This window comes from Mustela lutreola, chromosome 8 (genome assembly GCF_030435805.1).
Source record: "Mustela lutreola isolate mMusLut2 chromosome 8, mMusLut2.pri, whole genome shotgun sequence".
NCBI classification, from domain to species: Eukaryota; Metazoa; Chordata; class Mammalia; order Carnivora; family Mustelidae; genus Mustela; species Mustela lutreola.
The window spans coordinates 55,443,564-55,515,652 of NC_081297.1; the positions used below are offsets into that span (position 1 = coordinate 55,443,564).

Here is a 72,089-nt window from a genome sequence, read left to right on the forward strand (position 1 = left end):
ACATTATGTGTTTACTTAGCAGCAAGGAGAGCATTTTCTAAATAATCAATTGCAAGCTCAGGATCTTCCTGAACTGTGCTCAGTTCCTGGAATCCACCCTGAAGGATTGTGAATGCTACTTACTCATAACTGTCACTGTAGCTATAGATCTGCCTCGGTATGCTTTTGATTTTTCTTTCTGTTTTTCTCTAAAGAAAAAGAATCCTTAGCCACAGTGTAATTTTAAAGATTTATTTTGATTAGTCAAAAATGAAGACTATGAGAAAGCTTTTGCTTGAGATGCTAATCCTCCGAATGCTTACATTTGAATTTGTCCTTGGCACGTGGTTTCTCACATTCCTGCTCTCACTGTTTCAAGTCCTCTGCCTGAGCATGCTTTCTATCTTTACTTTTGTTTGGGGGCTTAGGATATCAGACTACAAGTGGTACAAATTTCGAACAAAGCAGGCCTCCGTTCAGGGGAGATTTGGTGGGTCATATCAAAGCATACCTGCGCAACGGGAGCAAAAGTATTTTCCCACCACCTTCTAAATTCATGTGGGCCACGTAAAGCGTACAGGTCTAAACCAGATAATAACTCTTCAAATTAACTTTATGATAAATAAATACTCTAAATCTACCCAGAATTATGTGGGGTTTTCTTTTTCAATATTGTATTGCAGCAACAAAATATGTTGTTAGGACCTGCAAGAATTACTGGAGCAAAACAAAGGCTCAGAATTGATATAAAAGACACGGGATATCAGTGACGCTCAGTTACCCAGAAATGAAAGCCATACAATTCCAGAACTGTGAGTGATCATCAAAGCCACCCTCTTAGGAAACTGAGGCTCAGAAAGGTAGAGAAAGCTGCCCAATTATTTTATTAGTATTAAAAGTTGATGAAAGTCTCATGACTCATATAAGCCATGCCATCAAACCAAACTACATCTAATATTTCACATACAAGGTAGCCTGTTAAGATTCGTCCAGAGTTTATCAGAGGAGCCAGATTTCAAAAACAAAACAAAATCTCATCAACTGCTGAATAAAATCTCTCATTTGGCATGAGGATGCCATGAGAATGATATAAAACCAAATCAAAGTAATCTCAAGCCTGAAGTCCTACCAATCATGTATTAAAATAAACAAGAAATAATTTTGCTACCAAATGGTCCCTCTCTGTTCTCCGTCTTGCATTTCTTCTCTCTTCTTCCGCTTCCAGCCCCTTTCTTTCCATCTTCTGCTAAAGAATTCAACCAAAACTAGTTAGTAGCTCTCAAACAATCTGGTAGAGAGACAACTGCCATTTACCTTTAATTAGTCAAAGGGCAAATGTGAGGAGTTGCTCAGAGCCAGCTTCTGGGGATCTCCGCGAGACGTGCGCTATCCGGGTTCAAGAGTTGTCAGTGCAGCCAGCAGTTGTCTTCTCTTCCTTAGAGACAGATTTGACCTGATTGCATAAGTATGTTGAATGGTTGCTTAAAGTGACTTAGTTTAAGCAGCAGCTCTCCATGGCTGAGCTGTCAGAGCCCAGCATATGAGGACCAAAGAATCAGATCTTGCCAAAACTTCTTGTCTCTATGGAGATCGAGGCTACAGGAAAGCTCATCAAACTAATTCACTCCCTTCACTGTGCATGCACTGCCCACTGTGGCCTTTTCTCACCACTGAGCTTTGTCCAGTCAACCTACTGTGCACTGTTCTGAGGCCAAAAGGTCCCAATTAAATGAAACCAGAACTGATGTTTCTTGTTTCATTTTTCTATGTATTATACAGCTTTTAAAATTTGGTCCACGGTGAGACCTGTACAAAAATAACTCACACTGCTGTTCCCTTGGCAGGACCCAAATTCTGGCTTAAGTTCTTTACACTTTTTTATTTCTTTTTCCCATCCCCAAGTGGGGGTTTTCTCTAATGTTATAATGCAAAAGTTCCAAGGCCTGTGTCTTATTCAACTTCTAACCCTTGCCCTACTATAGTGGCTGGTAAATAGTAAATATTTGACGTGTTTTTTGAATGAAGGAATAAATAAGGACACAGAGTCTGTTGCCCCTTTGGAGCAGCATCTCTGGGTTTCTATGTGTCTATCTTACTGTGCACACAGGACTTTTCTCTCATCTCTGCACATTTCCTGCAGACTTTCTCGCATACTTTTATAAGCATCTTTTGGCTGCAGATTTTACCTTTTTCCGTGATGGGGCTGGACATTGAGTTTTCTCCAGCTGGGTCTTTTATTCTAAGGCTACCGGGAACATTTCTAGTAAGTATATCATTGGAGTGATTTTTCAGTGGCTAACCAAGTTGTCGTGGGCATTTAGCACTGCCAAGTAGTAAAGCTCTTTGACACTACTAGTCCTTCTTCCTTTATTTATATAAAATATTTAAATGCTCCATTGTGCACTTAAAACAGCTTCAGAAAAGTGTGACCAGAAGTAAGTCAATAGAGGAACTAATGAGGCTTTGTCTGGAGAAGGCAGAAGTTTATAATAATTCTGGAAACAGATTTCTGGAGCATGAGATGTTTTCAAATTCATTATTGCCTTTAGAACAACATGACTGTCTACATGTGCAGGACTCATGGACTGTTAGCAATAGAATTAGTGAGAGAGGCGGCTTTGTTGTTTTTTCATTACAAGCGGCAGATCATTTTCCTTTTTATACTTGGGAACTCTTTTGACTTTGTGAAATTTGATCAGTAAATTCAACAGTTTGGGATATTTTGTTTCTGACTTTGAGTGAAAGTAAAGTGCAAAGAATTAAATCTGAAAACTTCCAGCAATTGTTAATCAAGAGATAGAACTGCTTTCAATAATAATTTTAATCCTGCTTGCACCAGATTTATATTATAGGATAACTGATTGCTTGATTTTATGAGGCCGGGGAGCCTAGAAATACTTTGTTGTATTGATTAAAGACTTAACATTTCTGTGCAACATACCTGCTTGCATGTCAGGTGCCTTGCAGGAATAAAGGTGTTGCCAATTCAAGTGCAACCTGATAAATTTTTGTTCTAATTAAGTTATGTATTGATTCTAACTTTTTATTAAATTTGATATGGAAAGGGATTGGGATGGAGGGTAGGAACCTTCAAAACCTTTCTTCACCAAGAGAAAACAGCTTTTCCACCTATTACAAAAAGTGACACACACACTCTATAGATGGATTTGTGGGCCGTGGGCATGCCAGCTGTTGGTCTCCATGCCAGAGTCTGTGAAATATTACTAAGGTGGAAAGGAAGTTTACTGCTTCCTTTGATGGAGGGCCTAGGGAAAGTGGGCGAGGGGAAGGACGCACTCCCAAATGCCAGCAAAAATGAATGTCCCTGAATGGGCAAGTTAGAAGGGTTTGAGATAGTTTGGGATGGGCATTAACTCCTTAGAAATCACAAATCAAATATTCATTGAGCACCACTGACTGCTAAAAAGAACTGGGAGTCGAGGGGACATCTGGGTGGCTCAGTTGGTTAAGCGTCCAACTTTTGGTTTCAGTTTTGTCTCAGGTCAAGATCTCAGGGTCATGAGATCAAGCCGGACCTCAGGCTCTACATTCATGAGTTTCTCTCTCTCCCTCTGCCTCTCCCCACTCTTACACTCTCTCTTTCAAATAAATAAATAAATCTTAAAAAAAAAAAAAAGCAACTCTGGGTTTCCTTATCTTGGAAATCTGTAATGTGAGGACATTAGTTCTCAATGGAGCACCAGGGATAGAATCATTATACCAAAACCCCTCACTTGCCCTTAGAGTACATAGAGCCAATAGAGTTCAGTGACTTAGCCATGGTAAATTAGTAAACAGTCAACTAGTAAAAGTAATTAGTAAATAGTAAACTGTAATCTATGTGCTGTACTTCACATCCAAGCCTGTGGGTATGGCAATAAAATCTCTAATACTTGGTTAGCAATGTTAAAGTTTATCCTGTGAGTACCATAGGCTTATCTTGAGAATCTTAGCACAAGAGTCAAGAAGGAGGCTAGACTACATATTTAAAATAAAAATTTATCATATCCAGGGTGTCTGGCTGGCTCGGTTGGTAGAATATGCAATTCTTCCTCTCAGGGTTGTGAGTTCAAGCCCCATGTTGGGTGTGGAGCCCACCTGAAATCTGAAAAAAAAAAAAAAAAAAGTATAATATCCAATAAAAAAGGGGAAATAGATAAAACCAGTGCTCATACATTGTATTTTAAATTCCAAGGGTCCTCACAGTAAATTTTTCCCTATGTAGTTGCCAGATTTATGCCAGCTGCTTTGAATCTAGTTCTTCCAGCTTAGGGAAGGAAAAAAAAGGTTCTAAAAGTCCTACCTAGCATGTATGTACACAAAGGAAAGAAAATATTAGTTTTCCCTCTTTGAGCATTTGTTGCAGTGGGAAAACTATCCTCTCTGGATCTCCCATGAACATCTTGAAGAGACAGTCTATCAGTTTTCTATTGCTGTGCAACAAATTACCACAAATTTAACAGCTTAAAATAATACTCCTTTATTAGCTCACAATTCTGTAGATCAGAAATCATGTGCAGCATGGGATCTCTGCTCCAGGTGTCATCAGGTGTTGACAGAACTGAGTTCTCCTATGGAAGCTCCAAAAACCCATCTTCTCCCAAGCTAATTCTTGTTGGCAGAATTCATCTCCTTGCAGTTATAGAACTGAAATCCCTTTTCCTTGCTGGCCATTACCCAGAAACTATTTTTAGCCCCTAGAGACAACCCACATTCCTTGCCACTCGCCTCCTCCATCACCAAAACAACAATGGTCCCTCAAATCCTTCTCACACTTTGAGAGTTTGACTTCCTCTTCTCTGACCAGCTGCAGAAGACTCTCTTTTAAAGGATTCAGGTGATTAAGTGAGGCCCACCCAGATAATTTCCCTATCTTAAGATAAATTGTTTTGTAACCTTAATTACATCTGCAACATCCCCTCACAGAAGTCCTCAGATTAACATTTGACTGAATCATGAAACACTACATAAGAAAAAAAAAAAAAAATAACCATTTGAGTGAATAATTGTGAGAAAGTGTGTGCATATCAGGTGCCAAGAATCTTGGTAGGCCATGAGAATTCTTCCTACCACAGATGGCATGGTGATACCTGTCCAATGTTAAAAACGATGCTTCCTTTCTGCCTTAAGAAACATTGTCACCCAACACTAAAGATTCAAAGATCCAAAGAGATTATTTTTATTTAATGTGAGCCCAACTCCTAACTCATATTTTTGTATTTTAATCTCTATAGCCTAAACCTAGATATGAAATTGGTATGACCATACATACATATTTCTGAGGAAGGGCTCATAAATTTTATCAGGTTGTTAAAGGGTTTGGGACCTTCCACCCTTTATGATCCTCTTACTCCCACCAGAATATAAATAGCTACTGTTTTAATCCCAGAAGTTGCTTGTCACTTTTCCCATAGAGGGAATATGAACAGTCAGTAGAAAAACCCAAAATTTCTTCTCTCTCCCCAGGCATTAGAAAAAATTCACTTGTTAGCATTCTTGGTAAGCCTACATCAGGTCTGCCTCAGGTGGTTGCTGCAAAATGGTGTCCCCATTTCCTTGTGCCCCTGCGGCCATAAGACATCCATTCTGGTTTTTACCTACAAACGTTTTGGAATTTACAAGGAGAAAAGCCAGCTATTTTTTGTAGCACCAACTGACTCTACTTTTGCAGCTGCTTTATGAATAGGGTGAGTTATCATTAGTAGCAGGAGGAGATCATGTGAGAATCAGCCTGGCTGGATTCAAATCATGTCTCCAACATGACTCACTGGTGAACTGGGGAAGATTCCATAACTTCCTCAGTCTTTGGTCTCATCATCTTCAAATGGGGTCTATACTAATAACATTTACAAGGTTGGTGGGAAGACTAAATGAGATAATACATGTAAAGTTTTTGAAAGTCACTCAATAAATGCTGGAGTAGATGCTTATCATACTGTCATTATTGTTATAAATTCTCAGCTCTTATTACCATCTCTCTTGTCTGAAGCAAGGTATATATCCACTGGCTCTTTGGTGGCTTGGGTTTATTCCCCCATTTCTCTAAGGTGACCTCAGCAATTGTCTCTAATGCACCATTACCCTATTTCAGAGTGCAGTGAAGAGAAAAGAACTGATAGCAAGCTCATAAAATTTCCCACAAAGACCTTCTTCCGTGGCTCTTTGTGCAAATACAGTCTCCAACACATCCCACAGATGCCTGAGAAATTAGTCCCAACACAGAATCATAGTGCAAAAAAAACATAGGCACAAAACTCTGGAAAAACTTACATAGATAGAAAAGCTCATGGGACAACTGGGACAAAAAGCTCATGGGACAAATGGCTCAGTTGGTTAAGTGTCTGCCTTAAGCTCTGGTCAGGATCCCAGGGTCCTGGGATCCAGCCCCACATCAGGCTCCCTGCTCAGTGGGGAGTCTGCTTCTTCCTCCCTCTCTGCCTGTGCTCTCTCTCTGTCAAATAAATAAATAAAATTAAAAACAAAAACAAAAATGAAAAGTTCATTATTTTGTCATTGGGCAAATATGGATTACAGCCAGAAATAAATGATTGTAATGGAAGGAGAGGAATGTAATATTGAATACCAAGTATCTGCAGTAGCCCCTAGAACTATAGGTTATATTTAGGTGGTGTCTTCTGTCATTCAACGTAAAACAAAGAACAGTCTCCCAGCAGTACCACGTGAGGGGGAAAGTGATTGTGACCTGAGGCTATGACCCCAAAGGGAATTAAGGGAATAATGATAATAAAGTCCTCAGTCCTTCTGAAAAGTCATAGAGAAATAGTTTTAAAAATGGGATATGAAATATTACATGGAAACCTAATGAAGCAATATAAAGGACCAATTTATTATAAAAAGGTATTACATTATTGTCTTCACTGTTTAAGATCTTTAAAATGTCAATACTTGACAACATCTCAGTAAAATAATACAAATTTGCTCTTTTCACAAGACAGTAATGAGGAAAATGATGATGAAAATTAATGATGATGTAGGAGCTGTCATGTTCAAGCAGACTCCTTTGGAGAATAAACAATGTTTATTCCACAATAACAACCCCAGAGTATGTTTCTGTCCAGAGTGGCAGAGAAGCCTCCAGCTTTCCCTGCGATATCACCTGCAATATCCAACAATATCAGGAGATACTGACTTGTGTGCAAAAATCTCATTGCGACGTCCGCTTTGCTAATAAAGCCTGAACCAGATGCATCACCTTGAGATCAGAGGACGCCACAACTGTTCACCCAAACCTTACTTGCTCCAAAACTTGCTACCACTGCTACTGCCACCACCAAAGACAAAATTTGATTTCCCTGTCTGCTGACTTTGCCTGTCATAAGAGATGGCCATTTGTTCTGCTGCACCAGGATGATCTATTTCCACCCAGAAGCCCATAGTGTCTTGTGCAGGTATAAAGGTTGACTAGCTGCCCAGCCTTCTTTTACCATAGATGTGAATATCTTCTGGAGTCTTCGAACTACTCATCTTGGTGTCAGTATTACTCTAGATCTTTAGGTATATTTTAGTAATTATAAACCTCAAAGAGAAGAGAGTTATGTGTATCACTCTGCTTGCACAGAGAGAAGAAAAAGAAGTCACCCGCCCCAAGAATGTTCAAAGCCATCCAAGCAAACTCCATTTGGCTTCAAACCTGGAAATAATCCTCTGTGGCTGGATACTCCACCTCCTAAGATCAAGGCTGAATCCTAGGAGTCATCCTTCCTTTTCCATGAAAGGTAGCATATGTTGGCAGCTAAGTGAGGTTTTTTTTTAAGATTTTTTTTTTTAAAGGCAGTTTCAGGTTCACAGCAAAATTAACAGGAAGGTACATAGATTTCCCATATACCATCTGCCCCCAAACATGCCTGGCCTCCCTGTTATCAACGTTCACCACCAGAGTGATATATTTGTTACAATTAATGAACCTATGCTGCCACACCATATTTTACCCAAAGTCTGTGGCTTCACATTACAGTTCATTCCTGGTATTGTAATTCTGTGTGTTTCCTGCAAGTGTAGAATGACATGTATCGATCATTATGATATCATACAGAGTATTTTCACTGTCCTAAAAATCCTCTGTGCTCTGCCTATTTACTTCTCTGTTCCCCCCAACTCCTGACAACCACTCACTCTTTTCCTGTCTCCATAGTTTTACTTTTTTAAAATGCCATACAATTGGAATCCTAGAGCATGGAACCTTTTCCACTTGGCTTATTTCACGTAATAATATTCACTTAAGGTTGTTCCATGTCTTTTCATGGCTTGACAGATTATTTGTTTTTAGTGCTGGATAATATTCCATTGCCTGGATATACCACATTTCATTATCCATTCATCTACTGGAAGACATCCTGTTGCTTCCAAGTTTTGTCAATTATAAATAAAGCTGCTATAAGCCTCCAAAACATGGAGGTTTTTGTGTGGACACGAAATTCTCAACCTCTTTGGGTAAATACCAAGAAGCACAATTGTTAGATCACATGGTTAGAGTATACTTAATTTCGTAAGAAACCATCAAACTAGAGCACCTGGGTGGCTTTGGCTCAGATAATGATTCAGGGTCCTGGTATTGAGCCTTGCATCAGGGTCCCTGCTCAGTGGGGCATCTTCTTGTCTCTCTTCCTCTCCCCCAGCTTGTACTCTCTCTCACACCCACTCTCTCAAGTAAATAAATAAAAATCTTAAAAAATAAAAGAAAAGAAAAAAGAAAGGAAAAGAAAAACCATCAAACCGTCTTTCAAAGCAGCTGTACCATTTTGTCTTTGTACTAGCAATGAATGAGAGTTCCTGTTGATCCACATCTTCAGCTTTATTTTGTGTTGTTAGTTTTCTGGATTTTGGCCATTCTAATAGGTATGTAGTGGTATCTCATTGTTGTTTTAGTTTACATTTCCTTGATAACATATGATGTAGAACATCTTTTCATTCATTTATTTACCATCTGTATATCTTCTTTAGTAAGGTGTCTGTTATGGTCTTTGGCTCATTTTTTAAATTAATTGTTTATTTTCTTATGCTGAATTTTAAGAGTTCTTTGTATATTCTGAATAATGGTCCTTTATCGGGTGTGTCTTTTCCTAATATTTTCTCTCAATCTGTGACTTGTCTTCTCATTCTCTTGACATTGTCTTTCCCAGAAGAGTTTTTAAATTTTGATGAAGTCTAGCTTACTAAGTATTTTCTTCATTGATTGTGCCTTTCACATTGTCTCTAAAAATTCATTGCCATGTCCAAGGTTGTCTAGGTTTTCTCCTATGATACCTTGAGGAGTTTTGCAGTATTGCATTCCCCAGGGAATCCGTCAGGTCCTGGGCTCTTGTTTTTTGGGAGGTATTTGATCACCGCTTCAATCTCGTTACCAGATATCTGTCTATTCAAGTTGTCAATTTCTTCCTGGTTCAATTTTGGGAGTTTATAGTTTTCCAGGAATGCATCCATTTCATCTAGGTTGCTTAGCTTATTGGCAGATAACTGTTGATAATAACTTCTGATGATTGTTTCTACTTCCTTGGTGTTAGTAGTGATCTCTTCCTTTTCATTCATAATTTTATGAATTTGGGCTTTCTCTCTTTTCTTTTGGATTAGTGTGGCCAATGGTTTATGGATCTTATTGATTCTTTCAAAAAACCAGCTTCTAGTTTCATTGATACGTTCTACTGTATCTCTGGTTTCTACCACATTGATCTCAGCTCTAATCTTGATTATTTCCCTTCTTATGTGTGGAGTTGGTTTGATTTGTTGTTGATTCTCCAGTTCTTTAAGGTGTAGAGACAGCTGCTGTGTTCTGGATTTTTCAATTTTTTGGAGGGAGGCTTGGATGGCTATGTATTTCCCCCTTATGACTGCCTTTGCTGTATCCCATAGGTTTTGGACAGAATTGTCTTCATTCTCATTGGTTTCCATGAATTGTTTCAGTTCTTCTTTGATCTCCTGGTTCATCCAAGCACTCTTAAGCAAGGTGGTCTTCCCTCAACTCTATGGGCAAATAATATTTGAAAGCAGGAAAAAATATACAGTGGAAAAAAGACAGTCTCTTCAATAAATGGTGCTGGGAAAACTGGGCAGCTATATGTAGAAGAATGAACCTCGACCATTCTCTTACACTGTACACAAAGATAAACAAAGTGGATAAAAGACCTCAATGTGAGACAGGAATCCATCAGAATCCTAGAGGAGAACATAGGCAGTAATCTCTTCGGTATCAGCCACAGCAACTTCTTTCAAGATATGTCACCAAAGGCAAAGGAAACAAAAGCGAAAATAAACTTTTGGGACTTCATCAAAATCAAAAGCTTCTGCACAGCAAAGGAAACAGTCAACAAAACAAAGAGGCAACCCACGGAATGGGAGAAGATATTTGCAAATGACAGTACAGACAAAAGGTTGATATCCAGGATCTATAATGAACTCCTCAAACACAACATACACAAAACAGACAAGCATATCAAAAAATGGGCAGAATATATGAACAGAGACTTCTCCAATGAAGACATATAAATGGCTATCAGACACATGAAAAAATGTTCATCATCACTAGCCATCAGGGAGATTCAAATTAAAACCACATTGAGATATCACCTTACACCAGTTAGAATGGCCAAAATTAGCAAGACAGGAAACAACATGTGTTGGAGGGGATGTGGAGAAAGGGGAACCCTCTTGCACTGTTGGTGGGAATGCAAGTTGGTGCAGCCTCTTTGGAGAACAGTGTGGAGATTCCTCAAGAAATTAAAAATAGAGCTTCCCTATGACCCTGCAATTGCACTCCTGGGTATTTACCCCAAAGATACAGATGTAGTGAAAAGAAGGGCCATCTGTAGCCCAATTTTTATAGCAGCAATGGCCACGGTCGCCAAACTATGGAAAGAACCAAGATGCCCTTCAACGGATGAATGGATAAGGAAGATGTGGTCCATATACACTATGGAGTATTATGCCTCCATCAGAAAGGAAGAATACCGTTATGTCGAAAATAAATAAAAAATAAACTAAAAAAAAAAAAGAATTCTGTGGTGAGTCTCCCCCATGAATATTCACTCCATTAAACTAGAAGTTCCTCCACAGATTTTTCTTGGATAATACTGCCTCTATCTCTGGCTTCTGCTGAATGGCTGAGGAATACAAGAATCATATCCATAATGTCTTCATAGAGCCTTTTGTGTGACGGAATATTCTGACTTTCTGATCCTCCTGAGGCATTGGCAAAAAGGTTGTCTGTCCAGCCATACCCCTGGCCTTCTCTACAAAACCCGCTTTTCTTTTCTTTTTTTTTTTTTTAATAAATTAATTTATTTATTTTCAGAAAAACAGTATTCATTATTTTTTCACCACACCCAGTGCTCCATGCAATCCGTGCCCTCCATAATACCCACCACCCGGTACCCCAACCTCCCACCCCCCCTCCACTTTAAACCTCTCAGATTCTTTTTTGGAGTCCATAGCCTCTCATTGTTTACCTCCCCTTCCAATTTCCCCCAACTCCCTTCTCCTCTCTAACACCCCTTGTCCTCCATGCTATTTGTTATGCTCCACAAATAAGTGAGACCATATGATAATTGACTCTCTCTGCTTGACTTATTTCACTCAGCATAATCTCTTCCAGACCCGCTTTTCTAACATTGAAGCCCCCAGTTTAGCATCATTTGCAATAAGGGTAGGCTGAGAATTTCCAAAATCATCAAGCCCTGGTCTCTCTCATTAGCAGAGTTGTCAACATCCATATTTATATTTGCATTCCATCCAAGGCAATCTAGACTCTTTTTATCATGCTGTTTTTATCAAACTTCTTGCAGCTCTTGCCCATTGCCTGATTCCCAAGCCACATTCACATTTTTGGGAATTTATTACAGTAGTACCACACGTTCAAGTACCAAAACCTATATTGGTTTCCTACAGCTGTTGTACAGATTAACACAAAATGGCTTAAAACAATGAAAATTTATTATCATATATTTTTAGATGTCAGAAGTCTGAAGTGAGTCTCACTGCAGTAAAATCAAAGTGTCATTAAGGCTGTGTTCCTTTCTAGAAATTCTAGAAGAGAACCAGTTTTCTTGCCTTTTCCAGCTTCTGGAGGCTGTCTGCATCCTTTGGTTCATGGTCCCCTTCCACCTTCAAAGGTAGCAATGACCAGCCATGTCTTTCTAATATTGTAACATTTGGACTGTGACTCTTCTGTCTCCTCTTCCCCATTTAAGGTCCTTTGAGACTACATTGGGCCCGTCCAGATAATCCAGAATGATCTCCTTATTTCAAAGTTATCTCATTAGCAAGATTAATTCTATCTGAAACATTAATTCCCCTATACACATTCACAGTTTCCAGGAATTAGGATGTGGACATCTTTGGGGGCCTTTATTCTACCCACCACACTTATACTATCTCACTTAATCCTCACAACAATCCTGTGAGATGACTGTACTTATTACCTTCATATTGCTGATAAGAAAAAGGATCAAGGAGATTGAGTCACATATCCAAAGCTAGTAAGTGTGGAGTTTATCACACCACTATAGTTCTATGACTATGAGTGTGTACATATCCCTCTCTTAGATAAAACTAAGACCTTTTGCAAGCACTATGTTTCAGACTTTTCTGACATACCTTTAAATATTCTTGTCAGTCATGGATATTATCAATGCTTCTGTTGGTGTTTGGGTTTATGAGGAGACCTAAGAATTTACATAGTTGCTACAGTATTCCAAGTAACTGGTTCTCATAGGAATAAGTGGTGCGATGCATAGATGAAATGGGCCTCAGCTGCTAGAAGATTCTATTATCTGTGGAAAAACAAAATAAATGGACAATTTGAATGCTCAGATGGAAGGAGATAAAAACAGATTAGTCAAAAACAAATTGGCTGAAGCAGCTATTTGGTTAAAAAATGAATCTTTGGAGTCACTGTTTTTCTGGTACTTCTGGTACAATGTGGGGGAAGTTCTGGCAAAATTTTATGTGTTACTTAAACAATTTGTTTCCCTTACTTTTTTTTCTTTTCAAAAATTTCTCACTCTTTTCTGTCTCTTCTGAACACATATTCTTCTTAGTAAATTTATTATAGATTCTTTACTAAATTATATGTTATGTGTCATATATATCATACTTGTATGTTATGTGTTGTAAATATCATACTTGAATTATAGGCTATTCTCAATAGAATCATACTGTAAAAACTACTTTGTAAACTGATTTTTAAACCTAACAAAGATCATGAAATTTCATGTCAAGGTATGTATTTCTGAAATATTCTTTTTAATGGCCACATAGTATTCCACCATATAGACACGCCATTATTTTGTTTAACTAGTTTCTTATTGTGAATTTACATTGTCTCTACCTTTTCAAAAATAATGAAGAACAGGAATAATTGCTGGGAAATGCATTAGTGACAAAATATGGAAACAATTTAAAAATCTAAAAATGTAAAAAATTGCTTTAAAAAGCACAAAATGCTGCACTTGAAGATGCAATGTTCACATAACCTCAACCATAATAAACCAATGTCGCCAATAGGTAAGGGAAAAATCAATTTACAACTTCGAGTATTTATTCTTTGACCTATTCTTTTTACCAGCTGCTATCTAGATCATTTTCCCAAATTAAATTGCTTTAACTAAATAATTTAACCTGAGCCTGGTTCAGTGAGGAGACTATTTGGTTATTCAATCCATCACATGGTTTTTTGTCAAAGTTAAAATTACTATTGAGAAATGTATCTCTAATAAAAAGGGAAAAATTTCTCTGCTCACTCAAGGCAGAAAAATGAAAGAGCTGGGTGTGATGGCCTTGAGAGGAGGTAAAGAGAAAGCAAGGGCTTAATTAAATCAAAGAAACAAATATCATTATTGTTTGCCAAGATCATTTAATCTGAAATAAGAAAATGATACTAGCAGTCTTACCTCAGGTTTATTTCACATCTTCAGGTGAGACAGTTCTACACTGAAGACATCCACATTGGCTGCAAATACTTGCAAAAATAACACTGCCCTAATCCACATTATGAATTGATCTCCCTGCATTATTTGTTCTGAAATTCTGAGTAGATGTTTTATGTTTCTCTGTTAAAATCCTCCATATTATGGAGTAACAGAATTAGTGCCTGACGTGTCAACTGTGATAATCAATGGGTTAAAATTATTTCTAAATTATTCACTGACTGCCTGTCTTGTTGCAACACTAGTTTAGTTAAAATGTGTCCAACTAGCTAATGTCCCCTTGAGACCCCATTAAAAACATCAATACTTTATCAAGATGTGACAGACACTACATAGTCAAAACCTTTTTGAAAAGTAATTATTTTCTCTAAATGTCAATGATCAAATTCTTTCAAAATGATAAATTCGGGCTTTCTGTATTATTCTAAATGCAGATTACCTACAGCAATTTAATTTAATTCAGTTTATTGTCCAATAGAAATGAACTTGACCAGACCAAAAATTCATTGCTTCATTCAAAAGAAATAATTGGCTTTTTTCATTCTTATATATAAACCATATTTTTTCATTCAATAATTATGGTAGTTATCACATACTGGGCACTAGGGCTATGAAATGAAGAGAATAAAGAAAGAAAGAAATTTTGCATCAAGCCCAATGCCTCCAGGACTGAAAACAGTGCCTAGGAATGGTAGGTTCTGGATAAATACCAGACAAATAGGAGATAAGGAGTAAAGGGGGAGGGAAAGGAGGAGAGAAGGAATGAAGGATGAGGCCCCACCCCACCCCTTTAATAACTTTCAAATCTCTGTGTGGAGTAATAGAAAAAAGCCCTCGGCTGGGAGGCAGGCACCTGGGTCTCCATAGTCTGCTACCAACTACCCAGAATCTGGGCGTTATTTCTCCTCCCTGGGCCTTCATTTCCAGATATGAATGCTCCATTTCAGTTTGAAGTTCTAGAATGCCATAAACAGCACTTGATCCATAAAAGTGGTCGTATGTTTTACTTAATTGCCCTTTTGGGCCCAAACAGTCACCCTATGGCAGAAGTTCAGCTCACCCTGCTCTCCTTTCTGCTCTTCACTCAGAAACATCTGACCTAAGGATAATCATCTTCTCCTTCCAGTCCCAACCCATATCCAAGGATAAATGCTATTTGTCCTTTTGGCTACATCTTGGCCTTTCTCTTTCCTCCTTTAGTAATAGGGAAATTAGCTAGTTCAACTTTGCCCAGGAAGAGAGCCAAGTGCATGCACCTCAGAATCAAAGAGACCAGCCAGAAATGCAGCTCTTCCCATAAAGGGGAGTGTGCTCAAGGGGCTCAGCTGGGTTGGACCTACAATAACATCTTTCGGGGCCACGTGAAAAATCTGAGGTGAGTCTCGGGGAAATGAGTTTGGATCTTAGGACACAGAAAGAAATCAAATCTCCTAGTGTGTCCTGCTGTGGTAACAAGCTCTGAGGTTGCTAATGCTGCTTTCCTGTCTCTGTTTGCCTTCTTTCTTCTGGGCTACCATTAAAAACCTCTTGTACGATAATTACTACTTTTTGTTTCTTCAAAATGTCATGGAGGCTATTTAGCCAATAGATCACCTAATGCAAGGCAACAACTTCTCTTTTAAATATTGCATTAATCATTTAAATGTCAAAAGATGTGAATTATTACCTTGGCAACAAAATGGTTTTTCCTCTTGGCTCTTTTTATTCCTTCTCTTATTATTACAGAAAAGCCAAACTAATACTTCACAGTGGACACTTATGTCATGACTTCGGGGTCTAAATAATATTCCTTTGTTTCCACCTGTCATTGAACGTGCATCCTGTGCTGTGAAAGCACTGGAGAGACATTCCTCTCCAGCCATGCCCATCACAGACATGGCCCACCCTGTTATGTACAACAGCTAAGATTCTGAGGATGGTTCACAGCTGAGGAGAGGGAATGAAATGAGTCCAGGATGATGTTTTCAAACCCTAGATCTGGTCTAGCTCTGTCATAGACCAGAACAAGATAGGGAAAGTCCTCTGTCTCCTCTGAATTCCTCTCTAATGTGAGGGAGTTATAAAGATCATCTCTAAGCTCTGAAACTCTGTTGCCATCAGACTCTTTACTGTCCAAAGTATTTTAGAACGCATATAGAGTAGCCATGGCAAAAGCATACACTGCAAACTCTGGTAAACAAAGAACATGATGACTCATAATACATGAGAACAGTGCTTGGTATTGGGATATATGGAACTCCCTTTCTGATATGAGGCTGGTGATGCAGTAATTGCTCAGTACTTTGAAGCAAGATGTCTTTATCTCAAATCATGGGTCTGTCATTTATGATCATTTCAGGTGAATTATTTAAATCATCTAACCTCAATTCCCTCACTTATAAGACAACCGTGCATGTGTATATTGTGAAGGGATAGAGTGTCAATTTGAGAAACACTCGCCCTATTACGTGTCTGACTGGTCTTGTCATGGTACTATGATTATATGAGCCTGAGTCTGTGCCTCTATGACTGAGTTTCTGCATCATGGAAATGTCTGTGGCATTCTGTGTCTTTGTTTCCTTGAGTAAGTGAATAGGTTTATCACAGCCGTGTGGTTGAAGACTGGTAAACTTGGACGTGATTTCCATCCTAACTGCCTTACAGAGCTACTGTGAGGATAAAATAAGATGATAAGCATGAACAATTGCCACATTTATATGGCATTTTATAACTTATAAATGGCTTACCCACATGACATCTGTTTTTGACATTCTAACAGCTGACTGGGGTGTTTTATTACTTTTGTTGATATCACTGTATAGATAAGGGGATTTAGAATGTAACTATTTAACTTGAAGTAACTCAGTTAATCAAGGGGGGAGGTATTCTGAACATAGATCTTTATCACGGCCAATATTTTATTAATTTTTTTCCTTTTATATACCCACTTCCTTGTGAAAAAGTCATAAGGTTCATTGTGAAGCACATTACCAATGTAAGACATTGTTGTTGATATTAAAGAAATCTCTGGAAGGCAGATTATGTAATTTCCTAGATGATTTCTTGGCTAGGTTTTCCTAAGTAATTTACATTATTTTTACTTCTTTCTCATTGAAAGGCAGTCAAAGTTGATGGCAAAGTCAGGGAGGAGTCATGGTTTTAGATGAAAACTGGTAAAAGAATTTGTCTGAAAGACCCACACTGCGTGTTCTTTCATTGAAATTGTTATAATGTCTGCTTAATGCTTTTAGTGTGAGAAGCCTGCTGATCTATGATCAATGCTTTCTCCAGCAGATATTGCAAAGGCCTCATCTTTCCTGTACTGAGATACCCTGACTGAGTCATCAGTAGAATGGAGCATGAGCCAAAAACTTTCCTCCAGGACAAAGGGGGAATTTTCACTGAGCTAATGTCTCTTTCTTATCCTCCTTAGTCATGTGCTCTAAGTTACCTTATCTGTCAAAGAGTATAGCAGCTGCCTTGCAGGAGTAGTATGAGTATTTATAAAATAGCATGTGCAAAGTGGTTTACACGATAAAGGATAGTTATCTTAAAAGAGAGATTGCTATAAGGAAATCATAGCCAAGATTTTTGTCTTTTAGCAAAGAAATCCTATCGAATGACCAAGCAGCCAATCAAAGTCGCTTCCATCTTATATTCTGACAATCATTTCTCAAAGACATATGGGGGGGTGAGTTAATTAATTAAATAGTTTCATTGATAAATATTTTGAAATCAAAGGGACCTATCTTTGAAATTTTATAAGCTTTGTACAGTTGTTAACTCCTCTCTTTCAAATAATGAAGAAATTAATTTGTTATTACTTGGCATTAAAGATGCCTTTGTAGATGCCATTTCCACATGAGAAGCTAGCTTTAGGTCTGTGCTAAAGAATAATTCAATTCATAGGTCTTTTCTTGGGACCTTGATAAAAGAAAGGTCCCGAGGCAAGAAGCTAACATATGGTTATTATTATTGTTATTAAATTCCATTTATTCAACACATAGTATATGCCAGGTTCTGAACTAAATGTTTTACACACATCATTAATTCACTTATTTATTGAGCACCTAGCATGTGCCAGGGGCTATAGTAAATAAATTGTTGAGAAGCCAGGATTCTGACCTCTGCATAATAACAAGCCAGATTTTTTTTTTTAAATCATGAATTTTGTTTTTTCTGGGCCTTATGCTCCTCCTCATCTGTATATTGAGAATAATAAAAACTATTTTTCTTCCCAGGACTGTTATAAAAATAAAAAGACATAATAGACATGAAACCCTGTGAATAATTAAAAAGGTTTCAAAAATATAAACGTTAAAAAGACCACAGAAATGTTTGGTTAACAAATGTTTTTGCTTTGTTCATTTATTTGTTTTACTACATTCTAAAATACCTTTTATATTAGCTAGGATTTTATTAGACTGCCTTCCAGAGAAAAGCCAAGCAAATGTGGTTTAGCTGGCAAACACTTATTATTGCCAGATAACAAACCATAAGGGGAAGGTGGTACAAAGGCCAACAATGCTGTTAAGAACCCAGGATAAGTCTATCTCCTGCCACCCTAAACCTAGAATTGGGGTTTCTTCTTTCTGGTCCTACAATGGCTGCTTGACCTCCATGATAGTGTCTACATTCTGAGCAGACTTCCTCATGAAGTTGTGTCAGGTAATTCAGGAAAAGTTCCTTCTAGCTATATTTGGAATACAAGATACAAATTATATCTTACCCCACAATTTATTAATACATGAATAAAAAGGAATGAGATCGCTTTTGTGAAAAGAATAGGTCACCCTTTTGGGGTTGTTGTAAAGAAAGAAACAACTCCATACGTTTTTTGCAGACTCAAATTTCAAAAAGGAAATTATATGGGTATGTGCCTGAAAACTTTCTCTAGAAGTCAAATTTTCTCAGGGAAACAGAGGGAAGCTGGAGGGTTGGAAAAATATGCATCATTCATACTATCAGAACAGGAGCAGAGGAGGAATAAAAAAAACAAGGGGAAGTAGATTAAGCTGAAATTAGAACACTATGTCTGTAAGGAATGTATGTTAATTAAGGTTCCCCAGAGAAACAAAACCAATAAGAACCTGGGAGAGAATTGTTAGCTTGAGTCTAAAGTCCATCACGTAACAGAATTCCCTCTTCATCCAGAGAGGTCAGGGTTTTTTTTGTCTGTCTGTCTGTCTGTTTCTTAAGCCCTTCAACTGATTGGATGAGGCCCACGCATTATGAAGGGTAATCTGCTTTACTCAAGTCTACTGACTTAAATATTAATATCATCTAAAAAACGCTCTCAGCAATATCCAGATGTGTTTAACCAAATATCTGGGTATCCATAGCCTCATCAAGCTGACATAGTAGATTAACTATCACAGGGACTACTGAGATCTTAGAAAACAAGCCAGGTAGATGTGAATTTCAGGTTATAATTTTACCACAGTGTCAGCATTTGGGAAATTATTGGAAGGTATCCTCCAAAAACTCAGAGAATCCATATTAAAAAATAAACAATCCCTTGAATTTTGAGATAGCTATATCTAGTTGTTGTAGAAAATTTGGACAGAGTTGAAAGGGTAAAAACAGCATGATAATAAAATACTCAAAGATTGTTATAAACAAAATAATGACTCCCAATGAATCATGCAATTTTTTTGTTCATTCTCATTTGCTGTCACTTTGCTCTGCCTTCCATTCAGACAGGAAGTCCATTTCCCCACTCTAAAATCTGGGATTCTCTAGTGATTTATTTATTTATTTATTTACCAATAGAACATGGCAAAATTGATGCCATGCAACTTTCAGAGCTTGTACCTCCTGCTTTTATCCTCTTAACACTACTTTGAGACCATTATGCTGGAAGAAATGAAGGCAGGTGAAAAAAAAGGTCCTTCTGTCCCCGCTGTGGCAGCTAAGTCCAGTCTGCACAGGTCTTCCAGCTACACCCTCATGAATGAGTCCAGACAAAATTAGTCAAGAACAGTCTGACCAACCGAAAGAATTATTTAAAAAACAAACAAACAAAAAAAAAAAAAAAACAACAACAACCAAAAATACCAGGGCATTTTTGCTTTAAGCCATTAAATTTTGAAGTGGCTCATTGTACAATGATAGAAAACTAAAACATAATTGCAATTCATTTTCTTCATGGCTGCCTGGTACTTCATTGAATAACCTCAATTTTGAAAATCCATTCCTTTCTTGATAAACATTTGGATTGTTCCCAGGTCATTCTTTCTTGATTAAAAAATGAAACTTATAAATATTTATATACATTTATATCAACAGATACACAAATCCAAGAATTTCTTTGGAATATACCCATAGGTGTAGAATTACTATTGTGGGTGTGAGCATTTTCAATGTAATTCTCAAAGCAGTTATCAACCATGCAGCAGTGGCATAGATAAAACATAAAAGAAAAGGTTTATAAATATGCTAATTAAAATCAAGAAATTTTTCATTAAAGGAAAAGACAAGCAACAAATTGGAAAGAAGTATCTGCCTACATTTAATTAACAAAAACTTAGTATACTTAACACATAATTATGAATTAATGGGAAAGTACAAAAAGCTTATTAGGAAAAAATATGAACAATAATAAATAATATAATAACAAAATAAGTAGAAGAATAAAATAATATGATAATAATAAATCATAAAATAATAAAAAATTTAAAAAGAAAAAATAAAATGGCCCATAAACATATAAAGTGACTCCTAGTTCGTTAGTAAGTAGGGAAATTCATTTCTCAGTGAACCCAAAACATTTCTTTGCCATTTTAAAGGGTATAGGCCATATTAGTAAAAAAAAATTAGATTATGTCTCATAACTATCTACATAATAATTTGAACATTTGAACATCCAAAACAAGCAAATCTGGAATTGAAATGGTGACAGAAAAATACATATGTCCTCCAAACATTTTCTTTTAATGAATATTTATTGTATGGGACAGGTGAAATAGAAGGCTTAACGAATTATATTTTCATATAAAGACATTTAAAGGCTAAAAAGAGGAAATAGTTGATTTAATATTAACTGGTCATCAAGTATCTTAATTCCAGTTTTGTTGATATGACAGCGTATTATCATATTTATCTGTATACTATAAACTTTTGTAGACATACATATTGATGGTAAAGGTGAAAATAAGCTCACATAGCCAAAAAAAAAAAAAAAAAAGCAGAAGAAAAGAAAAAAAAAGAAAAGAAAAATCCATATGTTGAGGAAGGTGCAGGGAGTACCACTAATTCTGCTGGTAAGAATGCAAATTAATGTGCAAATTAATACCACATTTCTAGAGATGGATTTGGCAATATATCTCAAAAGCTTTTAAAATGTGTGTACTTTTTGAGTCAAGAATTTCATTTCTGAGAATAACCAGCAAGGATATTTGTATAAAAGTGTTGATTGTTGCATGCCTTGACCATCCATATTTCTAAACAATCTGTTTCACCTGTAGTCCTTCCTGAGTGGCAAGTCCAGTTTTTATACCAGACAAACCAGAGGTGACCCTGCTACAGTTGAATGGAATGAGCCAAGAGCTGAGTCATCCCAAGGGTAAATAATCCATAGACTCTGAACAGAGATCTGACTGATCAGGCATAAAATGATGGACAAGGACAATAAGAAACCAAGAAAGTGTAGCTGTTGGTTACGGAACAGGAGCCAAAAATATTGATGAAGTGTCACTATGATGTATATATAAGGACAGAGAAAGCCACCACATAACAGAGATGAGAATCACCAGGAAATAGAGAAAGGTGCTCATGAAAGAGAGTGAGAGAAAGAGAATAAAAAGATGTACCGAGAGAAGCAGCAGCCATTCTAGGGCTACCTTACACAGCAGTGGCTTTCTAGGTAGAGCTCCAGTCCACATATATATCTCATGACAAGAAAACACCTTTTCATAGAGGACCAAAAAAAAAAAAAAAAACCAGTCAAGCAAGACTGTATTTTTTTTATTTATTTTATTTTATTTTTTTATTTTATTTTTTATAAACATGTATTTTTATTCCCAGGGGTACAGGTCTGTGAATCGCCAGGTTTACACACTTCACAGCACCCACCAAAGCACATACCCTCCACAATGTCCATAACCCCACGCCAACCCCACTCCCCCCAGCAACCCTCAGTCTGTTTTGTGATATTAAGAGTCACTTATGGTTTGTCTCCCTCCCAATCCCATCTTGTTTCATTTATTCTTCTCCTACCCACTTAAGCCCCCATGTTGCATCACCACTTCCTTATATTAGGGAGATCATATGATAGTTGTCTTTCTCTGCTTGACTTATTTCGCTAAGCATGATACGCTCTAGTTCCATCCATGTTGTCACAAATGGCAAAATTTCATTTATTTTGATGGCTGCATAGTATTCCGTTGTGTATATATACCACTTCTTCTTGATCCATTCATCTGTTGATGGACATCCAGGTTCTTTCCATAGTTTGGCTATTGTGGACATTGCTGCTATAAACATTCGGGTGCACGTGTCCCTTCGGATCACTACATTTGTATCTTTAGGGTAAATACCCAGTAGTGCAATTGCTGGGTCATAGGGCAGTTCTATTTTCAACATTTTGAGGAACCTCCATGCTGTTTTCCAGAGTGGTTGCACCAGCTTGCATTCCCACCAACAGTGTAGGAGAGTTCCCCTTTCTCCACATCCTCGCCAGCATCTGTCATTTCCTGACTTGTTGATTTTAGCCATTCTGATTGGTGTGAGGTGATATCTCATTGTGGTTTTGCTTTGTATTTCCTGACGCCAAGTGATATGGAGCACTTTTTCATGTGTCTGTTGGCCATCTGGATGTCTTCTTTGCAGAAATGTCTGTTCATGTCCTCTGCCCATTTCTTGATTGGATTATTTGTTCTTTGGGTGTTGAGTTTGCTAAGTTCTTTATAGGTTTTGGACACTAGTCCTTTATCTGATATGTCGTTTGCAAATAAATTCTCCCATTCTGTCAGTTGTCTTTTGACTTTGTTAACTGTTTCCTTTGCTGTGCAAAAGCTTTTGATCTTGATGAAATCCCAATAGTTCATTTTTGCCTTTGCTTCCCTTGCCTTTGGCGATGTTCCTAGGAAGATGTTGCTGTGGCTGAGGTCAAAGAGGTTGCTGCCTGTGTTCTCCTCAAAGATTTTGATGGATTCCTTTCGCACATTGAGGTCCTTCATCCATTTTGAGTCTATTTTCGTGTGTGGTGTAAGGAAATGGTCTAATTTCATTTTTCTGCATGTGGCTGTCCAATTTTCCCAACACCATTTATTGAAGAGGCTGTCTTTTTTCCATTGGACATTCTTTCTTGCTTTGTCGAAGATTAGTTGACCATAGAGTTGAGGGTCTACTTCTGGGCTCTCTATTCTGTTCCATTGATCTATGTGTCTGTTTTTGTGCCAGTACCATGCTGTCTTGATGATGACAGCTTTGTAATAGAGCTTGAAGTCCGGAATTGTGATGCCACCAACTTTGGCTTTCTTTTTCAATATCCTTTTGGCTATTCAAGGTCTTTTCTGGTTCCATATAAATTTTAAAATTATTTGTTCCATTTCTTTGAAAAAGATGGATGGTACTTTGATAGGAATTGCATTAAATGTGTAGATTGCTTTAGGTAGCATAGACATCTTCACAATATTTATTCTTCCAATCCAGGAGCATGGAACATTTTTCCATTTCTTTGTGTCTTCCTCAATTTCTTTCATGAGTACTTTATAGTTTTCTGAGTATAGATTCTGTGCCCATTTGGTTAGGTTTATTCCTAGTTTCTTATGGTTTGGGGTGCAATTGTAAATGGGATGGACTCCTTAATTTCTCTTTCTTCTGTCTTGTTGTTGGTGTAGAGAAATGCAACTGATTTCTGTGCATTGATTTTATATCCTGACACTTTACTGAATTCCTGTACAAGTTCTAGCAGTTTTGGAGTGGAGTCTTTTGGGTTTTCCACATATAGTATCATATTATCTGCGAAGAGTGATAGTTTGACTTCTTCTTTGCTGATTTGGATGCCTTTAATTTCCTTTTGTTGTCTGATTGCTGAGGCTAGGACCTCTAGTACTATGTTGAGTAGCAGTGGTGATAATGGACATCCCTGCCGTGTTCCTCACCTTAGCGGAAAAGCTTTCATTTTTTTTCCATTGAGAATGATATTTGCGGTGGGTTTCTCATAGATGGCTTTGATGATATTGAGGTATGTGCCCTCTATCCCTACACTTTGAAGAGTTTTGATCAGGAAGGGATGCTGTACTTTATCAAATGCTTTTTCAGCACCTATTGAGAGTATCATATGGTTCTTATTCTTTCTTTTATTGATGTGTTGTATCAAACTGACTGAATTCTGGATGTTGAACCAACCTTGCAGCCCTGGAATAAATCCCACTTGGTCGTGGTGAATAATCCTTTTAATGTACTGTTGAATCCTATTGGCTAGTATTTTGATGAGAATTTTTGCATCTGTGTTCATCAAGGATATTGGTCTATAGCTCTCTTTTTTGATGGGTTCCTTGTCTGGTTTGGGATCAAGGTGATGTTGGCCTCATATAATGAGTATGGAAGTTTTCCTTCCATTTCTAGTTTTTGAAACAGTTTCAGGAGAATAGGAATTAGTTCTTCTTTAAATGTTTGGTTGAATTTCCCCGGGAAGCTGTCTGGCACTGGGCTTTTGTTTGTTTGGAGATTTTTAATGACTGTTTCAATCTCCTTACTGGTTATGGTCTGTTCAGGCTTTCTATTTCTTCCTGGTTCAGTTGTGGTAGTTTATATGTTTCTAGGAATGCATCCATTTCTTCCAGATTGTCAAATTTATTGGCGTAGAGTTGCTCATATTATGTTCTTATAATAGTTTGTATTTCTTTGGTGTTAGTTGTGATCTGTCTTTCATTCATGATTTTATTTATTTGGGTCCTTTCTCTTTTCTTTTGATAAGTCTGGCCAGGGGGTTATCAATTCTATTAATTCTTTCAAAGAACCAGCTCCTAATTGCATTGATTTGTTCTATTGTTTTTTTGGTTTCTATTTCATTGATTTCTGCTCTTATATTTATGATTTCTCTTCTCCTGCTGGGTTTAGGGTTTCTTTCTTTTTCTTTCTCCAGGTCCTTTAGGTGCAGGGTTAGGTTGTGTACCTGAGACCTTTCTTGTTCCTTAAGAAAGGCTTGTACCGCTATATATTTTCCTCTCAGGACTGCCTTTGTTGTGTCCCACAGATTTTGAACCGTTGTATTTTCATTATCATTTGTTTCCATGATTTTTTTCAATTCTTCTTTAATTTCCTGATTGACCCATTCATTCTTTAGAAGGATGCTGTTTAGTCTCCATGTATTTGGGTTCTTTCCAAACTTCCTCTTGTGGTTGAGTTCTAGCTTCAGAGCATTGTAGTTTGAAAATATGCAGGGAATGATCCCAATCTTTTGATACAGGTTGAGTCCTGATTTAGGACCGAGGATGTGATCTATTCTGGAGAATGTTCCATGTGCACTAGAGAAGAATGTGTATTCTGTTGCTTTGGGATGAAATGTTCTGAATATATCTGTGATGTCCATCTGGTCCAGTGTGTTGTTTAAGGCCTTTATTTCCTTGCTCATCTTTTGCTTGGATGATCTGTCCATTTCAGTGAGGGGAGTGTTAAAGTCCCCTACTATTATTGTATTATTGTTGATGTGTTTCTTTGATTTTGTTATTAATTGGTTTATATAGTTGGCTGCTCCCACATTGGGGGCATAGATATTTAAAATTGTTAGATCTTCTTGTTGGACAACCCTTTGAGTATGATATAGTGTCCTTCCTCATCTCTTATTATAGTCTTTGGCTTAAAATCTAATTGTTCTGATAAGGATTGCCACTCCTGCTTTCTTCTGATGTCCATTAGCATGGTAAATTCTTTTCCACCCCCTCACTTTAAATCTGGAGGTGTCTTCGGGCTTAAAATCAGTTTCTTGGAAGCAACATATAGGTGGGTTTTGTTTTTTTATCCATTCTGATACCCTGTGTCTTTGATTGGGGCATTTAGCCCATTAACATTCAGGGTAAGTATTGAGAGATATGAATTTAGTGCCATTGTATTGCCTGTAAGGTGACTGTTACTGTATATTGTCTCTGTTCCTTACTGATCTACCACTTGTAGGCTCTCTCTTTGCTTAGAGGACCCCTTTTAATATTTCCTGTAGAGCTGGTTTGGTGTTTGCAAATTCTTTCAGTTTTTGTTTGTCCTGGAAGCTTTTAATCTCTCCTTCTATTTTCAATGATAGCCTAGCTGGATATAGTATTCTTGGCTGCATGTTTTTCTCATTTAGTGCTCTGAAAATGTCATGCCAGCTCTTTCTGGCCTGCCAGGTCTCTGTGGATAAGTCAGCTGCCAATCTAATATTTTTACCATTGTATGTTACAGACTTCTTTTCCAAGGCTGCTTTCACGATTTTCTCTTTGTCACTAAGACTTGTAAGTTTTACTATTTGGTGACGGGGTGTGGGCCTATTCTTATTGATTTTGCGGGGCGTTCTCTGAACCTCCTGAATTTTGATGCTTGTTCCCTTTGCCATATTGGGGAAATTCTCCCCAATAATTCTCTCCAGTATACCTTCTGCTCCCCTCTCTCTTTCTTCTTCTTCTGGAATCCCAATTCTTCTAATGTTTTTTTGTCTTATGGTGTCACTTATCTCTCGAATTCTCCCCTCGTGGTCCAGTAGCTGTTTGTCCCTCTTTTGCTCAGCTTCTTTATTCTCTGTCATTTGGTCTTCTATATCGCTAATTCTTTCTTCTGCCTCATTTATCCTAGCAGTGAGAGCCTCCATTTTTGATTGCTCCTCATTAATAGCTTTTTTTTAATTTCAACTTGGTTAGATTTTATTTCTTTTATTTCTCCAGAAAGGGCTTTTATATCTCCCGAGAGGGTTTCTCTAATATCTTCCATGCCTTTTTCGAGCCTGGCTAGAACCTTGAGAATTGTCCTTCTGAACTCTAGATCTGACATATTACCAATGTCTGTATTGATTAGGTCCCTAATCTTCGGTACTGCCTCTTGTTCTTTTTTTTGTGGTGAATTTTTCCGGCTTGCCATTTTGTCCAGCTAAGAGTATATGAAGGAGCAAGTAAAATACTAAAAGGGTGGCAACAACCCAAGGAAAATATGCTTTAACCAAATCAGAAGAGATCCTAAATCATGAGGGGGAGAAACGGGATAAAAAGACGTTCAAAAAGAAAGAAAGGGAAAAAAAAAAAAGAAAAGAATTAAAAAAAGAAAACCAATAATGAAAAGTATAAAAAGAAAATATATATATTAGATAAACTAGTTAAAAATGTTAAAAAGGAAAAGGGTAAAAGTTAAAAAAAATTTTAGCAAAAGAAGAGAAAAAAAATGAAAATGAAAAAAATTACTTTAACTGTAAGACTAAAAAATCACAGGGAGAAAGCCATGAGTTCCGTGCTTTGGTTTCTCCTCCTCTGGAATTCTGCTGCTCTCCTTGGTATTGAAACCGTACTCCTTGGTAGGTGAACTTGGTCTTGGCTGGATTTCTTGTTGTTCTTCTGTGGGAGGGGCCTGGTGTAGTGATTCTCCAGTCTCTTTGCCCCAGGCGGAATTGCACCCGCCCTTATCAGGAGCAGGGTTGAGTAATCCAATCGGGTTTGTTTTCAGGAGCTTTTGTCCCCCGAGTGCTTTCCATAGAGTTCCGGAGGACGGGGATAAAATGGCGGCCTCCCGATCTCCGGCCTGGAGGAGCCCAGACCCCGGGGCCTCACTCCTCGGTGTGCCGTCAGAGAACAGCGCCCAGTTACTCCCATCTGCCTGACCTCTGGCTGCGCTACGAGCTCACCGAGCCTGTGACCGGTTCAAGGTACCCCCGAGCTGTGAGGTTACTGTCGGCTCCGTCTCTATAGCCGGCTTTCCCCATCCAATACCCGCAAGCTCTGCGACACTCAGACACCCCGATCCTTCTGTGACTCTGTGGGACCTGAGGCCACGCTGACCCTGCATGGGCTCCGCCCCGTTTAGCCTCTGGAGCGATGTCCCTCAGCGGAACAGACTTTTAAAAGTCCTGATTTTGTGCTCCGTTGCTCTGCCGCTTGCCGGGAGCCGGCCCCTCCCCCGGGGTCTATCTTCCCGTTGCTTTGGATTCACTTCTCCCCCAATCCTACCTTTCAGAAAGTGGTTGTTTTTCTGTTTCTAGAATTGCTGTTCTTCTTCTCTTTGATCTGCTGATGGATTTGCAGGTGTTTGCAATTTTTAGATACTCTATCTAGCTGATCTCCTGCTAGCTGAGGAGCAAGCAGAGCACTTGTGAATAGAACATTCAGGAGATCCAACCATGGTGGTCCTGAAATGTCTTAGACAGCTCAGTTAAAACTATCAACGTCTTCCCAATGTCCAACTACTTCTCCGCCATCTTCACAAGACTGTTTTTTGAACTCAAAAAAGGTTCTCACTAAAATAGCCCTAAAATGAAATAATGTGTAAGGACATAAAATTGTAATGCTTAGACATATTAATTAAACTGTGGTTCATGATGATGATGTCATCTGTCTCCTCTCTGTGCTGTATGGTCTGCACCCTTGGGACAATTTAATTCTGGAGAAGCAGATGAGTAGGAAGCTCTTTTGCCTACAGAATCAAGTTTTGTTTTCCAGTCTATTCCTATCATCAATATATACCATTTTGAGCCCACCCAATATAAGTTTATAAAATTGAAAGAAGTACATTACAGAGCAGTATATCTAAATATTTGCATTCCTTCCTTGATATTTACATATACATACATACATATACATTTGCATAGTATGTGATAAAAACATATCATAAATGATGTACACCAAAGTATTGACTGTGACCATCTTATTTATTTCCCCCTTCCTTCCTTTTTTCCTGCCTCCCTCCCTCTCTCCCTCTTTCTCTCTCCTTCCTTTCTTTCTTTCTTTCTCTCTGTCTTCATAATATTTCCACAGTGAAATGGATAATTTTAGAAACAAAGACTTACTTTAATGTGAGATAGTGACTGTTGAGACCACTGGATATCATCATCCCCATTTGTTTCTTCCATGAAGTGGCCAATTCCATGGGAACAGTTTGAAAATGGGGATTCACAGTTAATTATTTTGCACTTACTCTCATAAATGATTGCTACTGATCAGAAATATGAGGTAAGGGTCAGCCTTGCAGTTGGACATTGGGAAGACATTGATAGTTTTAACTGAGCTGTCTAAGACATTTCAGGACCACCATGGTTGGATCTCCTGAATGTTCTATTCACAAGTGCTCTGCTTTGCTCATGGGATTTAGAAAGAAATGCCACAGACTGCTATGAGCAAAATGAGTTATTGAGGTATTCAACATAAAAAAAATTGTTTTAATGAGAAAAACATTAGCGGTTGCGTTTGCTTATTTCTGTAATAATTTTTTGAATTAGAATCTCTAATAAACTTATCATTACAGTTTTTGATTGCTCGATGCAACTTTATTATTACAGACTATTTAGTAATGGCTTCAGAATAGATTCTATTTGTAATCTTCAGCAAATAGGATTTTAATAATCAAGAAATTGTTACTTTTACACCATGTTAATCATTAAATTGAGCCAGGAAATAGCAGAGTTGAATCAGATGAAAATATTAAATCTTTACCAGGAGGCTGGATAAAACCATTTGATTGTTTGTGGTTTACCTATGAGTTAACTCATTATGAAAAGATAATAAATGATTCAATCTGTTAGAGATTCAGTTAAGTGCTCTTTAGTTTTCATAACCACAGACCTCCTGCCATCACTCCATTCTCAATACTATCTCTATTGCATATTGATACCACTGGAGGGTAAACTATGATTATCTGAAAAAGGGAAATAGTGTGAATCCAACCATAGATTCATGACATATCTGTGCTATAACTTTCATCCACTCTATATCATTTACGCAACATTTATTCAGTGATATAAAACAGTGAATCCCCTGAATCTCCAGACACACCTAGTCCCCCATCCTCAGCACCCTTCAGACACTCGGGAGCTCTCTCTGCACTTATCTTGCCATGTTGCAATGATACCTTTACATGGATAATTCTTCACAAAATGATGGATTCTTTATGGTTCAGGACAATGTTGAATTCATTATGAAGGAATGGGTCAAAAGATATTATTTAAAGACAAAGCTGACAGAACCAACCTCTACCCATTAAGAAAAATGTTATAGTTATATTAGACGAAAAGGACTTTTGATTTTTGTAGGAGAGAGAAAAGACAAGACTGAAATTGCAACACCTCTTCCAGCTCTTTTGTGTTACTACACAGTAGGAGCTAGAGCATACATCTCATTGTTTAGCAGAAAGTTGTAAGTATATCTCCACATATTCAAATGTATACTCAAAGCCGAATAATGGAAAGTAGGTTGCTCAACTTAATGCAGTGAGAAGAATTAAGTTTTGGAGGGGAGGGACACCTCCCTTTTGGAGGGTGGCTTTTGGAGCTACCTACCTTTTGGAGGGGTGGCTCAGTTGTTAAATGTCTGGCTTTGGCTCAGAGCATGATCCTAGGGTCCTGGAATCGAGTCCTGCATTGGGCTCCCCGCTCAGCAGGAAGCCTGCTTCTCCCTCTTCCACTACCCCTGCTTGTTCTCTCTCTCTCACTGTCTCTCTCTCTCTCTGTCAAATAAATAAATGAAATCTTTTTTAAAAAATTTTTGGAGGAGAGTTTAAGGATGGGGATACTTCCTACTAAACTGAAAACCTGAAAGAGTAGAGAATGGCCCTCAACATATCCATGGTGAAAGAGCAGCTTTTTACTGTTTATTTGTTTGTTTTAAGGGGGATTATAATGTTCGATCATCACTGATCAATTATTTGTAAATGATTGCTCTTGATTTCTCTACTTATCTCATGGTGTACTGATAACAGACCACACTTGAAGTAACATTGTCTAGAGGCTGGTAGGCTAAAGAACAAGAATGTCTAATCCTGGATTTTAAGTTGTCATTGCTAATAAATATGCCCCCTTGCTGTCACCAATTTTTTAAAGTCATGGTTGACACACTTTGTGAAAATAGATTTTTCTTTGGTTGTAGTTGTGGGTTGGGGGATTTTGGAAAACAAGGAAGAGACACAGTTTTGTGTCTTGGTCAGCGAACAGCAGAAACAAGAGAAGAAAATAGATAGTGATACAATTTCAATGGGACCAAGAAATTGAAGCCACAATGACCTTGAGAATGTAAGCTCTGTAGATTGCTGACTCCCCAAAAAGACCATCAAAAATTTATAGATCAAGCAAAGCCACATTTATTGCTTATTGTAATAAAGGAGATCATTACCTTGACCAAGTGTTAGCAGCATCTTGAAAGAGAGAGTACAAAAGGAAGGTATTTATAAGGGTCTGATTTAAGATGGGTCTTCCAATGTGAGAGCAGAACTAGGTAGAGTTCATGATATAATATTTTAGGACTGGCAGACACAGTGAAGAAAGGGTCTCAAAGGGAGCCATAGGAGTGAACAGTCTTTCGATAAACCCAGGTGAATGATCTATTGTCCTCAGAAGAAGGCTATTTACCCCGATGAAGGCTACTTTGGTGGTCTACTATTAAAATAAGGGGTTTCAGAAAGTTCACGAAGCAGACATCCTCCTGGGTAAGAATTTCCTTGAAAAATAAAATCAGGTTAATGCAGAAAGTTGAATAGTAAGGTCATACTGATGCAGACATTAAGCTACAAGTTTCAGTTCTGAGTTATCAGCAAACGCAAACCCTGTAGAAGACATTAGATTTTTCAGAGGTTTTAGAATGGGAAATTTGATCTCATGTGACAGTTAGGTTGTATTTCATTGTATATATCATACCTGGCATCCAGTAATGAAAAGCACATAGTAGATACTCTACAAATATTTATATAAAAAAAATGAATAAGTAAATAAGTATACCACTCTAATACTGTTTAATTCAAAGCCTGAAAGCTTTAGTTTTCCTAATTTTCTCTATAATAATAACTTATTTCAGGACGCCTGGGTGGCTCAGTTGGTTAAGCAGCTGCCTTTGGCTCAGGTCATGATCCCAGCGTCCTGGGATCGAGTTCCACATCGGGCTCCTTGCTCCGCAGGGAGCCTGCTTCTCCCTCTGCCTCTGCCTCTGCCTGCCACTCTGTCTGCCTGTGCTTGCTCTCTCTCTCTCTCTCTCTGACAAATAAATAAATAAAATCTTTAAAAAATAATAATAATGATGACTTATTTCAACATAATTTTAATTTTTTAAGATTATATTTATTTATTTATTTTAGACAGAGAGGAGGCAAGCAGGAACAAGGGGACGGGCAGAGGGAGAAGTAGAAATAGACTCCCCACTGAGCAGGGAGCCCAAAGAAAATGCAGGGCTCGCTCCAGAATCCTGGGGTCATGACCTGAGCTGAAGGCAGAAGCTCAGCCAACTGAGCCACCCAGACACCCCATTTCTGCATAATCTTATGCTAAGCTTCAAACATGAGCACACAAGCATGTCAGACAAGTGACCCTGGACCCACTGGAATCTTACACAACTCCTCAACTGGTTGGAAATCTTCTCTCCCAACAGCCATGTAAAACCTGAAAGTGACTTGGAAAGGAGTGCTGTCTCTGCTATGCGAGCCAATCAGAGCTCTGAGCTCAGAATCTTGCCGGATGTATTTGGCGTGATTCCTCCCTTTGTGACCTTTTGGTTTCTACTTGGGAACACTCATTGACCTTGTAGCCGACTAGTGGAGAAATCCCTTATGAGACAAACTAGAAATTTAGTTTTGTTTCAAATCATAACTGGGTGGTCATTTTTTCCCTCAGTGCTTAGCAAGTTTAGTAGAACCAGAATCCAGAGATATAATGGAAAGTATACTGTTAATAAAATTCAAACCCCATTGTCAATGAGATTTCAAAGTTATGTATTTTTTCCAAAACTGCGGTCCCAAACTACAATAAAACTCGTAATAGTGTAATTTTCAAGTGCAGTCATTAAAGACTATGGCATATATATTGCAGCTAAATGGTTCTGTATTTCAAACAAATTAAAACATTATTAAAACATTCTATGAGCAATAGTATAGTACCAGAACTGCCCCCAGAAAATCTAGAACATTTGGTCATGAATCCAAAAGTCTGTCTACCCACACTGTTTCTATTGTATACTTGCTTTCTAATTCTGTCTGAAATGCCATTAGGCATGCATTTGAAACCAGCAGCATTTTAAAAATGTAAGCTTCTCTAGGAGGTTCTGGGCACTGCTCATTTATATAGACTCATTTAAATATTGTGAATTTGGTCAAATAAGGGCATGGGATTTGGGCTCTTAATGGATCTCAGGGAAACGTATGCATCTGAGTCAGCACCCTCAAAGGACTGGTTAGGACAAAAAGAGAGGGCTGCAAGCCAGTAAGTCCTGAGAGAGTAATTTTCAAAGAGAGATGGGAGTAGCTTTGCCTGAACATTAAGGGAACATTCCCTAAAATCAAATTATAGAGGTAGGTCTGGATGTCACACTGTTTGTGAGTTGGAACCTGCCTGTAGTACTTTTAGGAAGTCTTAGTTGCTGAGATGTTATGATTTCTGAACAGGAGGGGACAGATGTCTCAGCCATATATTTTTAGAACATTTTAGTTTTGTTTGTCTCTCCAGCTGAGCTTGGGCTTCCAGCCTGATGGTCTGCATGTAAAATGTTCTGTTGGAGTATTCAGTTCATTTATTTTTAATTAAAATGTTATTAAGATTATAAAACTGTATAAAGATTAAAAGCAGAGAGTACAAATTATATATATGATGTGGTAACATTAAATATTCACCCACCCAGCTAATCTGGGTAACTTCAGCCACAAACAGCAAAAAATAACTATGGCTTCTAACTTTGTTCTTTCCAGGTTCCCAGAAGGTCTCTCTCTGAGCACCCCTTTCCCTCTGTTGTAATTCAAAAGTAAAGGCTTCTTCCTGGCCTGATAGACTGTTTAATAATTGAGCCTTGTAAATGAATCATGTCTCATCAGTCCATCAGTGTAGAAAATGGGGGAAGAGGTAATAGAGAGGCAGCTACCTCTTATAACCCGACAAGAAAAACCCGTTTCATGAAACACAGAGCCATAGGACACAAGTAACAGGGGCGCCTTGAAATGATGGAAGAGCTCAGTGTGCACTAAGATGCCTCCAAACGTTATTGCCCCTCTGCATATAATCACCTTTCCTGTGGCAAGTTCGAGGGCCCACTGGAAAGGTGATTATATGCAGAAGGGCAATAATGCTATAGTTATCTTGCTCTGGTATAACTCCTCCCCTTACGGGTAGAAAAAGATAATAGGACTACCAAGCACCCAGAATTTGCTAGAGAAAGAAATTATAGCTAAAAATCACTCTTAAGTTCATGATCTATTTCACCTTTCAACGATCTATTGAGGTTAAGAACAGTTAACCAAGCAGAGGTTTAGGAGGTGAAATGACATATTCAAGATCATTGTAGAGGTATAGGTGATAGAGGGAGCATTGGAAACAGCCCCCAAGCCTTAACAGTCCTTCCACCACACCAAGCAGGGAATTCTAGGTGATATGTACATACATGTTTGTCTATGTATATATCCATGTATATGTCCATGTGTGTGCACATGTGTGTGTATGTGAGAGAAAGAGAGAGAAACTGGTCAGGACACTTCTGTATAGGATATACAAATGTTATACCTTCCTATGTACAATTGTATTAGTTAGTATCTCAGTTATGCATTTTTATAAATATAGCACTTTATCCATCCTGAAATGCTGGACTGGCAAATCTGACCATTAATCGATTATGTCAGATTACTTTTAGAGGTTTCTTAAACCAAAGTTTATGTTTTATATAAATATTTCTATTGAAGAGAATAAATCCAGAAGAAAAAAATATATTCTTGTCCCCACCCCTAAATGCTACTCGAGTAAAAAGAGGGTAATATGAAAAATAAAGCTGATGGTAAATGCAGACATCTACAGTGGTTTAGGAGAATGGAAGCAATCCTTTTCGAAGAAGGAGAAATAACAGTGAACCTCCTCTAGGTTTCTTAGCAGAAAAATTCTCAAACCATATCAGTATGCCTCAGATCTGAATCTGCGTTTTTATTAATTTAAAGCATAGTTAGTTATGTTTTCATAAGTCCTGGGATCAGCACCCAGGTGGCTGAGAGACCTGTGTCCTCTGAGACACAGGAAGGTCCCTACTGGGATGGCCAGCTGCGCAGTCTCCATGTTTAATTCTTTTGTCCTACCAGAGCATTTGTGAACTCCCTGGGGCTCTTTAGCACATTCCTTTCTTGTTTAAACTGTCAAGGCAGACCTTATTTTTCAACGCCCTTACACAGAAAGACATATGCAAAGTGCATCCTCCACACAATGGCCAGAGAGAGATTTCTGTGTAAATTGCAATATATGACAATCCCTTGATAAAACCCTCAAATGGACTTCCCATTGCTACTATGCTATACCCAGACTCCTCCCCAGGAGTCTTGACTGCAGAGACCTCTGCCACAGCCCACAGCCCCACATGGCCTGCCCTAACTCATCTCCTTCCCTTCTTCCTGTTAACCACTCCACTCCAGCTACACTGGCCTCTTTCTGTCCCTCAAACATACCAGCTTCTGCCCATCTCAGGGCCTTCCCACTTGCTGTTCCTTCTGCTTCAAACACTCCTCCAGAACTTCACATTGCTGGCTCCCTCTCACCACTGAGATCTCAATAAAATATTGACTCAAAGAGGGCTTCTTTTGACCACCTTAGACCCTTCCTATCATGTTCTCCCACATTATCTTCTACTTCCTTCATGTCCATGAAATTATTATTGATTTATTCACTTAACTATTGTATTATCTATTTCATTGCATATGAATGTAAATAAGTTGAGGGTAAAGGAACTCTGTCTTCTCTCCAGCATTTAGATCTGTACTAGGAACATAATGGATATTTAATAATTATTCACTAAATGACAGACTTAACAAAATACCTTTGAATACATTTTTGAGGTTTTGACTTCATTTTTTTATTTTTCTTTTTAAGATTTTATTTATCTATCCGACAGAGAGAGAGAGAGATCACAAGTAGGCAGAAAGGCAGAGAGAGGGGGAAACAGGCTCCCTGCTGAGCAGAGAGCCCGATGTGGGGCTTGATCCCAGGACCCTGGGATCATGACCTGAGCTGAAGGCAGAGGCTTAACCCACTGAGCCCACCCAGGCGGCCCGAGGTTTTAACTTTAAAACAGATTATTATTTTCTCAAAGAAAATAATGTATTTTCATTTGGGATAACCTGGAAGATACAAAAGATTACAAAGGAGAAAACACAAATCACCTTTATTTCCATACCCAAAGATAAGTCCTATTAACTATTTGATCTGTTTTCTTCATGCATTTTTTTCTACAGAGAGGAATTTTTCATAATTGAGGTTAGATTCCATATTGATTACTTTCCTTGGGCTGCTATTACAAATTACCGCAAACTGCAAGCCTTCAAATGACAAAGATAGGCAACTTACAGAATGCGAGAAAACATTTGCAAACCATACATCTGATAAGAGATTAATATACAAAATATATAAGGAATTCCTATAACTCAGGAGGAAAAAATGGACAAAAAACTTGAATATATATTTCTTCAAAGAAGGCATACAGTTGGCTAATGAAAAAAAAAAAAAAGAACAAGTGGGGCACCTGGGTGGTCCAGTCAGGTAAGTATCCAACTCTTGATAATCAGCTCAGGTCTTGATCTCAAGCTTACTTTAAAAAAGAGAGAGAGAGAAGGTATAAATATTGGGGAAGATATAAATATTGGGGAAGATATGGAAAAATTGGAACCCTCATACATTATTGGTGGGAATGTAAAATGGTATGATACTAGGGAAAACAATTTCTCAAAAAAATTAGAAGTATAACTAATATATGATCTGGAAATCCCACTCATGGGCATATATCCAAAAGAATTGAAATCTGATCTTGAAGAGAGCTTTGCGCTTCTATGTTCATTGCATCATTATTCACAAGAGCCAAGAGATGGAAATAACCTAAATGTCTATTGATGAACGAATGAAGAAAGAAAATGTAGTATGTACATTCAGTGGACTATTACTCAGCTATTTTAAAAAAAAAAAAAAAAAGGAAATCCTGTCCTATGCTACAACATGGATAAAACTTGAGGACATTAAGTAAAAGAAGACGGTCACAGAAAGACAAATACTTCATGATTCCATTAATATGAGTTATCTAAAGCATTCAAACTCTTAGAAAAAGAAAGTAGAAAGGTAGCTGCCAGGAGCTGGAAGGAGAGGAAAGTGGGATATTGCTATTCAATGCAGCATTTCCACTGTGCAAGATGAAGACGTTCTAGGAATCTGCTGTACAACACTGTGCTTACAGTTCATAATGTTGTACTATACACTTAAAAACGTGTTAAGAGTGTAAATCTATGTTATCTGTGGGTTTTGGCCACAATTAAAAAAACAACAGAGACTTATTCCTTCACAATTAAAAAGGCCATAAGTATAAAATCAAGGTGTCAGCAAGGCCATACACTCTTGAAAACTCCAGGGCAAAATCCTTCCTTGCCTCCTCCTAGCTTCTGATGATTTCTGGCAATCATTAGATTGTTTGGCTTGTTGATGCATCACTCCTGTTGTTACATGATCTTCTTCCCTTTATGTCTATTATGTCTCTGTGTGTTCAACATGGCTTTTTACAAGGATACCTGTCATTGAGTTTACTCTGATCTAGCATGATCTCATCTTAATTAATTACATCTGCAAAAACTCTACTTCCAAAAATGGTCACATATCTGGAGATCTGTCTCTGGTAGGCTTCACCTCAACTTCCTTTAGACTTTACCCTAAGACCCTATATCAAGCTATCTACTTCAGCTCTGAAATGATCTTAGTCCGCTCAGTCCTTCTTGTCCCTGGTCCTCTGGATGAGACACTTCTACTCTGGCTCCAGGGACAGGCAGGTTCTTTGTCATCAGATTACCCCACCCTAAATATACAGATTTCTCCTTTATCACTACTAGGGGTTTCTTTGTTCTTAGCTCAGGGAAGCTGACCTTTGGCCCTTAAATCCTTTCTTTTTATTAGCTTTATTTTCTTATTTGAGGCATGTTCACTGCAGAGATTCTAAAACTGGCTCCATTTTTCAAAAAAGTTCCACTTCTTTACGTGTTATTCTGCTCTAGGACAGCACTTGGATCTAGTTTCTCATGGGTTCTCCTATTGTGGATTTTCCCCAACTACTTTATCAAAGATTGGCATAAATTTTCTTTAGAAAGCTTAAAAACTGTGGAACATGCCCTTGAATATCTGGGATTTGACCTCAATAGAAAAGCAGAAGAAACTAAAATACACTGAGCTAAGAAATGCTCAGGCAACATCCTCTGCTTATTTCTGGTGTCCCAGTTAGCCTCCTACCAGGAAATACCATGCAAACAATACCAAAATACATTTAAAAATACAACAGTATTAAAATATTTCTCTCAGCAGCTTAAGGATATCTAGCTAAAACTATGCTGGCAAAGCTAGTTCTTACAACAGCCCGTACAGGGATTCAGGGATGGGAGAGGAGACTGGCCAGTTGGTCATCACGAGATCTGAAGAGACTTTGTGAACTAGAGGAGCAACAGAAGGAAGAGGAGCCATGAGAACTCTATTCAACTTAACTGATGCACTGTTAAGACTTCCCCAAATTTCCCAATGTCAAGGAAATGTGTCATTGAGCTGGTTTAGACATGTATAGACTATTAGAAGAACATCTGTCTAAAGGGACCAAGTGGAGTGACCATGAAGGGGCAGAGTGTGACAACATAGAGTTCTGATAGTGAGCTTAAGATAAGTAACATGCAAAATATGAAATATCTGGGTTGCTTGTGACAGTATAATACCATTAGATCCAACAAACATTTAAAGTCCTACATGAAATTAAATCCTCCCATAAAATGAAGACAGACTGGAAAAAAATGGGTTATTTTGCTTAGTAAGTATCACATATTTGAGAAAAGAGAATACATGTTCTAAGTAAAACTTAAGACACAATGTGCTTGTTATAAAAATATTAAAATTATCTTCAAGCAGTAACAGTAGTCAAGAATTCGTTTAATGACTAGAGTGTTAAAAAGAGCTGTATTTGGAACTTGCCATTTCCAGTATTGAAAATTGTACACTTCAGTGTAGTTAAAAAAAAAAAAAAAAGGTTTTGGCCATTTCACTTTAAAATTCTAAAGAGAAGGAAGTGTGGAACAAATACCTTTGTACTTCCTCAGGCACAACAAATATGACATGATCCTTTATATCATTCTCATATGCCTGTGGGAAAGTTTAAAACCAAAAATGTGATTCATTTTAAGAACCTTTAACCTTATTTCATGCGATGCTGTGCTGTTTGTCATTAAGACAGTTCTGATTAAAGGTTTATTGACTCAATAGATACTCTATATTATATATTACTGTTTTAAAAAGAGCAAAACCAACTCATTAGTTAGAAACCAGCAAAGCATGCAAGCGCTTTGTTCGACTGACAATAAGCAAGAGAACCAGTGGAAATTTACTGCTGGAAAGCATTATCACCAGAAGATATTCACTGAGCTGACAATTTTTGACATTTCCCATGTTCCTTCTGAAAATATTTGTGTTAGAATCAGACCTTTCAACATCATCAAATACCATCTGATTGATTTCTGTGAGATTTTTCAAACTCTGAAAACTGAAGTACAAGTAAAATAGTTAAAATTTCTTTGAATCCATACCCCAGACCAAACCACACCAAAGATCCTGCTCTTTCATTACCCTAACCCCATCACCATCATCATGAGGCTGTACTTGAAGGAGACTATGACCTTGTGTAACCTATACTGTACAAAAAAGAAGGAAAAATCAAGTGATATGACTAATAAAAACAGTAACAACAATAACAAAAACAACCTTGTTTCTGACTGGAGAGGAAGGATGGGGTCCCCCCTTTCCCTGACAGGGAAACTCAAATGACTACTCCAAACCCCGGGTTCTCTGTGGAGCCCTTCACCTTCACTTGCTATAACAGTCTTCCTTTCTGACATCGAGTGGTCCAAGTGAGGTAGTACACGGGCTGCCCCTGTTTCTGTTATTTTTACCCCATATTTCCCCTCAGAACCTACTGTTGCTGCTAGAATCTAGCTTTGCTATCACCTCCATTACCTTTCCTCTTATCAACGACTTCTACTGCCCTCACTGTCTATGATGCTCTATAAAGATGGTGAGCATCCTCTACGATGCAGTATATACTCTAAAACATAGGTCCAAGAAGCAGGGGATGGGAGTGGTAGAGGCCTCTCTTAGCATCATTTCCAGTGACCTACCTGGGAATGTGTGCTTCCTACCCTCCATTATTAGGCTCTGGGTATCTAGAAGTTCTGGGTTCCCAAAGCAGAATGCAGAATGCTTCTAACTAAAGAACATGGTTAGAGTCTCATTTAACTTTAAGCTATGGCTGCCATCCAGTTTCATTGAGTCCTTTGTGCCAGGAGACCAGGAGGCATGGAAAAATGCCACTAAATCGGCATGATTAATAACCCTGATCATAACAAGATTTGCAACTGCTTTTATACAATGGAGTAGGAAAGAATTTGGTTGGCACCCAGGTAATCCCTTAGATGTCTCTTGGTACTCCCCTATCCAATTTAGATGGAAAATGGAGAGATAAATCAGCTACCACATAATAAATTTATGGTGACCAGCAACTCAGAGCCCTCAGGGATGAGTCCGGTTTCCTCTGCCAGATTAGCCACATAAAATATCAGAGGTGTTAACCAAGGATGAGGGAGACCTAAAATAAGTGGTAGAGAAGGAAGAACATGAGTCTTGGTTGCAACCCCTGGACAGCTAGAGTGGCAAAGAGCTGAGCTAGACCTCTTAACCTTTTCCTTTTTGGTTTCATAAGGAAATAAGACCAATCAGAATTTTGGAGTTCTTCCACAAGGAGAGGATCTTACTATATGAAACAAGTGGGTCTTAGGGATGGATGATGGTAAGTGGAAGTTTATGCCATCAGATTTCCCCTTCAACACTGAAACACTCTTTCCTTTACCTTCTAAGCCTGTGTGCTAATGACAGATCCAGAATTGCTGTCAGCCAAAGGGAGCTGCCTCATCTTGGGGTACCTGCTATCCAGTGACTGGGCCACAAGCCCCTCACCTTGAAATGACACAGCTTTGGAAATCCATCCCAATGCCAGAGCTCCCTGGGGGATTTGCTGAGACTTCAGTCACATCTTGCCAACTTGATGTTTTCCTCTGCCCAGCTGTGTTCCACTCACTCCATTACAGAGTCTGTTCAGCACTCCTCTAGATATCTTTTGTACACAGACCACAGAATCTCTTTCTAGGGGAACCCAACCTATAACAATCTCATGAGCCATGATTTCAGTATTTGTAAAACTCATAGCAACACCTACATTACAGAGTTACTATGAGGATTCAATGAAAAACCATCTGCAAAGCATTTAGCGTAATGCCTAATTTATGCAATAGTCACTTAAGTGTTTGTTCTTCTGGGGCCCTATTCCAGATTAACTCTTGGCTTGCATGTCAATAGTGATGTCACTATCACTAGAATCTAGAAAGTCTGGCATTTCCTAAAACTGGTGCTATAAGAGGATCTTCCTATTTGTCCCGCCCCTTCTCCTAATGTAGTTCATCTGTAAGCCTGAGTTTCCTGGTTTCAACTCTAAGCCTTTGAAAGATTTTGTGGTATCTGTGGACCCTCACTTTGGGGATGCTAGAAAGCCCTAAAGCCAAGAACAATTGAAGGGAAATTACCAGACCTAGACCTGAAGGATAAGTGATTGTCAAATTATTTCTAACTTGAGTGTAGAACATGTTTGAAGACTATAAAATGAGATTTGGGGGATCTGTTATTGACCTGAAGAAAATAAAAGCCCGGTTCTGGGTATTCAGTTCCTGTACTGGAAGCCATGGAGTTGTCTTTGGAAGAATAACAAATAAGAATATTCTCTATTTTCTCTTTAGTGTGCCTCAGAGCTGTAGCTGCACAATGTATTCTGCTGAAAATGGATGGGCGCCAAACACTCTTCTCTAGGCTCAGCCTTCTATCTGGGAGGGGAGAGTTAGATAGGATCGGGTAAGCTGGCTGTCTAACAGGACATTCTTAGAGCTTAGCATTAAAATTACTCTCATCACCCTGTCCAACCTTCTGCATCAACCATCCATCAATTTAATTTCTCCTCACTTTCTCCACAGGGCTCCGCATTTTCTTCACCCTGTGATCACACCATGCCCTTCATTCTTAAAGTTGTTACTCTTTGGCCCCTGCAAACTCTGCAATAACTCTCTCTCCTTGAATCCCATGGCAACTAGAGACTGTACATTGAATGTATATATATGTAAATATATATTTACATATATTTCTGTAAATATATTTCTTTTATAATTCTTTCTTGTTTTAGATATGTTTGTTTTCTCTTTCTCTAGTAAAACTAAACTCCTTCAAGGGAAAAATTCCTATTCTGAGTGAACTTGGAGAGGATACTGTGGGAGAATGGTGAACATCCTCGAGTGAGTATCCTTCAATGGGTATTGATGTCCCTCTTATCATGAAATTAAATATGGGCAGAGTAAAGGCTAGATCTATAACATGACCCACTAAAAGGAACCAGAGATCTTTAGAGAAAAACCTGATTTTAGAGCTTGGAGAAGGAAGGGACAATTAAGGGTGGAACATCTTTCTGTCTTAGAATAGATGTGCTCAGGAGCACCTGGGTGGCTCAGTGGGTTAAAGCCTCTGCCTTCAGCTCAGGTCATGATCCCAGGATCCTGGGATCTAGCCCTACATCTGGTTCTCTGCTCAGCAGGGAGCCTGCTTCCTCCTCTCTCTCTCTGCCTGCCTCTCTGCCTACTTGTGATCTCTGTCTGTTAAATAAATAAAAAGATCTTAGAATAGATGTGCTCAAATAATGGGGAAATATCAAAATAGACATAGGATCCAGTTCGAGGAGCTCCCTCTGGCCAAATCCAATAATTGAGCATCAAACTGAATGTTGGTTTAAAAATCATTGAGTAAGATAAATATCCACTAGTCTATCCTGACAAATAATCTATCTTTGCCTATTCCTAGGTCACAAAGGTGTTTGTATGTTTTCATTTAAAAGTTTTATAGTTTTAGAATTTATGTTTGTTTGTTTAATTTATTTGTCAGAGAGAGAGGACACAAGCCAGGGGAGCACTATGCAGAGGGAGAAGCAGTCTCCCCACTGAACAGGGTGCCTATTGTGGAACTTGATCCCAGCACCCTGGGATCATGACCTGAGCTGAAGGCAGATGTTAAACCAAATGAGCCACACAGGCATCCCAGAATTTATGTTTAGATCTAAAATTCATCTCAAATTTGCTTTTGTGTATAATATGATGTAGAGATCAAGGTTCATTTTTTCCATAAGCTTATTTATTTCTTCCAGCACACTTATTGGGAAAAAAAAAAAAAAAAAAAAAAAGCCTTCTCCCCATTACATTAATTTGCTCCTAGGTTTAAAAAAATCCATTAACCATATATCTTTGGATCTATTTCTGGACTCTATTCAGTTCCATTTCTTTCTCTCTGTCTGCTGATTCTACTGTCTTAAATGTTGTTTTATAGAAAGTTCTGAAATCTAATAGAGTAATTATTCAAGATTTCTTGGCTCCTTCTCTTCTGAGATATTTTATCTCAGTTTCTAGTCACCTCAGCATCCCAGGCTTTGCCTTCTAATTCCTTAGGTCAAGAAGACTGTGACTTTCCTATAAGCCTTATGAGGACAGGAAGTGCCTTCAGGAGAAGAGCCTTATGTATGTGGATTTCATGCAGTATAGTTTTCTTTATTCGGGGGTTGAACTCTTGCTGTTCTCGCCCACTTTGGGAAGTTATCTATCTATCTTCTATCTATCTATCTATCTATCTATCAGCTGTCTATCAGAATATATTATACAGCCTCTATATAGAGAGAGTCTATAATAGTTGTCAACAGATGAGTTAATTTAATGCAAGCTATTTGGCCATTATCAACTCTTCCATTGGTTTTCAACACTGACTGTCAGGTCTGTGCTAATAGCCCCCATCAGCCCTAACAGGGAATTCCTAGCAGATGAGTGAGCCAGGAACCATGCTTTGTCATTCTGGCAGCTTTTCATTTTCACCATTCCTCTAACCAGGTCTCCCCAGCTGCATCCCAAAGCACCCAATCACACCATGGAACTGTTGTGCACCTTTGGCCATCTAGTTCCTGTCTGTGAATCTTCATTCAGGACAAATGGGGACAGAAGCAGATTCAGGGAAGCACGTATAAACATCCTGAGGAAAGACAGAAAGAACAGGAAACTTAGCCATTTCTGAAGTTTCATGAAAGCATGGGTGTAAAGGAGGTCCTAGGGCCAAAGCATGGATGGAAAGCAGGTCCTAGGGCCAAGGGTGCTAATATTTAGATCAAAATCTTGTCCTTTGGGGAAGCTGTTTATCAACGACTGTGGGTACTGAGTTTTATTACTCTATTGACAGTGTCTCTTTGTCCTCCTTGAGACCACTAATCCCTTAATTGTTCCCAGGGGAACCAAAACTATAATTATACTTCTAGCTACCATTGACTCCCTTGGCAGCCTGGACATCACAGTCATGTCAAACCTCCCTTTCCTACCATGAATTCTTTGGTCTTTTTCCCCCTTCAAAGGAATCATTACTTCTGAACTACCTCCATTACTAAACTTTGTCAATTTCTGTAAAGAGAAAATCTACTTATTTTCTAATGAAAAAGGGAAACTCATCTTCCTTTGGAAATTGTGCTTGTCTTTGAAAACTTGATAGTCATATCAGTGGGAAGGGTATGAAGAAAACAATCGTTATAATAATCTTTAACTCTATGCGGTTTAGTAAGACGTGAACAGCCTCAGGTTATGCGATTTAGGACAACAATTTTATTTATTTAAAAAAAAAAAAAAAAGATAAGGTAAGCCCTAAACAAATCCAGCTTCATGCTTGTTTTCTGACCTTTCATTGAACAGTTATCAGTTGTCACTTTGGCTTGCAGACTGACATTAAAAAGGATAAAAATATTGCTTTCTTGGTACAGATTCTCATTGACACAGCTTTTGTGGAGACTGTGGTGCCCTGACAAACTAGACCAGGAAAATGGAGCAGTGGGGAAAAAAAGGCTTCTGCTTGTTAGCATTTTTAATATGAGCAGAACAGTTTTTGATCCACACGTTCCCACCTCTTCACTTCTCACTAAGGGATAGGATCTGCATGGATTATTACATGCAACTAGATTGTAAACTCTGTGGGTGGGGAACTTGTTTTAATCCACCACAGCACTGAGCATACTCCTAGGCACATGGAAAGTACTCAGTAATTCCTTGTTCTTTTTCATTGAATTGGGATTAACATACAGTACAGTATTAGCTTCAAGTGTACACTATAATGATTCAAAAATTCTGTACATTACTTGGGCTTATCGTGATAAGGGCTTAATCCCCTTTATCTATTTCACCCCTCTCCACACCCACCTCCCTTTTGGTAACCATCAGTTTTTCTCTGTATTTAAGAGTCTAGTTTTTTGTTTGTTTGTCTCTTTTTCTTTGTTCATCAGCCATAAAAAAGAATGAGATCTTGCCATTTGCAACAACATGGGTGGAGCTAGCTTAGGCATAATTCTAAGTGAAATAAGTCAGCCAGAGAAAGACAAATACCATATGATTTTGCTGATATGTGAAATTTAAGAAACAATACTCAGTGATTCTTGTTTGATTGTATAGCACAAATGTTGTGCTATACAATCAAACACACAATATTAATATTCCATATTAGCACAATATTAATATTCTATATTCAACCTCTGTTTCCCTGAGTGTCAAGAGTCTACACTAATTTTGCATTGGCTCAATGTCAATGACCTAACAACAAACCAAAATAAAATGAAATAAAATAAAATAAGCAAAACAAAACAAATAGCAATCTTTTCTCTATGGGTTTTGTAAATACAGTGAGAAAAGCTTTAATAACTCCAACTAATGGGTTTTATATCAAGCTTTTCTTATACTATGTAATCAAATTGGAGATAAGGCCCTTTAGCACACTCAAATCTATGTAATACTTCACATTATAATGGCAAGTTCTATTTCAGCACATTTCATACGAAGAAACTGTTGATAAGTATGATGTTGGTTGTTGTGGTAATTAATATCTTAAATATGTTTGACCAGCCAGAATTCACTAAATAATTTCAAACTCTCTTTTGCTCTCCATACTCGACAGACTAATATAGGGCAAATGATTTGGGGTGTAGGGGGTATGGAATCTCTCCTAGCCTTAATCTCTTTGGGAATAATAACACCTGTCTGGTCTGCCTGTCAGGTTTGTTGTAAGGGTCAAACAGGATAATGCATGAGAAAATGATTTGTAAACTGCAAAGCTTTGCACAAATGCAAGTTGTTATTATAATTTGCATTTTACACATGTCAAAGCCTTACTGGGCAAAGATCCATTCTAAGCGTCTAGAATAAACATTTTCAGCCATTTCTAAATCTGCAGCGTGTAATGTGAACATTTCTTTCTGTGCCACAGATTAATGATGATCCTGCCTTGTTACTTATTTCATTGGAACAACCCCTAAATAAAAATAATTAAAAGCTGATCTGCATACCACATATTCTTCATTGCCATATAGAGCCTCACAAACTAGTAACAGATCAATTAATCAATGTTTTTCTCAATTATGGTTTGTCAGCAGATAAACCTATGAAACCTATCAAGAGTATCATGGGCAGATAGTTGCACAGGAATGATTTTTGCAGCCGCTGAGCCATTTCTCTTGAAAAGAAAGGGTGAGAAATCATTGTTTTACCTCTTCTTCTCTGCAAACATCAGAAATTTCCAACTGATGGAAAGGTTATGTTGACAAAGTCACAATAAGACCCTGGGAATCATACGTAAGTTCTGATGGACGTTTTCTGGCACAGAGGACGAGAAACATTCTGAGGAGGAGCTCACATTTGCCTTTTCGCAGCACATCAGGGAAATGAACCCCACCAGTGTTCACTACAAGGTCCTTTTTCTAAACCTACATAAAACATCGATAATAATGTCACTACTCTTGGGGAAGGCATGATGTCCCAATATCTTTGTATGCTTGTGTTTATTTTATTTTGAGGTGTAGGACAGTAAGACAGTTTTCATTAAGCACGGAAACCATTGTCTTAAGTAAGGAAGAATTTTAATATTTTGTTTCCCTAACAAAATATTAGGAAATTAAATATTTCATTTATCACTGAATCCCACCTCATTTGGCTTTCCTTCTCATATTCTTCTTCTCCGAAAGAAAATATGGTAAGGGATCAAATGCAGGAATCTGACTGCTTAGGCAGACCTGGCCTTCACTGTATCTAACACCCTGGAATCTGAAGAGCTTACTGCACAATGAACCTCTTCTTAGGAAGGTTATTCCAAGTAAGTTCTAATTTCCAAGGCAGCAGGTGACAGACTGTGGGTAACTAGCATGGATTTATGAAACCCTAGGAAAGGTGAAATCATGAGTCTTCCATCTGCTTCTCCCTTTCCTCAATTATTCTATCCCATTTCTCTAGAAAATTTAATCTGTATCATAATATACAGCTGGAAGCAGATTTAGATTGTGTTTCCACCAGTGATTTTTCAATCCTTTCAAAAACTATCAATACCTGGGTCCCCCCTCAGATATTTACTTGGTGTGGAATGAGACCTGGGTAGCAAAACTTAAAGAAATATCCTTGATAATTTTAATGTGTAGCTAACAAGGTTGAGAACCACAGTTTAGAATGCAATATGTAATGAATCTTGGAAAAATAGATTTTACATGGGAAATGCTATGGTATATAGGAATTAATGTTTATATTATAAATTCTTGCATTGTTCCATGTTTTAAGGAAATGTACTTGAGTTTCCCAAATGTTGCAGGTATGGACCTTGCATTGATGCATTCCTATGTATCCTGTTGCCCTTGTGGGATTTCAGGAAAGTTAAGCATAGGAAAGAATGAGGTAAAATCAATCCACTTTTGGAAATTCAGGAGGAATTACAGAAATTCCCAAGGATACACTAAGCAGAAGCTGCCAAAAATGAGTTAGATTCTAACCAGTCTGCTGAAAGAAGTCCCACTGGCTGATATTGAAAAGAATAAGAAAAAGGGAAACAAAGGCAAAAAAGAGCTATTGCGACTTCATTAAGATAAAAAGTTTTTGCACAGCAAAGGAAACAATTGACGAAACAAAAAGACAGCCTACAGAATAGGAGAAGATATTTGCAAAGATTTTATCAGATAAAGGGCTAGTATCCAAGATCTGTAAAGAACTTACCAAACTCAATATCCAAAAAACAAATAATCCAGTCAAGAAATGGGCAGCAGGGGGCGCCTGGGTGGCTCAGTGTGTTGGGCCGCTGCCTTCGGCTCCAGTCATGGTCTCGGGGTCCCGGAATCGAGTCCCGCATCGGGCTCTCTGCTCAGCAGGGAGACTGCTTCCCTTCCTCTCTCTCTGCTTGCCTCTCTGCCTACTTGTGATCTCTCTCTGTCAAATAAATAAGTAAAATCTTTAAAAAAGAAGAAGAAGAAATGGGCAGAAGGCGTGAACAGACATTTCTGCAAAGAAGACATCCAGATGGCCAGCAGACACATGTAAAAATGCTTAACGTCACTTGGCATCAGGGAAATACAAATCAAAACCACAATGAGATACCACCTCATACAGTCAGAATGGCTAGAAGTCACAAGTCAGGAAATGACAGATGTTGGTGAGGATGCAAAGAAAGGAGGACCTGCTTACACTGCTGGTGGGAATGCAAGCCGGTTCAGCCACTCTGCAAACCAGTATGGAGTACTACCGTATGACCCAGCAATTGTCCTGTTAGTTATTTACCCCCAAAACACAAATGTAGTGATCTGAAGGGGCACCTGCATCCCAGTGTTTATAGCTACAATGTCCAAAATAGCCAAACTATGGAAAGAGCCCAGATATAATGCACGCATAAAGAAGATAACAGTATATATGTACGATGGAATGTTACTCAGCCATCAAAAAATGAAACCTTGCCATTTGCAATGATGTGTATGGAACTAGAGGTATTATGCTAAGTGAAATAAGTTAATCAGAGAAAGAATTGTCCTATGATTTCATTCATATGTAGAATTTAAGAAACAAAACAGAGAAGCATAGGGGAAGAGAGAGAGAAATAAAACAATATGCAGTCAGAGAGGAAGACAAACCATAAGAGACACTTAACCATAAGTGAGAACAAATTGAGGGTTGCTGGTGGGAAGGGGGCATGGGGAGATGGAATAACAGGGTGATGGGCATTAAGGAGGGCATGTGATATAATGAGCACTGGGTGTTATCTACAACTGATGAATCACTGAACTCTACCTCTGAAACTAATAACACACTAAATGTTAATAAATTGAATATGAGTAAATTTTTTTTTTTTAATTACCACACACACAAAAAAAAAAGAGCAAGAAAAAAAAACGGAAGAAAAAATCATTCTGTATATACCTTGAGTGACCAATTTCTTTAGGGTAACAGGAAGAAGAGATTCATTTGGTGAGGCGTGGGGCTTTAATTTTTTCGTGAGAACAAAGGATTAATTTAATAGTCAAATATGGGAAGCTGGGGGCATTGACTATTTGTATAATAAAGGTGACATTTTGTCCCAGGGTAATTTAATTAAAATAACATACTGAGAACTTTGGGAGACTTCTGGAGAAAATAAGCAAAAGATATTTACGAAGTTCTTTGAGAATATGAACTGCTCATTTCCTTGACCTAAATGAATATATAAAAAACAATGTTGGATTGGAGCAGTAGTTTCACAAAGTATGTGCAAGACAACTTCGACTGTCATTGCCTTCTTATTTAAGTGGGATTTCTCAGGACAAGTTAGATTAAGTTATTGGATTAAGTAATTTAAGAGGAGCCCAAGACTCAGATATCGTACAAAAAAAGTCAGTTGTCTGGTGTAAGTCAAAAACATTAACTGGATTATGGTGCCAAGTGCTGGTGAAGTTTTTAGTGAAATGACCAGATATACCTTTTTTGAGATCTCTCTCTTTGCTCTACCTTACTCTACCTTTACTCTAACTTACATTCTTACTCTTGCCTTTTGGTTTGCTTTGTGTTGCCTTTCTCCACTTTATCTCTTCTCTTAAGGTCGGTGAGATAAGCGCCAAAAATACAGACCTCCTGGAAGGAAAGCACCCTCCTTTTCAATTCTCCAAGTTTTAGAGTTCGAGGAAGAATGGAGGAAAAGAATGAGTGATTTAAGTCTTCTCTGCCATGGGCTGAAATGAGAATTTTCTTTTTCTTGAATTCACCTTTTAGGCCTCCAAAAGGTCATAAAACTGCAGTCAAGATGAAAGTGGCCCTGGGGGAAGACGTCAAGAGAGTTCTTTAGCCTCCTCCTAGCTCTTGGGATAGAAGCACAAATGGAATCATTGTTCTCACTTTGTCTACTTCAGTTCACTGCGTTTGGAAACAAGTCATCATGATAGGAAACTAGAGAACTGATGTGGCCAAATCCTCAGCTAAACGGATTGTGGAGCTTCTGAAACAAAAACACAGTATCAGCAATGCTGGTTGAAAATGCCAAGATTGAGATCTTGGTCATTTCCGATTCTATCCATGGCATATGCAACAATTAGCAATCAATGTTGCTATCCCTGCTTTCACCAATACTTCCTTTTCCTCAGTCTTTGCTCATCTGGAGTTGTTGAGTTTACTAAGACATGTGCATTATATTGCTTTGATTGCTCTATCAAATAAATGCTGTGACTCGTCTTATCTGCCTATCTTCATCAGAATACTATTTCTAAACATGGATTTGAACCACATTTTTTACCTTAAAAAAGCTAGAGACTCTAATTTGTACTAAAATGCAAAATTTCATATCTCTGCCCCTGTTTTACCTGAGGATTCTGAAACTCTACACATCCTCTGATGTTGGCAAAAAAAAAAAAATAATAATAATGAAAGGAGCAATATTCTTTGTAAGTTGCAAATTGAGAACTAAAGCTCAGAGGTCACTGAGCACTGATTTCTAGAATCAGACACCAGACTATTACTGTTGCTTTTTTTTTTTCCTTACTAGAATGCTGACTTATTATATAAGGATAGAACTCAGGAACAGCCAGATGGAAGAAATGCGAGGTCTGGGTACGTGAGGGAGGGGCTCAGAGCTTGCGCTCCCTCTGTGGTGCTTGCATGTGTTCATCAACCCAGAAACTCTATTCTTTCTTTTAAAAAGTCAATTCTATTTTCCTGAATTATGCAGGAATAATAGAGTAAAAGCAGTACTTTGTTGTTTTGTTTGCTAGTTTGTTTTAACAAGCTCTCATTTTATTTAATTTGTCATTATCCACCTGAGGTGGAATAAAGGCAGATATTTTTCATGGTACTGTAGACTAAATTACAAATGAATGGGAACATTAGCAAATGAGAACATTGCAGTTATTTCATTATAATGAGATTCAATTTCCCTCTCCAAATGTTTGTTTTATAGTCCAACTCTCCAGGAAAAGGGCACAGAGGCCATTAGGTAAATTCAGTGGCCCAAACTTACCCCTTAATACTGGCAAAGATGAAAATACAATCACTTCAGACCAAAAACGAAGTAAAAATGAAATGGAAGATATAGTTCTTAGCAGGTTCTCTTGAAAAATTACTATATTCAAATGCATCCAAATTCAGCGGTTAGAGTTCAAAAATGGTGAAAGGTCAGATTTTTCCCTGCTTCCAAGGTAGCAGCTTAGCAAGCCAGTTTCATAGATGCTGGCAGAAGCTATGAGATGCCTGGATCAGAGACAAGAGACTTGATAACTCAGAGCACCACGAGCAACATGAGCTTTCTATCTTTGTCAGTGCTCTCTTTCTCCCACCCACACATTGTGCGGAAGCAATACAGGACAGTGGAGGTGGGTGCTGCACAAGTCATGGCTTTGCATTACAGCTAAGGAACCCCAAATCTTTTATTATCATACTGGCAAGTAAGCACATCTGCTCTCTGCTCTAGAGAAAACTATTATTCCCAACTTCGAAGGCTGTTCTGTATACAAACATCCTTGAAAAGATAATCCAATCTAAAAGCCTACCAGTGCCTCTGCTAACAAGACATGCAGAGAGATCCATGAGGATCGTTCCCCCACATGAAGGTTATTATGAAGCACTCCATCAGAGTCTGTTCTAGTTCACATATAAATGGATGATGGCACGTATTTGTTTTGTTCCCTTGTAATCCATCTCTTCCTTATTAGACTATGAACTCCTCCTGGGAAGAGATGGTCTGGTTTGTCCTCATACCTCCATGGCATAGCCCAGAGCCCTTCACCTCATAAGTGCCTGATGAATGAGTAATAAGTAAGCAAATGATTGGGATCACACAGCAAAATTTACTTTATGATGTACCTAAAGATGTAATAGATGTCACATTCGGGAGAAATTGATTTTAATTTTCATTTCTTTTTATATTCAGGGATAAACTGATCCTTAATAGATATGGATACCCCTGTGTACCAAAGCCTCTAGACAAAAGTTTTCATTAAATTTTTCTTTAAAACTATTTTATGAGCATGCCTTAGAATAGGGAGCTTTTCCCAGGCAAAATGGTTAATTAGTGTTCTGTGAACATGGCTAAAATAGTTCCTTGACCTAGGTCTCATCTCAATATTTATGGAATCCTCTTAATGGCAGGCAGTTAAATTGAATAAGTCTTACATGGTTTTGTGTAGCCACTGAAAGTGATTACTAAGGATACTGAATTAACCACTAGGAGAGGAAAGTCGGAGCATTTTAACATTTAGTCCTCCAATTTTGACCCTCGCTTCCCAATACAGTGCTGTTCTGTTAGATTTATTTGGTTTCCATTCTTGTGGGTCATTTTTAGGATGTATGGGTGCTGTTCATCATATATATAAAATAACAGAAATAGTGATATAGCAGGTCTTAAAACAGTCTTCAAGTTTTAGGGCAACTAGTAAAGTGATGGTGGAGCTTAGAGGCAGGAACTCAGAGTAGCTGCAGGTCCCTGGCGCAGGGAGCAGGCAGGATGGGTGCAAACCTAGGACAAGAGTAAAGAGGACACCCACCTGGACCCCCAGTAATACACATTAACATTCCTCCTGGAGCTGGCAAAAATCAAGCTGGTGAGAGGCAGAAAATCATCTGAAAATACCACCCTGTCTTAGAGTAGATCTGTGGTCAGTGTCCAGCACCTCTGTTTTCCTAGGTAAGTTTGGGTTAGTTAAATAATCTGTAAAAATGTTTATAATAATCCCCATCTCACAGGGCTGCTTTAGGTATTAAGTGAACTAATACATGTGAAAAGCCTTCCTATGCCATGATATGAATGGTGGTTATTATCATTGCTATAAAGACATGCAATAAAGGCAATTTGGTTGAAGCAGTACCTTTATAGAGGGTACCCCACTCCAGGCCTTTACTGAAAAATAAAGCAGACAACAGATTTTGGTAAAAATGATAAAAAGACTACCAAATGAAAAAGTGAGAACCAATCAGATATTCCTCTGCAAACACTGTAATAGCCACAAAATGTCTGAGGCTTAACTGTAATGTTTGAGCTATGTGATTTTTCAGATTATGAAGCAGATAGGTGTCTAGAACTGCAGTGGGATTAACTTTTTTTTTATTAATTTTTTAGCAAGTCTGTACTCCTGAAAGCCTGCCATCCTATATTAATGCACCAGCTTAAAGCACAAGACGTCTCAAAGATGACTTATCTCTCTTATGACTTTCTTATTCTTTCAGCCTTTCTCACCTCTGCTGAAACCTTGGGAACACAGAAATGTGAGAGCATAAGAAAATAACTTAAGTCCCCGGGTATAATTATAACTCTAAATATAAATAGCATTTTTCCACTAATACAAGAGGAAAAACTTTATGGGGATACTAAGTGATTATCACCTTTTAAATAGCTTTTCTTAATGTGTGAAATAAACAGGGTATAGTGGGTTGGAAAATAATTCTTTAGCTCATCTAAAAATTCTGCACATTTTGTTATTTCTCCAATGATATAAATTATTCTCAGGTGCTTAGCCAAGTGTCTAGCTCATAGTGTGTAATTAATAATTGTTGAATGGAGGGAAGAAAGAAAGAAAGGAAAAAGGGGAGGGAGTGAGGGAGAAAAGAAGGAAGGAAAAAAATAAAAATAAAAGAAGGAGAGAGACAGCAAAGGAACAAGAAGAGAAGGAAGAATGGAAAATTTTAGGAGAAAAAGGAGGAAAGAAGGAAGGAAAGAAAGAAAGAAAGAAGGGGAGGGGAAGAAGGAAGGGAGGGAGAGAGAAAAAGGAGGGAGGAAGAAGGAAGAAGAAAGGAAAGAAGCAGAAAGGAGGGAGAGAAGCAGGACAAAAACTTCATATCACATAGAACGTGAAAGAAATGCAAACTTAAGTTACTGATCAAGCAAGTTTGAAGTAAGGTATAAAATGAGCTGGTACAACATAACTTCTCTCATTGTGGTCAGCATCTAACATCTGCCAGAGTCAAAGTGGGGCATTCAACCATGGTCTCTTTGAGTCAGCCATTTTGATATCCCTTGATCCAAGAATGCAATGAACATTCCTTACACCTATCCCACCCCTGAATCTCAACCAGTTCCTTTCTCCCACTCCACCCTTCACTTGCCCTACCTCTTACTCCATAGTGGGTCTCACCCAATGCCTGAGCCTTACTCCATTCTGAAGCCTCACCTTGTCTCTGAGCCTGAGGGAACTGTTGTGTGAGAAGATCATTTGGGGTGAGAATGTCAATTGACCCCATTGCTTAGTAATTTTCAAGTTTAAATGTTAAAGAGAATCTAAAAAAAAAAAAAAAAAAAACCAAAAACTATATTAAACTGCCCTGACATCAAATGTTTCCCTTTTAAAGGGCAGTATTAAATGAGCTACATCCAGCTGTCTTGTACTACTGTTGAAGGGCTCTTGTTTTCTACTGGGGTCATGTTTGGGTCATGTTTTCACCACCAACAACTGTCCAATACAGACAACTAATTCAATCTTGCATCATTGTTTGGGAGAGACCTTGACAATTTCTACTTAACTTCTTCTTGATCCATAATACTAGACTGGTGCCAATTTAATCAGGCCTTTGGCTCACAGAACGTATCATTTCCCTTAGCTGACCAAAGCAAATGAGGACTGATTGTTTCTTCTTTTCTTTTTTCTTTATTGTGGAGTGAAGAATGCACTATTCCCTCTTAGAGACTTTAACTCCACACAAATACAACTTCATCTGAAGTCTTGAAAAGGAAGCATTTACCAAAACAGATCTGCTAAGATACCTAATTGATGGGACGCCTGGGTGGCTCAGTTGGTTAAGCAGCTGCCTTCGGCTCAGGTCATGATCCCAGGGTCCTGGGATCGAGTCCCACATCGGGCTCCTTGCTCGGCGGAGAGCCTGCTTCTCCCTCTGCCTCTGCCTGCCTCTCTGTCTGCCTGTGCTCGCTCGCTCTCTCTGTCTCTGACAAATAAATAAAATCTTAAAAAAAAAAAAAAAAAAAAAAAAAAGATACCTAATTGATGAGTTACAGACTATTCCCCATGCTTACATCCCTTAACCGTCTCTCCTCTAGGCCTCATTTGTCAGCTGTGTAATTACATCCTTTGATGGTCTTCCACAAGCTCCAGATTCCCTCATCTTTCTTTTACCACTCAATGTGGCACCATCAGGCCTTAGTTAATCTCCTTTAATGCATATTGACATGCCCTTCCATCAGCCTTCCAGGTTCTTGAGTCTCCTCTTTAGCCCTATTCCTGGACCGAAGAGCATAAGTGCAGCATGGCTGGTTACCTCCTTTCTACCTCCTGTGGCCTCCTGATCTCTGAATTCCCATTTCTCTTAAATCTTTCTGATGTTTTCCTGGGCTTTTCAATAGCTAGTCAATGTCTCTTCTTCCTTTGGTTTATTCCTCCTTTTCACTTCCATTGAGGCTTTCATTTACTTGACAAAGTGTATTGATTGCCTATCACATAGAATCCTGCCTACAAAACTTCCACACCAAGTATAACAACAACAAATTCCTATGCATCATTCATATCGAAATTTGCCATTTCGTTTTTCTTTTTGTTTGTTAGCTTTTTTTTCCCCCGAAAATAAGCCCAGACCATTAAACAAATGAAACTCCAACAAGTAGGTCTTCTCCCACAGCAAAACAAACACCAAAACAGCAACAAAGCAAAAACAAACAAACAAACTGTATGGTGACTCAAAACTAATTCTGCCAGTGGGATAGACTAGAGGGTAAAATCATGATGGAGATGCTGTGGGCTGGGAAGGGGCTGGAGCAGGAGAAGGTGGGGTCCTGACCATTCAAGTGGGATCTCTATGTCCTGCACAGTCTGCTGTCAGGTGGGGGGAGGGAGGCAGTTCTTGCCTCCTGTTCTGTGTGTTGGTTTTGCAGGGGGTGGGAGGTCACTCTCCATGTCCCAGTGCCAGGAAGAGGCAGCTCACCCTAATGGTTTGACTGGGAGGAGGTGAGGATCGATTTCAAATGAGGTGACCTCTATTCCTCTCACTTCCCAGGACTAAAAGGAAGGGGGCTAGAGAAGCTCTGGGAGCTTGAGGGGAATGAATAAAGGCACAGAAATATGGAAGTGTTGGAGCGGGGGACTTGCATGGGTTGATCAGTGTTAATCTTGTTATTCCTTGATATACATACATTTTATGGATTTATGGTCAGTTACAGGAAGAAAATCCTAGCCACAGTTACAACAGATACTCCAGTTTTACTGGAACGTAACTGTTGGTATAACAAATATATCACAAATATGTGAAATTAACACTGCAAATGCAGTGACTTGCTGGAAGCATGAAGACTGTTTGGTGTAGTAGATGAGGAAAAGTCAGCTTGAAAAGACTAGCCCAATGCCACACATTCTTTCAGAACTATCTTTACTCCACAGCGGAATATAACCCTGAGCCAGCTTTAAAGGTCAAAACAATTAAAACTATAATCGACATCATACCTTCATTTCACTATAAATTCCCTAAATCTGTGACTGCCAGATTGCTTTTCGAATTCTAGTCATTCAGGTCCTCGGGATGCAGTGGAGGACAATTTTTAATAAAAGGTTTAAGAGAAAAGGAAGGAAGGAAAACAATCAGAACATGAGAAAAAGAATTATGGAAATGTGGTCATAAGGTTTATGCAGAAAGAACTTTATTTTGGATTGTGCTATGCTGACTTGTGTGATAAATTCAGTTTATGATGATCTCCATTTAGGAGATTTTCATTCTCTCTTGAAGAGTATTCAGCAGCTAAACTAATTGCTTTTACAGTTGAAGAAGAGGAATGTTGAAGTCGGAGCTCCCCCTCAAATAACTCCGAAATTCAAAAAAAAAAGGAAAACATAAAAAATAAAAACCCACTTCACCAAAAGGACAATTTGGGGTGTATAAAGGAACAGTTTGTACTTCTGCTGAGTTCAGAAAAGATTCATTTAGAGGGCGGCTATGAAACGGAGTAGCGAACCAGCAACTTAGTTAAATTGCTGGCTGGAGGGCCCGCCCGCTCTCCCCGCAGCCTTTATTCTCCGCGTGCCTCGCCCGCAGCGCCGCTGCAGCCCGCCGAGCGCCTGCGGCGGGGCGACACTGCCATCTACAGGAACTGCCCGACCCGCGCGCGACACCCCGGTCAGGCCGCACCGCCCGCGAGTCTCCATTCCCGAGCCTCCTCACCAGCACACCCTACTTCATTTTTCATGAAGAGTAGTCACTCTGACTGTGAAAAGCCCAGCCTGTTGTTTAATTAACATTCAACAATAAACAGACTAAATAACCTTTTTTTTTTTTTTTTAAAGATTGTATTTATTTATCTGACAGACAGAGATCCCAAGTAGGCAGAGAGAGAGAGAGAGAGCAGGAAGCAGGCTCCCTGCTGAGCAGAGAGCCTGATATGGGGCTCGATCCCATGACTCTGAGATCATAACCTGAGCTGAAGGCAGAGGATTAACCCACTGAGCCACCCAGGTGCCCCAGAGTAAATAACCTTAAGGGGGTACATTTCCTTGTAGAGAAAGCTGTTCTGAAACCTAGGAGAGTTCCTTTAAAAAAAAAAAAAATGAAAAAGGAATCAGGAATGTGTTTACTGTATTGTTCTTGACTGTCAGGGTACAATCATAAAAGCAACAAGCACTTAGCCAGGAACAGAACATTCTCGTTGACCTTCGTTTCTCAGATATTCCTCAGACTGAGTTCATTTTCTTCCAAGAACCTATAGAGTCATGGGCTTAGGATTCCCTAGGGGTGGGGAAAACACACACACACACACACAAACACACACACACACTTGTATATTTGGTATTTGAAATATGATTAGAGGTTTCTGTCTTCACAGTGCAATTTAACCCAAGGTGATTTACATAGTGTTAATCCCCAAATGATGGTTTGGGGTCTCTTCAGCAGGTGATGCCTCATGCGGAGCGATACCAAATTATTCTAGAGTTAAGCCTCCTATGGGGTATGTCCGGTACTTATTCATAATGTTATTTCCTTAGACAGAGCAAGATAAACTTTTCATATACGACAAGAGATGACCAATACACCCAGAAAAGACCCCATATCAGATGAAACAATAACCCCCAGACTACATTAGCCTGGCATTGCCTCTTTGATAGTCAGTCTCCACGCCTCGGTTGAGAAAGCACAGAGGGCTGGGTGCTAGAATATTCTGGATCCTCGCCATTCCCCCATGCAAACAAATGCTCCAAAGACAATGGTTTTAAAACATTTTAGAAGCATGTTTAAAAGGATGCAGAGGACACAGAAAAGATGAAATTTCTTTCGCTGCTTTCAGGTTGATCAACTGCAGTAGCAACACTGACTTATTGAAAATGATATGAAAATCAGAAGGATAATTAGAACTCATTTCTATGTGAAGCAACAGCCTGAAACTTTCATTGAATTTACACAAATTAGACAAAAATCAAATTTGGCATTATCTCATCCTGAAATTTCTTGTTCATATCGAGAAGGTCGGTCTTCTCAGCACAATGTCATCTAAGTTTATTGCTGCTGCTTCCTACTATTGTTTTCCTTCCCTCTGTTTCATCCTTCTATTTTTTAATGTACTTTGTCTTGCTCTATTGTTTGCATCTTTGAAAGGAATTCTAAATCTTTTTGGGATAAAGTGAAAATAAAAATAAATAGGTGCATAAATTTTGCCTGTTGCAGTTCACGACCATCCCTACACTTTTCACTTTTAATCTGTCCGGAATCCTATGGATCTGTCCACATGGACAAACCAAGTACAGCGATTATGATTACAGTCCTTTCTCATGACCTCACGTGGTCTGATGTGTAGCTCCCCTTGCCCAGGCAAGAGGCCAGGTGGGTAACCCACTCGCCATGGCCTCTGTACCAAGACTTTTAGCAGGACTTTCGGAACCAGAGTTTCTTCATCTTTGTATTACTTTCTTGGGGCTGCCACGATAGATTACCACAGACTATGCGGCTTATAAGAACAAAAGGGTATTTGCTTACAGTTCTGGAGACCAGAAGTCAGAAATCAAGATGTCTGCAACTTCCTGCTTCCTCTGAAGGCTCTAACTTCTGATGTTGCCAGCATCTTTGGCTTTCCTTGGCTTAGAGACACATCACTCCAACCTCTGCCTCTTGTCTTCACATAGAATTCTCTTTGTATCTGTGACCAAATATGCCTCTTCTAAGGTCACCATTCATTGGATTAAAGTCCACTCTAATTTACTATGACCTCATTTAACTTGATTATATCTACAAACACTGATTTCCAAATAATCACATTCTCACGTCCCAGGTGGGTATGAATGAAGGGGCGGAGGGCACTGTTCCACCCAGGACAGTATGTACAACTTATAATGTACCTTCTTGAGAAAGCTATTGTAACAAGAACACAGGACTCCGCTTTTATTAAAATCCGGCCATATCTTCACTTTTCGTAACATTGTGTACAGTGGTAAATATCAAGAACACAAGCTCAAATAGTCTTTTTGCTTTTATTGTTTATGTTTCTCTTTAAAGAAAAACTCTTTTGGTTTGTTTTCAATATTTTTCATTGTTGTCCAAAAAATTATGGAGGTATTATATTTACATATATTAAGCAATCTACTGCTCTACAGAAGATAAGGGACTACACTAAGTATTTGACACTTACAGAAGAGCAGAGAGGCATGGAACAGAGAGATTATGTCACTAGACACCTGCTTTGGGACCCAATTGCTCTTTTCAGTTTTATTGCCCTGGACTCTCCTCAGAATTCCATTCATCCCCACCTCCTTCCTATAGATAGAGACTGAGTAGTACACTAGTTTTCCCTCTCCCTTCAATAATACAGAGAAGCTAGGGAAAGCATAAAGAAGATAGGGCAGAGTTAACATGAAAAGACACGTTCAGTTACAATTCAGAGCAACACCGAGTAATAATTCAACTAGAGAAGACTCAAAACAGAACCCCCATGGAGAGAGAGAAGTAAGGGTTTATCCAGTCCATTTGATGCTCTTGCTGACCTAACAGTCTTTCTCACCATCACTCATGCTCCAGAGAAGTTTGGCATGGAATAAGTTCTGGGTGCTCTCTTGAAGTGTATCAGCTCCAGGCTTATCATGGTTCAACAAAAATACTACTTTTAAAATATTTTAACGTTTGTCATTTCCTCCATTAGGTGTTTACAGACTTCACCTGGCCAGCATGAATGCCCCTGCATTCAAAATACAGCAAAGCCTTCCATTCTTGAAGCCCAGAAGCCATTCCTGGGATTCTTGATCCAGACCATGTTGGTGGCAACACAAGGATGTGTGCACTGATGCATGTTACCAGTGTGTCCATAAGGTGCATAGACCAGGCAGAGGACCTTTGTAAACAAGGTGTTTACCACCACATACTTGTTCTATGAGTCAGGGGCACCAATATGGCAAGAAAAACTGGAACATTTTTCTTCCATGAGGGAAATTGGAAGCCAATAGTTGATGTTTCCCATCTGTGAAGCATTGGAAGAGTCACTTATACCTAACACAAGCTCTTATAATTTAAGCCAGGGCCAGAGAAGAACACAATAATACTGGGACTTACAATTAAGAAGTAGTAAGATAAGAGTTACTTTAAGAGGAAGAACAGTCTTTCTTCAAATGAGAGACCATTATCTTGTCTCTAACAGAAGCTAATATTCAAACCGATGAGGAACATCGCCTTGCAAATAAGCCAAAGTGAATTTTCCTCTTGCCTGACCAATGAAAAGACCAGGATGGAATTGGAATGCCTCCCCCGGAAGCCAAGGAAACTTCAGCCTCAGGTCCACATAACCACTGAGAGTTGCTGAGACATGCAGTGTTCCAGGTGGTTAGGAAAAGCCAGGTGAAATAGTGCCCTCCGCCCCTTCACTCATAACCACCTGGTACCTAAGAATGTGATTATTTGGAAATCAGGAAGCATTTCCCTTTAAGCATTTGTGGAAAATTGCCCATAAAGATCTAAAGATATGCTAGGTCTCCAAGGCTTCAATAATTAGTTGTGAACTGTTTTCTTTTTCGACCATTTGCCTACTTTTCTATTCACAATTTTGTCTTCATTTTCTAAAAATAAGTGCCTAAAATTTGGATTAGCAGAGGCAAACAGCCATGACTGGAGGGCAAGGTAGGGAAACAGATTTTTCTCTTACTGTCAGGTATAGCACAGACCATGTAAAAAGATAACTAAGAGTATAGAAGGTGGCGATTGAGACAAGTGAACATTCGCCTGCACATTCTTCTTTCAAAAGCCTTAAACATATGGACATTGGGGAGGGTATGTGCTATGGTGATTGCTGTGAAATGTGGAAGCCTGATGATTCACAGACCTGTACCCCTGGGGCAAATAATATATTATATGTTAATAAAAATAATTTTTTTTAAAAGACTTAAACAGTAGGTCCTCTCCTTTGATGGACCAAGCGTGAAGTAAAACTATCCCTTTGATACTCTTTGGAGCTCTAACCAATTCTTCATATAAAAATTAAATAAATAAATAAATTTTAAAAAAAGCTGAACTTCCACCATAGAACCTTGGGTGAAGCAGGAGATCCTCAGGAAGGGATGGTAACTGCTCCTGAACTCACTGCTGTATGGGGCTTCAGTGAACATGGGGTTGGGAAGACATAAACTGATTTGCCATTGGTTTTGGCATCCATGAAAGCCTTTCATGGCTCTGAAGGCAAGAAAATCCCAAAGCAAGCGAAACATTAAGACTGAATTCCCAGGCCCTGGGTGGCTCAGTTGGTTGAACCACTCACTCTTGGTTTCAGCTCATGTCATGATCTCAAGGTCGTGAGATCGAGCCCTGTGTCAAGCCCCGCATTGGTCTCTGCACTCAGTGTGGAATCTGCTTGAGATTCTCTCTCCTTCTGCCCCATCCCTATTGTCTCTCAAATAAATAAATAAATCTTAAAAAAAAAAAAAAGAATGAATCCCTTATTCCTCATCCTCCCAAATATATTGACCACAAGCAACTATTTCTGAGATTAAAAACAGGGGCTCTGCCACATCAACCAATATATTTATATGATTGGAGGACATGCTCTGCTGGTTTCAGATCAAGGAAAACAGGACTGTACAAGACATCTAAAATTTAAACTACAATCCAGGTCATGATATCAGTGAGGTCCCATGGGAGGGGAATGCATGGGCTTTGTTCTAAAGCATAGCTCTGATATAGAGAAAACTGTGAAATCTACTAAATTGAGTGGTCTCCCAAGACCTTTTCCAAAACCAAGATTCTGTGGCTTCTAAAACATTATTAGACCCTTTGAATGATATGTTGGTACCAGGTGTTTAAAACTCCTTTAGCTACAGCCAGAATCAGCCACATAATTTAGAAGACTCAATGCAAATGAATATATATGGCTCCTTATGAAAAACTATTAATAATTAATAATTTCAAGATGGCAACAACCATAGAGCTTTAAGCCAAGTGTAGTTTTTCTTATGGGGACAAGACCCTGTGTGACTGCACTGGTCACACATCCATGAGGCCATCCCTACGTGTGGCACCTAGCCCAGCCACAGGAAATATCCACCTCCTAATCATTATTTACATCACTACTTCAACTCTTTGTTCTAGCACTGTCAGGGAGATGAGGTGACTCTCATTACTCTCTTTCCTGCCTCATGAAATTTTAAGAGATGAAAACGATATTGGAAGTAATCTTGTCTAACATTACATCTAAAGAAGGAATTCCCTTCAAATTGCCTCTGGTAGAGTAGAAATCAGACAAATCATCTAGTGACCTAGAAAAAGTGACTTATATTCCCATTGCCTTATTTTCCTCAAATGAGGTCAGTTAGAGGCCTGTGCATCCTGTTGCTGTGAGGGTTAATTGAGATGTGTAACACAGATGTGGTATATAGTCCCATGGTCCAACATGGTTGCTCTGAACCAATTTTAGGTCCACATTCAGCATTTATTGGTATCCAAAAAAACATAGACAAAGCCACAGCTCATTAATAAAGAAATGTGTATTTTAACAATGATGTAGGAACATGGAGAAAAAAGATCTTGTACTGGACACCCTACAGTATAAATGTCATCAAATTCTCCAATAAGCATATTTGCTTTTTCTCTGAACATTTCTTTCCCCTGGCAGCCACCTCACGTCACATTTTTTTTCTTCCCTCCAAAAAATCACCCTAAAAATTTCTCCCATGCTTCTCCATTATCTCTCCTCAGTTTTTAAATGGAATTCAGGGCGGGGGCAGGGGGAGAAAGTTTGTTAACTAGCTGAACTATGACTATCTACTTTTCCTCCATCATGGTGGCGTCACAACATCACGCAAAGGCTTCTCAAAAAATTCTCTCACCCATAAAGATAGTAGGGGTTTGGAAGAGTCTCCTACCAAGAAGATAGGGTTTCCTCTATATAATTATATAGTAAAGTGACTAGTTCACTGTAAATATTAATTCCCTCCTTCCTTCTATCCTTCTCAGTATTTCGGCCCAAGCACTTCCACTAATGAGAGGAACTCACTCCCTCAGATTTATTAGATTAATAACAATAAATCCATTCTATGTTTTAATGGCTCCATTTGTTGGGAGATTCTTTCTATTTTTGACTCCAAATATGCTTCCCTGTAACTTTTGTCTGAAGTTTGTCATTCCCCCTGGGACAAATTAGAGCAAGTTTCTTTCTTTTGTAGAATTGTAACTTCTCCATCCGTAGGTTTCTCCCAGTTCATTTACTGCACTTCCTGCTACCAACTTCCCAAATTCTGGACTTTCTAGCTGCCCTCTACCAAACAACCCCAAATTTCCCCTTTTAAAAGCATGGTACTCCAAGCTAAATGCAATCTCTAAATGTGGTCTGTGATGTACTGTATGTCGAGTGCCAACAGATCATCTCTTCCCTTAATCTGGGCACACTCCGGTTAATTATTCAATCAAAGCATCTTTTGATGTCCTCAACTTCTTGGGCAGCCCTCTCAGGAGACTCTGTGGAATAGCACAGGGGGATAAGAGGAGCACTGATGCCAAACCTTGTGCATTAGTCACTAACTGTGCTGAAGCAGGCCACTAAAATTTCAACAATCAAAAATGGATTGGCTGTGACTCAGAGCAAAGGCATCAAGTAACATTAATTGAAGTAGCAAAGGCTCCAAGTGACAGGCTCCTTACTCTGAAAGCTGTGGGTGAATCCTGAAAAGAAACATCACACTCAATATAGTTTGCCTGCTCCTGTCCCCTCTGTGATCCAACCAAATGAACACCTGGTATCTCTCAGGCACTGTTCTATGCGGTCCCATTCTCAAGCAGTTTAGAACGGATTCATGGCAAACAAGTAACCAGTTGGCAATTACAAGTAAGTAGGTAATCACAGATTGGGATAGGGCTAGGAAGAGTGTAATGAGAAACAGGATAAAAGGAGGGACCTACTTTAAGTGTGGATGAGGACAAAAGGTGTCTCTGAGAAGATGACATTTAAGTTTTGATACCCAGTAGAAGTGGAAAAAGTAGCCAGGCAAAGAATAGGTGGGAAAGGTTATGACAGGAAAGGGCATGGTGGGTTATAAACCCACAGTGAGGAAATTTTGGTGTGTTTGAAGAAGCTGAAAAGATGTTAGTGTGTGTAGAGCCTAGCAAATGAGAAGGAGAAGGTCAAAAGAAGGGACAAAAATGGACAAAAAATGGACAAAAAAGTCGTCAAGTATGGACGACTTCACACCAGCGGCCCTGGATAGCCATGGTGGTATGAGTCAGTGCTATGAAAAATGTTTGGTGAGCTTTAAGCAAAAGAGTAGGGTAATCTGATTTAGGTTTTTAAAAACCATATTAGCCATAGCTGCTTTGTAAAGGAAAAATTGGAGGGAAGCAAGATAAGAAGTGTGGTATTAATTTGAAGGGAGTTGCAGCTGAGCAGAGACTGCTGGTGGCTTGAATCTCAATGGAAACAATGAGGACAGAAAAGAGGAGCAGTTCTGAAAAATAAATGTCAGAATTTCAACTAAACTTTAAATCATTTGATCCTGGAATCCATAAACATCCCTAGGAGTTCTTAAAATGTGGTCCCCAGACAAGGAGCATTAGCATCACCTGGAAACTTGACAGAAGTGCAAATCTCGGACTCCACACCAGATCCAGCGAATCAGAACCTGGAGGTGGGGCCAGCAATCTAGTTCTCACAAGCCTTCCAGCTCATTCTGATACACGCTCAAGTTTGAGAACCACCCACTGACCAAGAGGAATCCATTAACTTGGGGCTTTCTGAATACAACAAAACATGTGTACATGTTTTGTTATTACATACAACAAAACATGTGTAGAGAATTACTGAGTCGATGCTATGGAATTAAAATATATTTACCATGCTCTTAATACAAACTAGCATGACAGGCTGAAAATATCATAGTCATGTTCTGAAATAAAATTCTAGCTCCTACATACTGGGAACTTGTTTGAAAACTTGGCTAATAAGGTCAAGAGAATCCTCTTCTGGTGTTACTGGGATTTTTTTTTTTTTTTATCTTTTTATTATCCCAATTACACTGATATTTTGTATTAGGATGGTTGTATCCTTGTACCTAGTCCTCAGGCTTTAATGTCTTTTATGAATTTGTTCAAATATTTTTCATCTATATTTGGATTCCATGAAGATTTCTCCTTTCAATATGTTCCAAGAAATGTCAATTGCCTGCTTTGTTAATCATGGGGATAAGATTTTTGGTTTGCTTTAGTGCTTTTTCTCATTCTAGGAAAGAAGAGAAGTTTGATTTATTTCATTGGACAAAAGAAGTCATGACCTGACCTGAGTATAAATTAAAAGTGGCTGTCCCTTGTATGCAGCACCATGGCACTTTGGCATACCATTAAACATCCCCTCAGAAGCACTGGTTTAAAGATATCACTATTCTACTATACTTATAACATTGTTGAGTGGGCTAATTTTTAGTGGTTAGCATAGATTACTAATAGTTACATGTTTACATTACCGAGTAGTAATTTGAGTTCCAAGTTTGGGGGTGCCTGGCTAGCTCAGTTGATAGAGCATACAACTCTTGATCTTGGGGTTGTGGGTTCAGGCCTCACGTTGGTTGTAAAGATTAGTTTAAAAAAAAAAAAAAGGTCCTCTCCCATTGAGTTCCAAGTTTGGAGTTTGGGCTTGAAAAAGGGTAAAACAGTGTGATGGACCCTGGAGCCAGGAGGTAAGACAAAAATGACAGCCCTTCTGGAGTGTGGACACTACTGGGGAGAAGCAAATGCATGCATTTCCCAATAAGAACCTCAGGTCTAGCACAATGTCTGACCAATTAGCAGGTCTTGAAAAATTAATTATTTATCCAGCCTTGAAAAAGAATACAATTCCAGTACATGCTACACCATTGGGTGAACCCTAAATTTATTCTATTTATTTCACTTATGCTAAGTGAAATAAGCCAATCACAAAAGGATGCATATTCTATGATTCCACTTACATGAGGTACCTAAAGCAAGCAAATTCACAGAGGCAGAAAGTACATAGAGCTTCCTGGGGCCTGGGGGAGGGGGAAAAAGGGAGTTAGTATTAATGGCTACAGAGTTTCTATTCCAAGATGGAATTGCAGGGGCCAAGGACAGGACTCTGCAAGATGGGCCTCTTTGGCATGAAGACTATTTTGAGTTAAAAGCAATCAAAACCCGGAAGATTCAGGAAAAATTCTTTACCTCCCTCTCAACTGCCTAAAAGAGTTAGATAGAAAACATACTGCAGGAAGAGAGCTATCACCGTAGATAACTACATTATATTATGAACTAGATATAGCAGACAGAGAGGAACATACCAAGGCTTATATGATCAAAGTCCTCTATGTTCCATTGTTTCTGAGTGCCCCAGCAAACATTCATTTACAGAACTTTTGCTTTTTTTTCATCTTCCTGTGAATTGCATTCCCCTTTCAAGTCCCAGACCCCACCACTTTCTCCTTGGTTCAGGATAACATATATACCTCATTTTGCCTATATTTGGAATTTGGTGTCTGTGTAGATGCCCTGTATATATGAAATTAAATTTTATTCTCTCATGCTAATCTATCTCGTGTCAATTTGATTCTTTGCCCAGCCAGAAGGATCTTCAAGGGCAGAGAAAATTCTTCCTCCCCAACAGAAAGATGAAAACATTCTGGAACTGGATAGGGGTGATGCTTGCAAATATTGTGAATATGCTTGAAGCTACTGAGATATACACTTAAAATGGCTAACATGGTAAGTTTTATGTTATGTATGTTTTACCACAATAAAAATTTTAATTAAGAGTTCAAAAGAAGCATTGAATAAATACTTGTTTACTGATACCTCCACAGGGCTGTTATAAAGATGAAATAACATGACATATAAAATGACTGCAAATACTCATTATCATTGTAATTATTACATATCTTGAAATCATTATGCTTACCCCCTGCATTATCAGAAGACTTCAGAGTTGAAACACAGGAGGCGTGTATTAAGAAAGAAAAGTTTATTAACAATATGATTATGCAAATATTACCACAAGTATTACTCATTAGTCCTTGGAACTCCTAGACCACATGCCTTCATCCTTGAGCTATTAAATACATTGGTTGTTAGTGATTAAATAAGTGTATTACACAAATTTATTTCACATGTTCATCTTACTCCATCAAGGAAATAAAAATTTTATTGTGGGATCCCTCAATTTTTTTATACCAATTCTAAGAAGCCAATAAAATTTAAAAGCTAAGCAGTTTCTAATTTTGGTTTATGCATTTTCTGTAAACTGCAAAAATCCAGCAGAGAAGGATTTTTATGCATACTAAAACCTACATGGTTTTCTCGGAAGGAGGCTTCATACTACAAGATCCTCACTGCTCTAGAAAGTAAATGCAATTCCTGATCTGTAAATGCTAGCACACCCACCTGCCCCTTCTTTCCTAATGAGATGAAATTACAAAGGAGAAAGCAATTTGCAAATATCCTCCCCTTAGCTGATTTATGCTTCTATAATGTATGTCAAGTCCTTTCTGAGTTCTTTTTGCTGCATATATGAGAAGACATTTAGAAAAAGGTTTTGGAGTGCTTCTAATCTTCTAAATCAACAATAAAGAAAAAATAAAGCAAAGGTCAAGGTTTTGATACACTGCTTCTAAAATACATCCCACACGGAGTAAAATGCCATGAAATCATCTGTCAGAACTGACTTTCTTCTAGAGACTACATTCCAAGAGCGTGAAGAGAGCTGGAGTGGCTATTGATGGTTTTCTTAGATTCCAGTGCACCTTAATCATATTCACAAGACTGTACTTTCTCATCACTGCAGGAGCTGACAGGATTTTGTGACAATTCTTGGAAATGCTTTTAGATGGCCTCTTCTATGAATTATGAATGTTTCACAAAGTTCTGTGGTAAGTAGAATAGCCTTGTTCTCCACTAATGCAGAGGCTGATTAGGAGGTGGCCTTTCTTTGTCTCCTTGCCTTAAAATTTAACATTATTTGTAAAGAGCTATAGAAAATAAATTTCAGTGAGATTAATAGGCTCTATTAGTTGTAAACAATTCTTTGAACTCATAAAAGGTTTTATTTCTATTCTTTCTTTTAAGAAGATTGTACAAATTTCAAAATTTTCTTCTCCAATCTTAATGTGATAATAATAGTAATAATAATAAGTGACTCCTTTTAAGTATTAATAAAAAATATACAGTTGAGTCTCATTATTCCTTGTAGTTATGTTCTATAAACTTGCCACAAGCACTGAACTAGTGAATACTGACCCATTGCTTCTAGGGGAAATACAGGGTTAGATTCCTGCAAGACTCTGCACACGTTTTTGTCAACTGAGCAATATATAACTTTGTTTTATGTGTATATCTTTTAAAGGTACTTTACTATATATCAGTGATTCATTATCATCAGACGCATGGCCAACAGGCCTATAACTTATGCCCGAATGAAGCTTATCTAACATACATATTTTCTTTGTTAAGGCATATCACACCTGTTGCACGTAGGAACAACTAGCCAGCATTTTAGCACTATGCTCGGGGACCGTTTTAAACACTGTAATTACCAACAAATAAGTACAAAAATGCAAAAAAGAAAAAAGTGAACCAAATAGAACTCAAAAAGGACAGTCGTTTACAATGTGAAAGTTGAAAAAAGAAGACAGAGGAATACCTTATTTAACATCATCTGGGAATGTATGCATCAAGCAACTCAAATTCTGCACTGTTCTCCACATGTATATGAATGACTGCAAAATCACCACAGAGTATTGGTTTAGCAAGGAAGTGAATTCACAAATATGAAGCCCACAAATAATGATAAATAACCATATAAGTATTCATCTGAGACATCTCTCAGCTTAGAGATAATTTTTCCTTTTAAAGCCATGGTCAGTTGTTAGGACACAGTGAGGGAAGCCCACCTAGTTGTTGTGAGATTTATGATAATGGTTGTGTCTCCATTCTATCTCCGAGTCCCTAGATAGTTTTGTGCTAAGTTATTTTATTCCTTCTCCTATCCTCTGTGGTATCCCCATGAATGAATTTGGTGTGAAGGAAAAATTGGAATCTGTCTCACCTGATAGGGGTGACCAGAACCTGGCTGGACTGCCTGATAGTCATGGTGGAGGCAGCTTCTGGTTGGCAGCTGGGACCATGTCCCAAGACAGGTTGACACAGAATCCACATCTCAGTATTGTAAGGTCCAGGTTGTCGCTCAGATAACCACCCAGTGGTTCAAGTTACCTTCAAGGAGAAGGTAAAAAATGAGAGAATGAGGCAGGAGTTGAGAGGATATAGAGCAGGAAGGCAAGAGTTCAAGGAGTTTACAAGGTAACCACCAGCACTGAGATGACAAATAGAGAGTACTGGAATTCCTATCCTCTGAAGTATTTAGTGTGTGAGTCCCACACTAGAAGAAGATATTTAAAAAGAATCATGCAAAACTGAAAAGACAAATATATCTAATAAGCATAAGTCTCAAAATGAACCCTCAGTATCTCAGTCATTCTGAGCAGATGCATGTCTATTTTATTCCTGAATATAATGAAAAGTGGAAATTTTTTAATGATTCATTGGTAGCTAATTTCTGTGGTTTTTATCACAATAAGTCCCCATTCAATAAATTTGCTTTCACTAATGACTGACCACTACACTTAGGACATACAGATGACTATCCAAAGGACTCCCAGAAATTATTCAACTCCTGCTAAGTCACTTGAGAAAGAATTTTCTATCAAATGAGTACTTTCTGCCCCAAAAATCAGGCTATGAGATTCTCTTTCTCAACCAGACAGCACAGAATGGGGGCACAGTTTCTCCCTTGTTATTTTTCTGAAGTGTTCTATAGCTGCCTCCTCCAGGATAGTTTAATTGCATGATAATTGTGTGTTCATATGCTGTGTTTCCCTCTAGGTCGCAGCCTTCCTAAGTGAAGGGATTGTGTTGTGTCTTATTCATTCCCAGCACCTATTGCAAGTTTTGACAGTAAGTGCTCAATAAATGTTTTATGAAGGAATGAATGCAATCATGTGCCAGGTCCACCTTTATCTACATGAATTATCACCTACATCTTAATTATCAAAAAGTGAGGATGGGGTGCAGAACCAAGGATTTCTAAAGACTCATCCTGTTCTAAAGTTCTTTGAGCATCCTGTGAGCATCAAAGTCTGTCAAGGTGTCTTTGCTGAACTTCTTTCCCAGGCCAGATGCACATCAAGTACCAGTATGAATATTGGAACACTAATTCCTAAATCTACTTTGGAAATCCGTCCAAGCCCATGGGAAATTTCTTCCTTTGACAGGATGATGTCCCAAAGATTATCCCACTGCCCAAGGAAACTCAGATATAGGAAGCAAAGGCCTATGCCCTGCCCCCAAATCCCACTTTATGATTCTACTATGACACGTCACGGTGGCTACTGATCATACAGAATGATCAGTGCCCTGTTTCCCCTGAAAATAATTTTACAGATCCCCAGCATCCCTAGGCACCCCAGTGCCAAGCAGATATTCGCACTAGCATTATCAGAAGTAAAGAAAGAATATTTGATTAGGTGTCTGAAGACCAGTATTCAAAGCCAAGTTCTATCTCTTTGGACAAGTCACTGCTTAAGTTTTGAGTTTCAGTTTCCTCATCTGTAAAGTGGAAATGATAACTATATTATTATAAGGCACAAATAAAAAGTGAAATGTGAAAAGATTAGATGAACTAAAAAGTTATGTACATGTAAGTTAGTTTGGTTAACTTTGCTTTGGTCACCTGGGCCTTCTGCATTAGGCTCATTTCTACTCCAGGCCCTTTGCCTTTATTGTTCCTTTTACCTAGAATGACATTTAGTGGTCCTCTTCCTGGTTCATTCCTACCTCATTCAAGTCTCTACTCAAATGTCACCTACTCAGAGATAACCTCACTGACTATTCTCACTAAAATAGTACCCTCCCGGCCTTTTTGTTATTTTAACCAGTTTTATTTTTTTCTTGAAAGCACTTATTGACTATACTATGCTAGTTTGCCTATTGTTCCTCTCTCAGTGGAACACAAGTTCTTTGAGGACCAGGACTTGTCCTCTGTTGTGTTTCTAAAAGCTATTAATGACCCATGCACAGTAGGTGCTCAGTAAATATTTGTAGAATGATTGAATAATGTGCAAATAGAAGTGTAGGAATAATAATTAAAAAAAAAAAACTCACGATGAGATGCAATTAAAACCAGAGAAGTAAAGAAGATGAATAAGAAAGTATTTGATCTGAAATTGAACC

General features: G+C 38.5%; 1 long non-coding RNA gene across 1 annotated transcript; it reads right to left on the reverse strand.

The window, feature by feature from the left end:
• Positions 1-3,998: 3,998 nt before the first annotated feature.
• On the reverse strand, positions 3,999-59,511 carry LOC131837830 (uncharacterized). Its single transcript, XR_009356378.1, has 3 exons — positions 59,379-59,511; positions 12,586-12,761; positions 3,999-4,084 (listed from the first exon to the last, which is right to left on the reverse strand). It is a non-coding gene; the product is annotated as an uncharacterized LOC131837830 (long non-coding RNA).
• Positions 59,512-72,089: the final 12,578 nt, after the last annotated feature.